This window comes from Benincasa hispida, chromosome 3 (genome assembly GCF_027475165.1).
Source record: "Benincasa hispida cultivar pf3 chromosome 3, pf3_genome.v1.1, whole genome shotgun sequence".
Lineage (NCBI taxonomy): Eukaryota > Viridiplantae > Streptophyta > Magnoliopsida > Cucurbitales > Cucurbitaceae > Benincasa > Benincasa hispida.
Window position 1 is genome coordinate 16,518,552 of NC_143480.1, and position 72,089 is coordinate 16,590,640.

At 42.5% G+C, this 72,089-nt stretch overlaps 2 protein-coding genes across 5 annotated transcripts; both read left to right on the plus strand.

Moving 5' to 3' along the window:
• The first annotated feature begins 608 nt into the window (after positions 1 to 608).
• On the plus strand, positions 609 to 33,967 carry LOC120073219 (putative F-box protein At1g65770). Of its 2 annotated transcripts, none has more exons than XM_090312176.1 (2): positions 609 to 2,006; positions 33,793 to 33,967. In XM_090312176.1, exon 1 carries the CDS (start codon positions 835 to 837, stop codon positions 1,969 to 1,971), a length of 1,137 nt encoding a protein of 378 aa, XP_090168302.1. In that variant the 5' UTR covers positions 609 to 834; the 3' UTR covers positions 1,972 to 2,006; positions 33,793 to 33,967. The 2 variants fall into 2 exon arrangements, with proteins under 2 accessions (XP_090168302.1, XP_038881862.1); XM_039025934.2 differs by lacking the exon at positions 33,793 to 33,967 and adding an exon at positions 2,470 to 2,852.
• Positions 33,968 to 68,983: 35,016 nt separating this feature from the next.
• LOC120073218 (putative F-box protein At1g65770) lies at positions 68,984 to 71,505 on the plus strand. 3 transcript variants are annotated; one of them, XR_016528575.1, is made up of 3 exons: positions 69,120 to 70,501; positions 70,609 to 71,155; positions 71,238 to 71,505. XR_016528575.1 is itself a non-coding variant. In XM_039025933.2 (2 exons), the coding sequence occupies exon 1, from the start codon at positions 69,228 to 69,230 to the stop codon at positions 70,497 to 70,499; it is 1,272 nt and encodes a 423-aa protein (XP_038881861.2). In that variant the 5' UTR covers positions 69,120 to 69,227; the 3' UTR covers positions 70,500 to 70,501; positions 70,609 to 71,505. The 3 variants fall into 3 exon arrangements, 1 of the variants encoding a protein (XP_038881861.2); XR_016528574.1 differs by having other exon boundaries at positions 68,984 to 71,155; XM_039025933.2 differs by having other exon boundaries at positions 70,609 to 71,505.
• The last annotated feature ends 584 nt before the right edge of the window (positions 71,506 to 72,089 follow it).

Sequence of the window (72,089 nt, forward strand, 5' to 3'; positions counted from 1 at the left end):
AGTTAAAATATTGGGTAAATGATCTTCAACTCTAGATAAATCATGTTTTTTTCTTATGTTTGATCTCTTTAGTTTCTCCTCCTTTTATAGGTATAGGAAGAATTTTCTCTAATGGGATGACAAAAACCGAGTAATTTCTATTTGATGTTGGAGACCATTAATACGATCAACGTAATTCTAATTTATTTCCTCATTAAATTAGAATTAGTATGGTTATTAATATTTATAGTTCATATTCTTTTGAAATGTATAATTATTTAGCTCCTATTTATTAATTTAAATAACAGAAATCAAATCCATCCATTAACGAAGATGTGGGCTCATAAAAAAATTTCAACAAAAAAAAGAATAATTTTTTTTTTTGCATTTTTAAATATTTGATACTTTTTAGGTGTCACTAATTTATGACGACTATTTACTATCATTAATTATACAAAATCACTTTTTTGTATTTATTTTTTGCTATCATAAACATAGCTCAATAGACATAGTATTTGTACTATTGATCTCGAGATCAAAGTTCAATTTCCTCACTCCACATTTTAATTACAATAAAACCCAATCTCTCGAGATGATTGTGACTAGATAAGTAGTCTGTCAATATTTTGATAGAAGATGATATTTTATTATTCAAATTAGTCATTTGAAACAATTTTTTTAATAATTTCTTCATGAAAATTATTAGTATTATTTAACCAATAAATCAACTAAATTTAAAATGTATTGAAAGCAAGTATACCGTATACGGATACCAAAATTTAATAAGGTCCAAAGTATTCAGTTTGAACCGTAATCTTCATCCTTTAATTCCTTCGTCTCCAAGCAATTAAGTCGATGGAGAAATCTCGGGTACGGTGGTCCGATCTGCCTCCTCAACTCTGGCCGCTCATCGGAAAACGCCTTGATAATTACATCGACATCGTCCGATATCGCAGTGTATGCCGTTCATGGCGTGCTTCTCTTCCCCAATTGAACGCCATTTCTCTTCTTTCACCTCTCCGTCTCCCCCACCCCGCCGATCATCGATTCGAAGACGTTTTAGTTATCCGAAGAATAATCTATGCTATCAGTCCCCTCCATCATCATCAAATTTCAACTTCCCCTTCTGCTTCTCGTGCTTCCGAGGGCTGGTTGGCGAAGATCGAGACCACAAAGCTCGGTAAAATGCGATTTCTAAGCCCGCTTTGTACAGACTGGGTTAAATCCAAGAATCGAGTGTTTCAGAAGGAAGTCAACCTGCTGGATTTTCGTATTCATGAAGTAGCTAAATCATATATACTTAGATCCACTATTGGTGGTATTGTTCTCATAAATAAGGTTGTAATCTTCCCTGATTCTGCCTGGATCGATGTGAAGAAGAACTCCATTATTGTAGCAGTTCGTGTAGACGGAAAATTAGGGTTTACTAAATTTGGGGATAACAACTGGACGCTGATTGGGAACCCTAATTTTCAATTCGATGATCTGATTGTCTACAAAGGAGAAATTTATACCGTCAATAGACAGGGAACAGTTTTCTTGATTGATTCATCGATGAAATTGGTACAAATTTCTCCTGAATTGGGCATTTTCAGTAACCAGAAACATTTGGTTGAATGTGGGGGAGAAATTTATGTGGTGGATCGGTTTTTGGAGAGTAAGAAGAATCCAGAGTTAATATATTTCTTTGGTGAATCGCTTCCAAGTGTGGTTGATTTCAAAGTGGTGAAGCTGGAACAAGAAATCAGGGGAAGATCAAGATGGGTGGAGGTTAAGAATTTGGGAAATCAAGCGTTTGTTTTAGGGCACAATTGTTTTTCGGTTTCAGCAGCTGATTTTGAAGGATTTAAAGAGAATTGCATATATTTTTCTGATGAACTAAATTCTGATCTTGGCTATGGCTTTAGTACTCATGTATTTGACCTTCAGGAAAGGACGATTGTGCAAGCTCCTGCACAAATTTTCAGGGCACCTCCGATTTGGCTCCGTTGAGTTATGAATCCCATGGTATTCTGTTTCTTGCTGCTGTAAGTCGTCTTCTTCTTCTTCTCCATTATTGTGCCTTTGGATTTCATCAATTGTTTGTACTGTAAATAAACTCTCTGCCTGTATTCAATGGAAGCTGGAGATTGACTCAAGTAGTTGTTTATATTTATTTGCATGAGATTTCAAGAGAAATTTATTTTGTGGAACTTGAATTTTGTATTTATATTAATTTTGTGGAAAGTAATTACAATCTCTAATACATAATATTTTGATACTTTTAAAATAAACTATAGTCTTTAAGCTGGTTGATCTTCTTGGATGATCAGTCTTGTTGATCTTCTTGGATGATAATCGGCCTTTGAGTTTGTTGATCTTTTTGGAGGATTAATGTTCGAAACTCGTTTCGTGGAGTTGTGGAGTTGAACTTGAGGTGGTGTTGATGTTGATATTGATTTGATGCTGATGCGATGTGGTTCGATCTCTAATCATCTGATTCCCTCTCAGTTGTATGCGTACGCTTGATTTGAGGAAACGAAACACGTGGTGATCTTGGAGTTGAAGTCTTGGAATAATGCTTGTATCTTCGAAGAACTTCAGTCTTCAGTGTGGTTCAGGTGTGGTCAGCTTCAGGAGTCAGGAGTCTTCTGGAGCATATTATTCCTCACCAGTGGTTTTAGCTTGTGGTTCTTGTGATGACATGCTAGGTGCTTCAACTTTATAGCGAAGTCTTTAAAGGAATGGGTCCTCCACTGAAAATTCTCAATGAGTTCATCCAAAAGAATGGAGGTGAAAACCTCAGGGAGTACTCAATTAGTAATGTAATCCCATTAGAAATACTTGAGAAATGCTTAAATGAAAAAATAAATACCACATGTATTTTGGAGCAAGTAAAGGAGTCCTCGTTTATAGTTGAGGTTTTGGATAAATGGTGCACTAGGAACGACCTTTCGTAGGTATAAACTAAATAGGTTATGGCACTCGCCCCCAAAAAAGAAAAGCGACACAAACCTAAAAGAGGAACCTCACCGAAGCCTGTCGAGACCTCACGAGCAGAAGCTTCACGACATTTTCAAATCCTTTCGTCTCGTGCCTTACTCTGAAGTAATAGCTTAGATTAAAGTACGATTAAAGGGCGGGAATCAAAGTCAATTGCAATTTTTTATTGAATGAAAAGAGCCAATGAAAGATCTCGAAAAGTGGGATGATAGAGCTTAACAAAGGAAGGAGTTTGCAAAACGTTGCAAAGGATGCCATGTTGCAAGAAAGAAAAGGGTTAGGTCAACAAGTCAGAATGAGGAGAGCTTCTCTAGTTATAAACTTCACAGGTGAGCTTGGGCTTGGCCCTTGGGTTTGTGAGCTTCTCTACTTATAGAGTTCACGTTTGTGCTTGGCCCTTGGGTTTGAGGAGATTAAGTCTTCAACTTGTAGGTTGTGAAGATATGTTCAGTTTGTTGAAGCTTTGATCTTTAGTACTTGAGAGCGAGCTTAAGTCTTAGATGTTGGGAGCTTAAATCTTCAAAGCTTTAATATATCTTATGGTCTTCAGAGCTTTAGTGTCTTCTGATCTTAAGAGCTTTGATATGTCTTCTGATCTTCAGAGCTTTAGTGTCTTCTGATCTTCAAAACTTTGGAGGGATTATGTTCTTCAAATCCTTGAAGCTTCAGACTTCAGATCTTTAGAGAGTTTTTGCCTTCAATTCCTCTCTAAATGAAGAAGTAGGATCTCAATTCCTCCCCTAAATGAAGAGGTAGGACCTCTATTTATTGAGGTTTCTTATGGGTCTTACCTAGGTTGGGCCCAAATTGAGCTTGGCCTTTGGGCTCAATTAATTGGATTTGGATCTGATTTGACATTCGGGTCAAATTCAACTTATTTTTGGGTTTAGTTGAATTTTAACACAAATAATTAAATCAAATTGGGTCAAATTAATTTTATCTGATTCAACGGTCATGATGAAACCACATGGCGTTCTTGAAATTTGTCCTCAACTTCAATTTGGGACACATGACATCTCCTAGTCGGTCCCAAATTTGATGTTTTGAAATTTCGTCATTAATTTAGTGAATGACATGGCAGTTTGTGATTGGTCCAAAATTTCTCGTTCATGCTCCTTTCGAGATTTATGCACATATATGGGTGGATGAATCTCGAAAAATGTAATTTGAAATCAAAGTATGATTTTGACTTTTTTAATTTGATGTATCATCATGATCAAAATATGAGAACTTAGCTCAAATTTTTTATTTGCAATTTTGTTTGCTTGACACACTCTTCGTCAAATAAATAAAAAAAATGAATTTTAGTCATTGACTTTCTTGTTCCCAAGTAAACTCTAATTTGAACTAAAGTAGAATTTATTAATTTAAACTAAAGTAGAATTTATGCTCCACCTTAATATCAAATTGAATTTTGAGTAGTATTCCAAATTTTACCAATCTTTTTTTTTAAGAATATATTCAATTTGAAGTAAAATTCGACTTTGTCTTTCTCTTTACTTCTACTTTGATTTGATGAACCTTGGAGTGCACCCACATTTTGATTTGAGGAAACACTTAAATTATGCCTAAGTTTTGACATTGGGGTATAATTGAATCTCAAATGAACTTTGGATTGAGATAAAAATTTGGAATATGTCCAAATTTTATGATTTGAAGTGAAATTGAAGTCCAAAATTTGGTTTGGATAAGAATAGAAGAATGACTCCAAATTTTAGCTTAATTCCAATATTAATCTAAATTTTCATATGAAATTTGGATAGCTTTGGATTTTGCCTGAAATTTAGACTAAGTTTTGGATAAATTTGGATTTTACTTTGTACCTTTTTAGTTGAATATGGTGGAAATTTGTTTCAAGATAAAGTTCTTATACTACAAAGATCTTGAATTTGGATTCAATTGATTTTTTGACTGAACAACAATCCCCCTTTGATATGAATTTGGGCTAACAATCCATTGGATTTTCTTTTCATCTCAACCAATTTTAGCTAAAAATCAAAATTCCAAACTAACCATCCAACATTTTGAATTCAGTTTTGATAACATAATCTTATGAAATTTCAATAGATTATGAGAGAATCCCGTCAAAATTTAGCTATATATACTAGGCAACACACATCATTTTCATCATCTCGGTGTGGTGTTCAACTCTCTTTCATGTCACCTTTCTGCTTTTTTTTTTTTTTAAACATCTTCTTTGATTTCCATAGCTCCCCAGCCTTCCAATGGCTTCATTTGATAAGGAAGAATGAAGTTGATCTTGAATTGGAGTTTTTGGATCGATAGTCTAAAAATAATCTTCTTTGTATTACCACTCTTGCTATTTCTGCATGCAAAGAAGCAGTTTCCATGGTCGCTGGCATGTATATGGCCATCATGGACTGTATATTACGATATCTTTACTACTTCAATGAGCGGCATCCAGCGGAGATGACCAATCATTGTTTATAATTCCTCAATCCTTTTCATTTTTATATCGTTGAAACGAGTGGGGATGACTAAGTAATGTCGCTGTCTGCATCATCGCTGTCGTATGGTAGAGGCCGTCGAAAGGGGTGATGTTGTTGTCCTCTTTTTTGGTTGCGATGTTGCTGCGATCTTTGAACGCTTCCCACATTGCCGTCTTTGGAAGTGGGTCATCTGCCACCGCTCACCTCTATGTTTGATGGGTGGTTGTCGACAAAGAGAATGGGTAGAGATTGAAGGCTGAGAGAAACTTTAGGGGAGGGCGACTGCAAGTGAGAAAGAGGGAGAGAGAGGAAAATTAGGGCTTTCTTCTTCTTTTCCTTTTATTCCTCTGTTTTCTTTCACTAATTTTTTTCTTAATTTTTTTTCATTTTTTTTCTTTCCTTTACGATCTCCCTTTCTTTTCTTTTCTTTCTTTCTTTCTTCTTCTTCTTCTTTAACTATCTTCTTTTCCTTTTTTTTTTCTTGTTTTCTTTCCCTAATTTTTTTCTAATTTGTTTTTATTTTTTCTTTCCTTTACGATCTCTTTCTTCTTCTTTTTTTTAACTAACTTCTTTTCCTTTTTTTCTTGTTTTCTTTCTTTCCAGTTTTCTTTCCAGTTATTTTTTTAATTTTCTTTTATTTTTTTCTCATTTTCTTTTATTTTATTTCTTTATTTTTTTTTAATTTCATCTTATTCTTTTCATTTTTTTTTTTTAATTTTCTTCTTATCTTTTACTTTTTTTTTCCTTTTATTTTTTCTTTTCGGTTTTCTTTTCATTTTTTTTCCTCTTCTCTTTTAGAAACGAGTCAAACTTAGACAATGAATTGACTCTTAACATTTTTTTTTTTGCAATTCCGCCCTCTTTTTTTTTTTTTTTTTTTCCCTTAATCTTTTTGATTCACCATTTTTTAACAACTTGCCCCCACCATTTTTTTAGTACAGGAGTTACCCTATTAGAGTGGTGAAGTAAATGAGGTGGCAACATCGAACCAAGCTTGAAGATGAGCAATTTTCAAGAAATTGAAACCAAATACACTAGACTTTAAAGGTGGAGTGTACCAAACTTGAGTGAAGCCACACTTGAATTTTGAGGATAAAGTGAACACACTTGAATTTTGAGGATGAAGCAAAGCCACACTTCTTGTGAAGATTGAGCGAAGCCACATTTGACTTGTGAAGATGGAGCGAAGCCGCACTTGACTTGTGAAGATGGAGCAGAGCCGCATTTGACTTGTGAAGATGGAACGGAGTCGCACTTGACTTATGAAGATGGAGTGGAGCCACACTTGACCTGTGAAGATGGAACGGAGCCACACTTGACCTGTGAAGATGGAGCGGAGCTGCACTGGACCTGTGAAGATGGAGCGAAGCCGCACTGGACCTATGAAGATGGAGTGAAGCCGCACTGGACCTGTGAAGATGGAGCAAAACCGCACTGGACCTGTGAAGATGGAGTGATGCTGCACTGGACCTATGAAGATGGAGCGATGCCGCACTCAACCTGTGAAGATGGAGAGAAGCCGCACTCGACCTGTGAAGATGGAGAGAAGCCGCACTCGACCTGTGAAGATGGAGAGAAGCCGCATTCGACCTATGAAGATGGAGAGAAGCTGCACTCGACCTGTGAAGACGGAGAGAAGCCACACTCGACTTGTGAAGATGGAGGAGCATCGATGGAGCCTCTAAACTTGAAGATGGAGGAGCATCGATGGAGCCTCTAAACTTGAAGATGGAGGAAAATCGATGGAGCCTTTGAACTTGAAAACGGAGGGGCATGCAATCCAATCCTTGAACTTGGAGACGAAGAAGCAATAGTGCAACCATTGAAAGGCATCAATGCAACCATCGAAGTTAGAGTTGTAAAAGCAATAGTGCAACCCTTGAACTTGGAGATAGGGAAGCAGCAGTGCAATCAAAGCAGCAGTTTGATCTTCAAACTTGGAGATGGGGAAGCAGCAGTGCCAACATCTTTGTAGAAGAGGCAAAATTGCAACAACTTTTAGAGAAGGAGCGAAGCTGTAGGGAATAATATTTTTTAGGGAAACGGGGAAGTCGCACCAAACTTGAACTTTGAAGAGGAAGAAATGAAACATCCCAATTTATCTTCAAAGAGGAAGTGTTGAAGACTCCAAACTTGACTTTGAAGAGGAAGTGAAGCGCCATTCCAAGTGTGTGCTTTTTATTTACTGTGTTAGCTCCTTAAAGGGATAAACATCTTCAATTTATTGTGTTGCCCTCAACAGGGATGAACATCTTCAATCTGTTGTGTAGCACCATATGTAGGGTGATTGTGGTACTTTTTTTATGGATTGAACCTAAATTTCTTTAAGTTGCCTACGTACCCTTGAAGAAAGGGATCAAGTCATGATGTAGTTCGAATTTTTTTTTTTGTTCACCTTTTAAGCTCATGCGGGCCAGGAGCACCATGCAGTTTAGGCTCTTGTGATTAGGAGCTTCTACATTTAAATTTCAAAAGCTCTAATTTCATCATGGCTTTAATTATCCTCTTCATTTGTAGGATTCATCAATATGATGGGTTTTGGCTGCACCATCAAGGAACCTTCTGTATTTATATCAATAAACAACTTCATCTTCATGCGTGAAGGGACACGACTGTGAATCTTCTCGCCATTTTTTCTTCATGAAATGATGTTGCCTTCAAGATTTTCATCCTTTCTTTATGTTGATCGCTTGTTATCTTGAGATGATCAAAAGCAAATGTTGAAGGTTGATCTTTTTTTTTTATGTATTTATACTTAGTCTTCTGAAAGCTGAAGTTCGAGTAAAAGTAGTCATTGGACATTGGTTTCCTTCTTTTATCGTGGCCATACTCAATCTTTGAAAGACTAAAGTTCGAGTAGTTGAAGGCTTGATACGATTGAAGACAAAAACTCTTTTCTCCCTTTCTTTTGAGTCATCAATTTCTTCAGTAGTTATATGATTGTTGTCGACTTCCATTATGTTGACGGCGTGACATGCAATAACTTCTGATACTTCATCTAGATGATTATTGAGAAAATTTTTTGGGAGAAATTCTGCCAAAGCTACCGGCCATCGAAGTTGAGGAAAGTCTTCGTCTTCTTCCTTAGCAAGCTTAGGCTTCCATGCCTCATTTTCCCCTTTCTTTTTATGAACCTTGTTCCTTCTTCTATAGTTTCGATAGGAGCGCGACTCGTTTTGGGTGGAATTTGGCTGTCTTCTTTTTCGATGAGTCATTGGGTGGAATTTGGCTGTCTTCACCCTTCATTGTCATCTTCAACAGGATCATCTTTGCTTCGTAAATTTGTTGTTAGAATTTCTTGTTGGAGCCGAACGACTATAGGCTCAAAAGTCCCAAACTAGATGAAGCTTTCTCTTTGGTCATGAGACGCAGACGGTGTTGGGACACTTGAAATCATCGCTACTGCCACGTGATTTGTTTGAGCTATTTCATTAAGCTCTAGCTCAATCTTCTTTTCACGAGCCAACTTTAGAATCAACACCTTCAGCATGAAGCACTTTTCAACTGGGTGACTAACGACTCGATGATATTTACAGTAGTTAGGATCATCTACTTTTCTTGCTTGTTCCGGTCACTTGCATTCTTGTAGTTGAATAAGTTGTTTCTCTAATAATTTCTCCAACATGTCGGCAACATCAGAGTCCGAGAATGGATAAACCTTCTCATGTCTTTCTTTGAGAGCTGGGCGATGCATCTGGTCGTCATCATGCTTTCTTTTAGACTTTGTTTCTTTTCCTTTGGAGGAAAGTTTCAGCGGGGTCATCTGAATGACTATAGATTCTCTTATGACACTATCCACGATCTTTTCAGTGTTCTTGGCTTCATTCTTGTATTTTCTCCCTTTAGGGACTAGAAAAACTTTAGTTCCCCTATTGGCGATGCTCAGCTCCATATTCTGAGCGCGTGTTGCCCACTCTTCAAATATACGAGACTTTATCCCTTGCAGGATGTAGAGAACTTCCCAGTGCATGCCTTGGGTGCATATCTCCACTGTAGATAATTCAGTGAGTCTATCTTTGCATTCTAGACTCAGAGCTCTCCATCATTTGATGTAGTCGATGATTGACTCTTCTTTTCGTTGTTTTGTATTCATTAGCTCTATCATGCTAACGATGCGCCTTATGCTGCAGAAGCGATTGAGGAACTCTCTCTCCAACTGTTCCCAGCTGTCAATCACTTCTGGCTTTAGATCAGTATACCAATCGAAAACGTTTCCTTTCAAGGTACAGATGAATTGCTTGACTAGCTAGTCTCCTCTGGTTCCTGCATTTTCGTAAGTTTCAATGAAGTGAGCAACATGTTGTTTTGGATTACCCTTTCCATCAAACTATTGGAACTTTGGAGGTTGATACCCAGCTGGCATTCTTAGGTTGTCGATTCTCTTGGTGTATGACTTGGAGTACAAAAAATAAGTTTGCAACGGTCCTCCTTACTGAGCTCTTATGGAGTTTGTGATCATATCCTAGAGCTATTGAACTGACAAGGAGGCAACAGAGGTGGATTGTGGTGGCTGACTTTCCTGCAAGACAGTCTTTCCTTTATCATTGACTTTTGTAGCTGGAGATTGACTCGACTCAGTAGTTTCTCGACCTTGTATTTGACCTCTTAAAGTAGCGATTTCATGATCTCGCTCTTCTACAACTCTCATGAAGAGATTTATCTCTCTCCATCTCTGCCATGGCCGACTCAACCGCTACGCTAGTCACCATGACAGACACTACATCAAAGTGCGATTCTTTATCTAATGAATAAGTAGTAGAAGCATAGTTGTCGAACAAGGGATTTTCTTTGATGACGATACTGCCTTTAGGAGATTCCATCAGTTGTTCCCAGTTTTTCTTCGTGATGACAAAGCTTATGTAAGTGTCGCTTGCGATGGTAGCTTTGGATGCAACTTTCTTTAGTGCCATATATGGATTTGTTGATTTGAATGACAAAAGAGAGATGAGAGGTAGAGAGGTCCCACCGGGCGTGCCAATTTGTTTGCACGAGATTTCAAGAAAAATTTATTTCGTGGAACTTGAACTTTGTATTTGTATTAATTTTGTGGAAAGTGAGTACAATCTCTAATACATAATATTTTGATGCTTTCAAAATAAACTATAGTCTTTAAGTTGGTTGATCTTCTTAAATGATCGGCCTTCGGGCTTGTTGATCTTCTTGGATGATCAACTTTGGGCTTGTTGATCTTCTTGAATGATCGGCCTTTGGGCTTGTTGATCTTATTGGATGATCGTCTTTTGGACTTGATGATCTTTTTGGATGATCGGCCTTTGGGCTTGATGATCTTCTTGGAGGATTAGTATTCGCATGAGGCTTCCGGAGAAACTTGTTTTGTGGAGTTGAACTTGAGTTGGTGTTGATGTTGATGTTGATTTGATGCGATGTGGTTCATCTCTAGTACTTGATCCTCTGATTCTCTCTTAGTCGAATGCGTATGCTTGATTTGGGGAAGCGAAGCGCATGATGATCTTGGAGTTGAAGTCTTGGAAGAATGCTTATATCTCCGAAGGACTTCAGTCTTCAGGTATGATCAGCTTTAGGATTTAGAGAGTCTCCAGGTTGTTGGGAAAATTCTCTCTAAGCCCTCTAGAATATAGAATTTCTTACCCTTCCAAATAAGGAGAGCTTCTCTATTTATAGAGTTCACAGGTGGACTTGGACTTGGCCCTTGGATTTGAGGAGATTGAGTCTTCAGCTTGTAGGTTGTGAAGATACGGCCAGTTTGTTGAAATCTTCTAATCTTCAAAGCTTCAAATAGTTCAGATCTTCAGCTCTTCAGAATTTGAGAACTTTAGTCTTCAAAGCTTGAGAAGCTTCGATCTTCAGCACTTGAGAGCTTGAGTCTTAGATCTGATGGAAAAGTAGGCATGCGCAGCGGAATTGAGGATCACTTTTACTCTAATTGCATAAATTAAAGATAAAAACCCTAAATTAGTTAATTAGGGTTTTTTTAGAAACATTACCTTTGAAGCTCCCGAAACTCGTCTATCTTCGCTCAACACGAATCGGACATTCACTAGAGCTGACCTACTATCCTCTGGACTCAGAACCGCATGGTGGGACCCGATGGATGAAGAACTCGAGAGAGAGAAAGAGATGAAAATAGAAGAGTGAAATTTGGGTTGGGTTTGGATTTTTTCAACCCAATTTTTAAAAATTAATTTTTGCAAAATGTCCAAAAGTTTTTAATCCAAAATGACAAGCCCATATTTATAGAAAAGGGCCATGCAAAATTGCATGAAATAACTTCATAAAAACCCAACACCGAGAATCCACTATCTAAGTGGGCTTAATGTCTCCACTATTAGCCAACACCTAGCCCACTATTTTGTTAGTAGAATTATCCAACAAAAATTTGGATTTTCCCACCGCTTTAGACAAATGGCAAAATAGTCATTTGGTCAAAGTCAAACTTTAACCGAAAAGTCAACATTTTGACTTTTTATGATATTTTTCGTGTTGACTAATTTTGACCTCCCAAGCATGAATCCACATTCATTTTCTCGAAATTCAAATCACATTTGAATATAAGGTCGGTCAAAGTTTGACTTTTCATAGTCAAAAGTCAACTCTTTGACTTTTTACATTTTGACCATTTACATTATTTCCGAGCTTCCGAATATGAATGTATTCATATTATTGATATTTAAATCACATTTAAACATTTAAAGATGTTCCTCTAAACTGAAAAACTGACCACTATATCACATATACTTGTCGGTTTCTCTCTCTTCACCTAATTCGAACAATTCGAATTATTCTATCATACTGTTCTAAGTTTATTCCATATGAGCTAGTAGGGGAACCTAATGGACTTATAGATCATGGGCTCCAATGATCCGAGATTAGCTGGCTAAACTCTTTAGATGGAGTTAATCAACATTCGTTAACTCACGGGTCATTCCACTATAGTCTTGTAGTTGCACTCCCCTCACTATAGATATATTTGTGTCCATATGATATAACCATGATTAGTAAGATAATACTTCACAGGTTGTTCGTAATCTCGACTGGGTCATAAAAACCGTTTTACCCCCAAGACTACATCTTATTCCTTAAGTTCCACCGATCCTCTAATGAACAATTGGTTTAAGGTCCAACCTATAAATTGAACTCCTCTCGGACCAATGAGAGGTGGGACCCCTTGTTCAAGACCTGGATTCAGTACTAAAGGGAACAACCTATCTACTATCTCTATAACGGGTAGAAGTGAATTCCGTCTTGCACCCTATGTTCCCAGCTATCCACCTGATCTTACCCCTGAAATGGGAGGCTTATTGGGCCAGCGATAATGAGCTGCCCTCACCTATGCAGATCTAAGGATAATTCCGAGTGAATAGGAGTTAATAGTTAGCTCAGGATTAAGATTAAGTTACCTAGGTCATCAATTAACAAGTCAGTTTTATACATTAAACGGCATTTAGAACGTAAAAAGTGACTATTTCATGGTTCAGTCTTATGTAAACTCTTTACATAGGATGCCCCCATTTTCATGTCTCCACATGAACAGTTTAGGATCACATCGTTTGTACTAACTACAAAATGGGCCGCATCCATAGTGTCCCCAGAATAAGGCGCCCAACCTTATTCATATACTATAGACCATTTTGGCTATATATTTGAACTTGATGCACATTTATGTCACTACATAAAGTTCAAACTTAAACTTAATAGCCTCGGAACCTTAGTTTATTGGATTCATGAATATAGAATTTAAATTTACTAAAGATTTTCAATAACAACTTTATTGAACAAGAATATGATATTACAAACTACGAGTTTCAGGACATAAAATCCAACAAACTCCCACTTGGACTAAAACTCCTAGTAGGATCAAACGATGCTGAATTTAACTGTGAGAAATTAATATTACATATGAGTACAATAAACATATGAATACAATAAACTAGGGCATTCACGCCCAACATAATCTCCCACTTGTCTAGTTTAGAAACATCGTAGACCTAAACTCTGTAGGTGACCCTAAAAAACTTTAGCCGTGAGGGATTTTGTAAAAGGATCAGCAATGTTTTGCTCAAAAGGTATCTGGGTCATTACAACGTCACCATAGTGTACGATTTCCCGGATAAGGTGGTACTTGCGTTCGATGTGCTTTCCTCGTTTATGGCTTCGAGGTTCTTTTGAATTTGCAACTGCACCGCTGTTGTCACAATACAAGGTGATGGGTAGATGCATATTTGGAACAACTTCCAAATCTGTCAAGAATTTCCTCAGCCATACTGCTTCTTTTGCTGCTTCACAAGCAGCTCTGTATTCAACTTCCACTGTGGAGTCAGTTATACAGGTCTGTTTGACGCTTCTCCACACTAGTGTTCCTCCGTTAAGAGTGAACACTGATTCAGATGTAGACTTTCTAGCATCTTTATCAGTTTGGAAATCAGAGTCAGTATAACAGTAAGGATCATATCCTTAGCACTATACACGAGCATGTAGTCCCTAGTTCTCCTGAAATACTTTAAGATGTTCTTAACGGCAGTTCAATGATCACGTCCAGGATTAGATTGGTATCTACCGACGGTCCTTACTGAGTAGCATATGTCAAGTTTAATACATAACATTGCATACATCAGGCTTTCAACTGCGGAGGCATAGGGAATATTTCTCATATCCTCAACTTCTTGATGTGTCTTAGGATATTGTCCTTTTGACAGATGAATTCCATGTCTGGAAGGAAACAAACCCTTTTTGGAATTCTACATTTTATATCTAGACAACATTTTGTCTATATAAGATGCTTGAGATATGGCTAGTGTCCTATTTTTGCGATTTCGAACAATTTGGATCCTAAGAATATATTGCGTATTTCCTAAATCTTTCATTTGGAATTGTGTATCTAGCCATTGTTTGACGTCGGTAAGATATCCTAAGAATGCTATAGTAGAATTGACGATCTTCTTGTAAACACAAGACTCGTCAACATTTTGTTCAAAGCCATAAGATTTGATCACAATATCAAACCTTATATTCCAGGATCTAGAAGCTTGTTTCAACCCATAAATGGATTTTTGAAGCTTACAAACCTTTTGTTCTTGACCCTGTGCAATAAACCCCTCTGGTTGAGCCATATAGATACTCTCTTCAAGATTGCCGTTTAAAAAGGTTGTCTTGACATCCATCTACCAAATTTCGTAGTCATAAAAGGTGGCAATGGATAAGAGTATTCTAATCGACTTAAGCATGACAGCGGGAGAGAAAGTTTCTTCATAGTCCACTCCCTCTCTCTAGGTATAACCCTTTGCCACAAGTCGAGCCTTAAAAGTCTGTACTTTACCTGCTTGGTCTCGTTTTCTCTTGTAGATCCACTTAGAACCAATTGGTTTTACATCATTTGGTTGATCTATAAGTTTCCAGACAGAATTGAAGTACATAGACTCCATTTCGAGGTTCATGGCTTTGAGCCACTGATCATGGTCCACATCTTTCATCACCTGTTTATAGGTCGATGGATCCTCTATGCCGTCATCAGGTATGACGACTTGTGTTTCTGTTAAATCCAAGTAACGGTCAGGCTGATGAACAACCCTCCCACTACGTCGAGGCATTCTCAACTCTTGAGAATGATGTGACTGACCAGATGTACTAGTTTTATCTACTACTTTAGTAGATGAACTAGCTCTATCTGTAACGTCTTTTGAAATTTCTTTCAACACTATTTTACTACTTGGTTGATGATTTCTAATGTGTTCTTCCTCTAGGAATGTGGCATTTGTTGATACCAATACCTTGTTTTCTTGAGGATGATAAAACAGTCCCCCTTGTTTCCTTTGGATAACCTACAAATAAGCATAACTTTGAACGATGTTCTAATTTCTTGAGATTTATTACCAACACATGTGTTGGACAATCCCAAATTCTAAAGTGACGTAAACTACTTTTACGCCCTTTCCATAGCTTATAAGGTATTTCTGAAACACTTTTAGAGGGAACATTGTTCAAAATATGGACAGTAGATTCAAGTGCATATCCCCAAAAGGAATCAATTGAGCATAGCTCATCATAGAGCAAACGATATCTAATAAGGTTTGATTTCTTCTTTCTGATACACCATTCTGCTGAGGCGTACTAGGTGCAGAAAGTTCTGACTAGATCCCGTTTTCTATCAAATAGTCTTGGAATCGTATATCCATATACTTTCCACCTCGATCTGATCGAAGTGTCTTTATTTTTTTTACCTAATTCATTCTCAACTTCAGCCTTACATTTTTTAAACTTTTCAAGAGAATCAGACTTGAGATGAAGCAGGTAAACATGACCATACCTTGAACAATCATCAATAAAACGGATGAAATATTCATGCCCACCTCAAGCTTTGATATTCATTGGTCCACAAAGGTCCGAATGTACGAGCTCTAAGGGTACTTTGGCTCTGAGACATTTTCCAGTAAAAGATCTCTTAGCCATCTTTCCTTCAAGACAGGATTCACATGGAGGTAAAGAGTTATCTTCTAACTGACTTAAAAGTCCACTATTGACCAATCTCCCAATCCTATTGAGATTTATGTGACCAAGTCTTAGGTTCCATAGATAGGTGTTGGAAGAAACCTTTTGTTTTTTATTTTGAGTTTCTAATGTTCTAAACATTTCAGTATTTAAAACAAAATTTGCTCTAGTTAGTCTTAACTTATATAAATTGTCTTCAAATGTAGCAGAACAAATTTGAATACCTTTACAAAAAATGAACTCTTCATTTATATTAAAAGATATTGTATATGATTGTTCTATAATACAAGCGATAGATATCAAATTCCTCTTCATAAGAGGTGCATACAAAACATTTTTAAGTACTAGATATCTATCTTCAAAAAAAAAAAATTTCAGATCTCCCATTGCTTCAGTTGAGACAACCTCTCATGGTCCAAATCTGAGGGTTATCTCACATTCATCAAGCTTTTTCCAAGAACTAGTTTCCTAAAACCAGAAACAAATATGATTAGTGGCTCCTGAATCTAGTATCCAAGTTGAAGTATCATATTCCACTAACATGTTTCAACGACCAGTAAATCATATTTACCTTGTGCCATTTTCTCAGCTTTCTTCTCTGCAAGGTACTTCGGGCAATTTCTCTTCTAATGCCCGTTTTGGTTACAGTGGAAACATTTTTTTTTTTTTTTTTTTATTTATCTTGGGAGCCTACTCTTTCCCTTCTTTTTCATTTGAGCTTTAGAGGGTCCAACTTTATTTTTAGAGGACGATCCTCTTATAAATTGTTTCTTAGTGGTAGCAACATTTGCTTCCACGTCTTTCCCCTTACCTAAAGTAAGGTTTTGGAATCGCTGGAGCTCGTTAAGAAGGGTAGTGAGGATAAATTCTATCTTATTTAAAGACACATTTGTCTCAAAAGGTATAAAACTCTTCGGAAGAGATTGTAAGATAAAGCTAACCTGGTTAGCCTCATCAATGGGTCCGCCATTTACTTCAGTGATATTGAAGTACATCATCATGTCCAGGACATGTTCTCTAACAGAGGTCCCCTCCTTCATCCGCTTCGTGTAAATGTGCTTAATTGCTTCATGTCTAAGGGACCATGATGGTTTCCGAAACATTTCTCTTAACGAATCTATTATCGCTTTAGTTGTAGCTAAGGATTCATGTTACTTTGCCAAAACATTAGACATGCTGGCAAGAATGTAAATGTGGGCCTTTTCATTGGCTTTGACCCATCGATCGTATGCTTCCCGAACAGTTCTGTTAGCATTTGAGGCTGGGGCTTGAGGACATTCCTCAGTATTGTGTTTAGATTTGATTTCCATGCCGAATAATTATCTCCGTTTAGTTTCTCGGAAGCTAAGAGTTGAATTATCGAGCTATTCATGCTGAAAGGATAAACATATCCTTTTTAGTAAAAAAATATTAATCTTTTCAATCCATCAAGTTTAGCAAATAATAATAATAATAATAATAATAATAATGTACCCTTCATTATTATATTTTGCAACGATATTTCAAAAGTTTTGAGTAACCTCCACCGAAGGGCAGTCGATTATTCCTCTTTTGAACCAAGACAATCTTGACTAGATGCTAACCCCAGAATAACTCTTTATTCTTATAGCACTTTAGTTATCGCTACTTTGGTTGAGAATATACTAACATCTTAGTAATTCTTGTAAGGTGTAACCTTCCATTTTTGGATTTCAGAAACCAAAATCAACATGCTCTCGAAAGTGGAAAGTCAATATGAAAACTGATCTAAGAAAGCTTATCCAGATTTGGAGTTCGCGGTGTTCCAAATCCTATAATACAACCCTCTAAAGGGAAAGGTCGCTCCAGGGCAGACATGTAGGCGCATTATAAGATTCCCACGGTGCGAGCTAATGGAAGAGACCGTGGGATATGTTGTTACATACCCCTCATCCACTTACTATGAACTACTTCCCCTATTCACCTTGATATTGATCCATGCAAACAATCTCCAAAGGGAGTCCGCTCCTAAGCACGAGCCAAAGCCCTGCATGGACCTCACGATGTGAACTCTTAGGGACGCTAGAGCTAAAAGTATGCTACTTCTCTCTAGCTGAAGTGTTCTATAACGATTTAGGGTATAAAAAATACTTAGAGATATATTTCGGCTAAATTAAACATATCTTAAGTCTAGGTGATAGATCCATGTATAACTCTTATACTGGATTTTAACCTATGATGTCTAGGTGATAAACAAATTTTATTACCTCACATCTCTCACGCATACTCATTAAAACTAGGGTTACTTGACTTAGACGCTAGTAAGATCTCCAGGTAGAAGGTGTTCCGTAAACCGTCATCTTAAGAACCCCCAACCTTAGACAAGATCTCCCCGGGTAAGTAAATAACTCTTTGTTTAACAAATAATCGACCTATTCTAACTCTTTAGAAAAGTCGATATAAATTACACCAATTTAAACCTAGGTGAGCATGCAACTTTTACCTATGTTATAGATTTTAAAGTCTAGGTTATTTTATAATAATTATAAAATAAAATTATAACCATTATAACCCTAGAATCATACATCTATAACATACATTCATACTTGATGATCATGCTTTAATATAACACTTTATATTAAAAAGAACATAACATGCATACTATATACATTATAACATATATCAAATGCATGTACATGTTAACCTATGGTGAGATTTTAAATCTATATGGCATATTATATGTACAACAAGAGTCAAAGTTTAATTAAAACATACATAAACATGCATAATTAATTAAACACCCAAAAATAGATTGGTTTTGGCTCTTAAATTAAGCTACCAACTAAATTATTACAATAATAATATGGTGTAGTACAAAAAACCGCTCTCGATCTACCTTCAAACACATTTGAATCAACTCGAATAGGCCCAAAACTCCAAAAAACCAGGTTGAACCAGTCAAACTGGCTCAACCAGGTCAAACGGACCAGTCCAGACCGTCTGGACCGGCTGGTCAACGCTCGCTAGCACAGTCAACGGAAGCGTGGGGCGTGTCGACAAAAACACGGGCGCACGGGCGCGAGCAGGTGGGTGGCACCAAATGAGCTCCGTTCGCAAAACCGTCTCCGCACACGGCTTTTTCTCATCGTTCTTAACCCATGGGTCCGTTTTCGCGTTTTCGCCCGCCGGAAAGTTTGTGCAAAAAAATTGGGCCCCGAGGCAGCCCCGCCAGTCCTGATAACCATTTGGGGCACCAAATAAGCTCCGTTCACAAAATCGTCTGCGCCTACGGCTTATTCTCATCGTTCTTAACCCCGAGTTTCGTTTTCGTGTTTTCGCCCGTCAGAAACTTCGCGCAGAAAAATTAGGCCCCAGGGCAACCTCGCCGGGCCCGATAGCCATTTGGAGCACTAAATGAGCTCTGTTCGCAAAATCGTCTGTGCGCATGGCCTTTTCTCATCGTTCTTAACCCCTGGGTCCGTTTTCACATTTTCGCCTGCCGGAAAGTTTGCGCACAAAAATTGGGCCCCTTGGCAGCCCCGCCAAGCCCGATAGCCATTTAAGCCACCAAATGAGCTCCTTTTGCAAAACCGTCTGCGTGCACAAATTTTTCTCATTGTTCTTAACCCCCGAGTCCGTTTTCGCTTTTCGCCTGCTGAAAAGTTCACGCACAAAAATTGGGCCCCGGGACAGCCCCGCCGGGCCTGATAGCCATTTGGGGCAACAAATGAGCTCCGATCGCAAAACCATCTGCATGCATGAATTTTTCTAATCGTTCTTAACCCCTGGGTCTGTTTTCGCGTTTTCACCCGTAGGAAAGTTCGTGCACAAAAATTGGACCCCAGGGCAGCCCGATCGGGCTCGATAGCCATTTGGGACACCAAATGAGCTCTGTTCGCAAAATCGTTACGCGCACGACATTTTCTGATCGTTCTTAACCCCTGGGTCCGTTTTCGCGCTTTCGTTCGCCGGAAAGTTCACACACAAAAATTGGGCATCGGGCAGCCCCGCCGAGCCTGATAGCCATTTGGGGCACCAACTGAGCCCTGTTCTCAAAACGGTCTGTGCACACAGCTTTGTCTCATCGTTCTTAACCCTTGGGCCTGTTTTCACTTTTTCGCTTGCCGGAAAGTTCGCGCACAAAAATTGGGCCTTGCGGTAGCCCCACCGGGACCGACAACCATTTGGGGCACCAAATGAGCTCCGATCGCAAAACTGTCTGCGCGCAGGAATTTTTCTCATCGTTCTTAACCTCTCGGTCCATTTTCAAGTTTTCGAACGTCGAAGAGTTCATGCACAAAAATTTAACCCCGATGCAGCCTCGCCGGGCCCAATAGCCATTTGGGGCACCAGACGAGCTCCGTTCGTAAAACCGTCTGTACACACGACGCTTTTTCTCATTGTTCTTAACCCTAGGTTCCGTTTTCGCATTTTCTCCTGCCGGAAAGTTCAGCCCTAAAATTGGGCCTCGAGGTAGCCCCGCTAGGACCAATAGCCATTTGGCACACCAAATGAGCTCCGTTTGGTAAACTGTTTGCGCGCACGACTTTTCATCAACGTTCTTATACCCTGCGTCTGTTTTCGCGTTTTTTCTCGCTGCACAAAAATTGGGCCCCTAGGCAGCCCCGTCGGGCCCGATAGCCATTTGGGGCACCAAATGAGCTCCGTTTGAAAAACCGTATGCACTCACAGCTTTTTCTCATCGTTTTTAAAACATGGGTCCGTTTTTGCCTTTTCGCCCGCCTGAAAGTTTGCGCACAAATATTGGACCACGAGGTAATCCCGCGGGGCCCAATAGACATTTGGGGCAACAATTGAGCTTCGTTAGCAAAACCGTATGTGCGCACGACTTTTTCTCATCGTTCTTAATCCCTGGGTCTGTTTTTGCGTTTTCGCCGGCTGAAAGTTCGCGCAAAAATTGGGCCCTGGGCAGCCCCGCTGGGCCCGATAGCCATTTGGGGCACAAAATGAGCTTCGTTCGGTAAATCGTCTGTGCGCACGGCTTTTCCTCAACGTTCTTAAACCCCGGGTCCGATTTTTTCTCGTCGGAAAGTCCGCGCACAGAAATTGGGCCCTGGGGTAGCCCCGCCGGGCCCGATAGCCATTTGGGGCACCAAATGAGCTTCGTTCGCAAAATCGTCTACACACACGACTTTTTCACATCGTTCTTAACCCCTAGGTCCGTTGTCGCATTTTCACCCGCTGGAAAGTTCGCGCACAAAAATTGGGCCCCGGGGCACCCCCGTCGGGCCCAATAGCCTTTGGGGCACCAAATGAGCTTCATTCGCAAAACCATCAATGCACGACTTTTTCTCATCGTTCTTAACCCCCTGGTCCGTTTTCGCGTTTTCGCCCATCGGAAAGTTCGGGGACAAAAATTGGGCTCCGAGGCAACCCTGCCATGCCTGATAGCCATTTCCGGCACAAAAGGATCTCTGTTCGCAAAACCGTCTACGCGCACGGCTTTTTCTCACCGTTCTTAACCCCATGGACCGTTTTCGCGTTTTCGCCTGACGGAAAGTTTATGCATAAAAATTGGGCCCTGAGGCAGTCCCAGCGGGCCCGATAGCAATTTGGGACACCAAATGAGTTCCATTCGCAAAACCGTCTACATGGAGGAATTTTCCTCATCGTACTTAACCCCTGGGTCCGTATTCACGTTTTCGCCCTCCGAAAAATTCGTGCACAAAAATTGGGCCCCAAGGCAGCCCCGCTGGGCCCGATAGCCATTTGGGGCACCAAATGAGCTCCGTTCGCAAAATCGACTGCACGCACGGCTTTTCTCATTGTTCTTAATCCCTGGGTCCATTTTTGCGTTTTCGCACATCGAAAAGTTCACGCACAAAAATTGGGCCCCGGGGCAGCCCAACCGGGCCCGATTGCCATTTGAGCACCAAATGGGCTCCGTTTGCAAAACCGTCTACGCGCACGACTCTTTCTCATTGTTCTAAATCCCTGGGTTGGTTTTCGGGTTTTTACCCGCCGGAAAGTTCATGCACAAAAATTGGGCCGCGGGGCATCCCCACTAGGCCCAATAGCAGTTTGGGCACCAAATGGGCTCCGTTCCCAAAACCATCTGTGCGCAGGGCTTTTTCTCATCGTTCTTAACCCCTGGGTCCGTTTTCGCGTTGTTGCCCACCGAAAAGTTCACACACAAAAATTGGGCTCCGAGGCAGCCCCACTGAGCTCGATAGCCATTTGGGGCACCAAATGAACTCCGATCGTAAAACCGTCTACGCGCACGAATTTTTCTAATCGATCTTAACCCCTGGGTCTGTTTTCGTGTTTTCGCCCGTCGGAAAGTTCATGAACAAAAATTGGACCCCGGGGCAGCCTCGCCGAGCCCGATAACCATTTGGGGCACCAAATGAGCTCTGTTCCCAAAACCGCCTGCGCGCACGATTTTTTCTAATCGTTCCTAATTCCTGGGTTCGTTTTTGAGTTTTTGTCCATCGAAAAGTTCGTGCACAAAAATGGGCCCCGTGGTAGCCCCATCGGGCCCGATAGCCATTCGGGGCACCGAATGAGATCCGTTCGCAAAACCGTCTCTCGCACGACTTTTTCACATCGTTCATAACCCCTGGGTCCGTTTTTGCGTTTTCGCCTACCGGAAAGTTTGCACACAAAAATTGGGCCCTGGGCAGCTCCGCTAGGCCCAATAGCCATTTGGGGCACCAAATGAACTCCGTTCGGCAAACCATCCGCGCGCACGGCTTTTGCTCAACGTTATTAACCCCTGGGTCCGTTTTCGCTTTTTACCTCGCTGGAAAGTTCGCGCACAAAAATTAGGCCCCGGGGCAGCCCCGCCGGACCTGATAGCTATTTGGGGCACCAAATGAGCACCATTCGCAGAACCGTCTACGCGCACGCCTTTTTCATATCTTTCTTAACCCCTGGGTCCATTTTCGCGTTTTCGCCTGCTGGAAAGTTCGCGCACAAAAATTGGGCCTCGGGGCAGTCCCGCCGGGCTTGATAACCATTTGGGACACCAAATGAGCTCCCTTCGCAAAACCGTTTGCGCGCACAACTTTTTCTCATCGTTCTTAACCTCTAGGTTCGTTTTCGCGTTTTCGCCCACCGGAAAGTTCGTGAACAAAAATTGGGCCCCTAGACAGCCCTGCCGGGCCCGATAGCCATTTCGGGCACCAAATGATCTCTGTTCACAAAACCGTCTGCGTGCACGGCTTTTTCTCATCGTTCTTAACCCCATGGTCCATTTTCGCATTTTCGCCCACGGGAAAGTTTAAGCACAAAAATTGGGCCCCGCCGGGCCTAATAGCCAGTTAGGGCACCAAATGAGCTCCGTTCGCAAAACTGTCTTCACGCACGACTTTTTCTCATCGTTCTTAACCCCCGGGTCCAAGAGAACGAAAATAGGTCGCGGATGGTGATTGTTGTCAGTTCGAGGATCTTACGCGGCGGAGCGAACTCCTATATCATCTTGCATTTCCTCTGGCAAACCCCCTCTTTCCATCGTACTGGAGCGATCTGAGAAGAACGATTAGGGTCATATTATATTCTTTCCACAATGCCCATAGATGAAGTGCTTCGGTTCAGATCAATTCTTCGCTGCAATCGCTTCGATCCACGCTTTCTATTAGACAAATAATCTTGGTCGACATAGAGACGTGACATAATCTTCTTTTTGTACCATGGGAAATTGGATCATTCATTGGCAATTTGGTTGGGCTATATCGTGATGAGAAATGGGCATACAATCAATGTGACTCATAGCAAGCAAGAGATGATAAGTTATTGATGTGATGACAAGGCATACCCAACAGGCTGTTGGATGAGGTTCACCATGATGGGGGTACTTTTTTTTTTTCCATTTCGGAAAGAAACAAATGCATAGGGGACCATCCTTTTGTTGCAGCATGCTCCTGAGATTTACGGATTCGCAGGGGGCCTTCCTTTAGCCTTTTCCTGATAGCTTAAGTTGATTATAGAACGTTAGCTTCTTTCTAGGCCTGGACTAATACGCGTTTTCGCTCGCCGAAAAGTTCGCGCACAAAAATTGGGCCCCGGGACAGCCCTGTTGGGCCCGATAGCAATTTAGGGCACCAAATGAGCTCCATTCACAAAACTGTCTACGCGCACAACTTTTGCTCATCGTTCTAAACCCCTGGGTCCACTTTTGCATTTTAGCCTGCCGGAAAGTTCGTGCACAAAAAATGATGCGCAGGGTATCCCCGCCAGGCTCGATAGCCATTTGGGGCTCTAAATGAGCTCCGTTCGCAAAACTGTCTACGCATACGGTTTTTTCTCATCATTCATAACCCCAGGGTCCCTTTTCGCGTTTTTGCCCGCTGGAAAGTTTGCGCAAAAAAATTGTGTCCCGGGGCAGCCCGTCGAGCCCGATAGCAGTTTAGGGCACCAAATGAGCTCCGTTTGCAAAACCGTCTGCGCGCATGGCTTTTGCTCATCATTCTTAACCCCTGAGTTCATTTTAACATTTTTGCCTGCCAGAAAGTTTGCGCACAAAAATTTGGCCCCTGAGCAGCCCTGCCGGCTCGATAGCCATTTGGGGAACCAAATGAGCTCCGATCGCAAAACCATCTGCGCGCACGAATTTTTCTAATCGTTCTTATCTCCTGGGTCCGTTTTCGTGTTTTCGCCCGTCAGAAAGTTCGCGCACAACAATTGGAACCTAGGGCAGCCCTGTAGGGCCCGATAGGCATTTTGGGGCACCAAATGAACTCCGTTCGCAAAACCGTCTACGCGCACGACTTTTTCTCTTCATTCTATACCCCTGGGTCCATTTTTGCGTTTTCGCCTACCGGAAAGTTGATGCACAAAAATTGGGCCCCGGAGCAGCCCTATTGGGCCTGATAGCAATTTAGGGCACCAAATGAGCTTCGTTCGCAAAACTGTCTGCGCGCACGACTTTTTATCATCGTTCTTAACCTCTGGGTTCGTTTTCGTGTTTTCGCCCGCAGGGAAATTCGCGCACAAAAATTGGGCCCCAGGGCAGCCCACCGGGCCCGATAGCCATTTGGGACACAAAATGAGCTCCGTTCACAAAATTGTCTGCGCACATGGCCTTTTCTAGTCCGTTCTTGAACCCGCTGTGTCTGTTTTGGTTTTCAGATTTTCGCCGTCGAAAAGTTCGCCACAAAAATTGGTGCCCCGTGGCAGGCCCTTAGTGGGTTTCTTTTTGCCCCCCCCAAAAAAAAAAAATTGGGACACCGAATGAGCTCCGTTCGCAAAACTGTCATCGTGCAAGGCTTCTTCTTGTCATTTTTAACCCCTAGGTCCGTTTTTACATTTTAGCCCTCCGGAAAGTTTGTGCACAAAAAATAGGGCATGGGGCATCCCCGTCGGGCTCGATAGCCATTTGAGGCACCAAATGAGCTCCGTTCGCAAAACCGTCCGCGCGCACGTCTTTTGCTCATTATTCTTAACCCCTAGGTTCGTTTTCACATTTTCGCCTATCGGAAAGTTCAAGCACAAAAATTGGCCCCCGAGCAGCCCCGCCGGGCTCAATAGCCATTTGGGGAACAAAATGAGCTCCGTTCGCAAAACCGTCTGTGCGCAAGGATTTTTCTCATCATTCTTAACACGTGTGTTCATTTTCGCGTTGTCGCCCACCAAAAATTTCGCGCACAAAAATTGGGCCTAGAGGTAGCTCCGCGGGGCCTGATAGCCATTTGGGGCACCAAATGAGCTTCGTTCGCAAAATCATCTACGCGCACGACTTTTTCTCATCGTTCTTAACCCATGGGTTCGTTTTCGCGTTTTCGCCCGCTAGAATGTTCGCACACAAAAATTGCGCCCAGAGGAAGCCCCGCGGGGCCCGATAGCCATTTGGGGAACCAAATGAGCTCCGTTCGCAAAACCGTCTGCGCGCACGACTTTTTCTCATCATTTTTAACTACTGGGTCTGTTTTCGCATTTTTCGCATTTTCGCGTTTTCGCCCGCCAGAAAGTTCGCCACAAAAATTGGGCCCTGGGGAAGCCTCACTGGGCCATGTTGCCATTTGGGGTACCAAATGAGCTTCGTTCAAAAAACCGTCTGCGCGCACGACTTTTGCTCATCGTTTTAAACCTTGAGACCGTTTTCACGTTTTCACCCGCCGAAAAATTCGCACACAAAAATTGGGCCCCGGGATAGCCCGCCGGGCACGATAGCCATTTGGGACACCAAATAAGCTCCGTTTGCAAAATTGTCTGCACGCACGGCTTTTTCTCGTCATTCTTAACCCCGAGGTCCGTTTCTGCATTTTCACCCGCCACAAAAATTGGACCCTACGGCATCCCCGTCGAGCCCGGTTGCCATTTGGGGCCCCAAATCAACTCCGTTTGCAAAAGCGTCTATGTGCACGACTTTTGCTCATCTTTCTAAACCTTGGGTCCATTTCGCGTTTTCACCCGCCAGAAAGTTCGCGCACAATTATTAGACCCCGAGGCAGCCCCGTTGGGCACGATAGCTATTTGGGGTACCAAATTAGCTCCGTTCGGAAAACCGTCTGTGCGCACGGCTTTTTCTCATCGATCATAACCCCTGGGTCTGTTTTTGCATTTTCGCCCGTAGGAAAGTTCACACACAAAAATTGGGCCCTATTGCAGCACCGCCGAGGCCGATAGCAATTTTGGGCACCAATTGAGCTCCGTTCACTAAATCGTATATGCGCACGACTTTTTCTCATCGTTCTTAACCCCTGTGTCCGTTTTCGCATTTTCGTCCATTGGAAACTTGGGCAGCCCCACCGAGCCCAACCATTTGGGGTACCAAATGAGCTCCATTTGCAAAACCATCTGCGCGCACGGCTTTTTCTCATCGTTCTTGACCCCTAGGTCCGTTTTCGCGTTTTCGTCCGTTGGAAAGTTGGACAGCCCCACCGAACCCGACCATTTGGGGTACCAAATGAGCTCCGTTCGTAAAACCGTCTGTGCGCACGGATTTTTCTCTTCGTTCTTCACCCCTGGGTCCGTTTTCGCGTTTTCGCTCGCCGAAAAGTTCGCGCACAAAAATTGGGCCGCGAGGCAGCCCCGCCGAGCATGATAGCAATTTGGGGCACCAAATGAGCTCCGTTCGTAAAACCGTCTACTTGCACGGCTTTTGCTCAATATTCTTAACCCATTGGTCCGTCTTTGCATTTTCCCCTACTGTAAAGTTCGCGCACAAAAATTGTGCTCCGGGGCAGCCCCGCCGGGCCCGATAGACATTTGGGGAACAAAATGTGCTCCGTACGCTAAACTATCTATGCACACGACTTTTTCTCATCATTCTTAACCCCTAGGTCCATTTTCCCGTTTTCACTCGCTGGAATGTACGCGCACAAAAATTGGGCCCCTGTGTAGCCTCGTCAGGCCCGATAGCCATTTGGGGCACCAAATGAACTCCATTCGCAATACTGTCTACGCGCACGACTTTTTCTCATCGTTCTTAACCCCTGGGTTTGTTTTCACGTTTTCACCCGCCTTAAAATTCGCCACAAAAATTGGGCCCCAGGGCAGCCTCGCCGAACCCGATTGCAATTTAGGGCACAAAATGAGCTCCGTTCGCAAAACCGTCTATGTGCACGACCTTTGCTCATCGTTCCAAATCCTAGGTCTGTTTTCACGTTTTCGCCCGCAAGAAAGTTCGTGCACAAAAATTGGGCCCTAGGGAAGCCCCGTCGGGCTCGATAGCCATTTACGGCACCAAATGAGTTCCGTTCCCAAAACCTACTGCGCGCATGACTTTTTCTCATTGTTCTTAACCCCTGGGTCCGTTTTCGCATTTTCGCCCGCCGGAAAGTTCGCGCGAGAAAATTGGATCCCAGGGTAGCCTTGCCGGGCCCGATAGCCATTTGGGGCACCAAGTGAGCTTCTTTCGCAAAACCGTCTATTCGCACGGCTTTTTCTCATTGTTCTTAACCATTGGGCCCGTTTTCGCGTTTTCGCCCACCGGAAAGTTCACGCACAAAAATTGGGCCCCGGGGCAGCCCCGCTGAGCCCGATAGATATTTGGGGAACCAAATGAGCTCCGTTCGCAAAATCATATGCAAGCATGACTTTTTGTCATCGTTCTAAACTCCTGCATCTGTTTTCACGTTTTCACTCGTCGCAAAATTCGCGCACAAAAATTGGGCCCCTCGCAGCTCCGCCGGGCCCGATAACCATTTGGGGCACCAAATGAGCTCCATTTGCAAAACCGTCTGTGCGAACGGCTTTTTCTCATCGTTCGTAACCCTTGGGTCCGTTTTTGCTTTTTCGCCCGCCGGAAAGTTCCAGCACAAAAATTAGGCCCCGAGGTAGCCCCACTGGGCCCGATAGCCATTTGAGGCACCAAATGAGCTCCGTTCGCAAAACCTTTGAGCGCACGACTTTTTCTCATCGTTCTTAACCCCTTGGTCCGTTTTCGCGTTTTCTCCCGCTGGAAAATTCGCACACAAAAATTGGGCCCCGTAGCAGCCTACCAGGCCCGATAGCCATTTGGAACACCAAATGAGCTCCGTTCGCAAAATCGTCTGCGCGCATGGATTTTTCTCATCGTTCTTAACCACTAGGTCCGTTTTTGCGTTTTAGCCCACCAAAAAGTTCGCCACAAAATTGGGCCCCTCGGTAGCCTCGCCGGGTCCGGTTGCCATTTGGGGCCCCAAATGAGCTCCGTTCGCAAAAGTGTCTGCGCGCACGAATTTTTCTCATCGTTCTAAACCCTGGGTCCATTTTTGTATTTTCGCCTGTTGGAAAGTTTGTGCACAAATATTAGGCCCCGGGGCAGCCCCGCCGGGCCCAATAGCCATTTGGGATACCAAATGAGCTCCGTTTGGAAAACCGTCTCGCCCACGGCTTTTTCTCATCGTTCATAACCCCTGGGTCTGTTTTCGCGTTCTCGCCCATCGGAAAGTTCGTGCACAAAAATTTGGTCACGTGGTATCCCCGCCGGGCCCGATAGCAATTTGGTGCACCAAATGAACTCCGTTCGCAAAACCGTATACGCGCACGACTTTTTCTCATCGTTCTTAAACCATGTGTCCGTTTTCGCATTTTCGTCCGTTGGAAAGTTGGACACCCCCACCGAGCCCGACCATTTGGGATATCAAATGAGCTTCGTTCGCAAAACTGTCTCTACGCACGGCTCATCGTTCTACACCCGTGGGTCCGTTTCCGCGTTTTCGCCCGTCGAGTTCGACGCACAAAAATTGGGATCCGAGGCAGCCCTGTCGGGCCCGATAACCATTTGGGGCACCAAAGGAGCTCCGTTCGCAAAACAGTCTTTGTGCACAGCTTTTGCTCAACGTTCTTAATCCCTTGGTCTGTCTTCGTGTTTTCCCCCGCCAGAAAGTTCGAGCACAAAAATTGGGCTCCGGGGCAGCCATGTCAGGCTCGATAGAAATTTGGGGTACCAAATGAGCTCCGTTCGCAAAATCGTCTGTGCACACAACTTTTTCTCATCGTTCTTAACCTCTCGGTCCATTTTTCCGTTTTCGCTCGCCGAAAAGTTCGGGCACAAAAATTGGGCCCCTGTGCAGCCCCGTCAGGCCCGATAGCCATTTGAGGCACCAAACGAACTCCGTTCACAAAATCGTCTACGCGCACGACTTTTTCCCATCATTCTTAACCCCTGGGTTTGTTTTCGCGTTTTCGCCTACCGAAAAGTTCGCGCACAAAAATTGGGCTCTGGGCAGCCCTGCCAGTCCCAATAGTCATTTGGGACACCAAGTGAGCTCCGTTAGAAAAACCGTCTGTGCGCATGACTTTTTCTAATCGTTTTAACCCCTGGGTCCTTTTTCGCGTTTTCGCCCGCCTTAAAATTCGCCAAAAAAATTGGGCCTCGGGGCAGCCCCGCCGGACCCAGTTGCAATTCTGGGTACAAAATGAGCTCCGTTCACAAAACTATCTGTGTGCACGACTTTTGCTCATCGTTCTAAACCCTGGGTCTATTTTCACATTTTCGCCCGCAGGAAAGTTCACGCACAAAAATTGGATCCCGGGGCAGCCCAGTCGGGCCCATAGCCATTTGGGGCACCAAATGACCTCCGTTCCCAAGACCGTTTGCACGCACAAATTTTTTCTCATCATTCTTAACCCCTGGGTCCATTTTCGCGTTTTCGCCCGCTAGAAAATTTGCGCACAAAAATTAGGCCTTAAGGCAGCCCACCGGGCCCGATAACCATTTGGGGCACCAAATGAGCTCCGTTCGCAAAATCGTCTACACGCACGGCTTTTTCTCATCGTTCTTAACCCTTGGGTCTGTTTCCGTGCTTTCACCCGTTGGAAAGTTTGCGCACAAAAATTGGGCCCCAGAGTACCCTGGTAGGGCCCGGTTGCCATTTGGGGAACCAAATGAGCTACGTTCACAAAACCGTCTGCGCGCACGACTTTTGATCATCGTTCTAAACCCTAGGTTGTTTTCGCGTTTTCGCCCGCCGGAAAGTTCGCGCACAAAAATTGGGCCCCGGGGCAGCCCCATCGGGCCCAAAAAACATTTGGGGAACCAAATGAGCTCCGTTCGCAAAACCGTCTACAAGCACGGCTTTTTGTCATTGTTCTTAAGCCCTGCGTCCGCTTTCATGTTTTCGCTCGTCCGAAAGTTCGCGCACAAAAATTGGGCCCCTGAAAGCCCCGCCGGACCCGATAGCCATTTGGGGTGCCAAATGAGCTCCGTTCGCAAAATCGTTTGCGCGCACGGATTTTTCTCATCGTTCGTAACCCCTGGGTCCGTTTTTGCTTTTTCGCCCCACGAAAAGTTCGCACACAAGAATTGGGATCCGAGGTAGTCCCGCTGGGCCCGATAGCCATTTGGGGCACCAAATGAGCTCCGTTCTCAAAATCGTCTATGTGTAGGACTTGTTCTCATCATTCTAAACCCCTGGGTTCGTTTTCGTGTTTTCGCCTGCTAGAAAGTTCGCGCAAAAAAATTGGGCCTCAAGTCAGCCCCACCGGGCCCGATAGCCATTTAGGGCACCAAATGAGCTCCGTTCGGAAAACAGTCTGCCCATACGACTTTTTCTCATCATTCTTAACCCTTGGGTTCTTTTTCGCGTTTTCTCCTGCCGGAAAGTTCGCCCCTTAGCCATTTAGGGCCCAGATAGCCATTTGGAGCACCAAATGAGCGTCATTCGCAAAACCGTCTACAAGCACGGCTTTTTCTCATCATTCATAACCCCTTGGTCCGTTTTTGCGTTTTCGCCCTCCGGGAAATTCGCGCACAAAAATTGGGCTCCGCGGCAGCCCCGCCGGGTCTAATAGCCATTTGGGGCACCAAATGAGCTCCATTCGTAAAACCTCTACGCACACGACTTTTTCTAATCGTTCTTAACCCCTAGGTCCGTTTTTGTGTTTTCGCCCGTCGGAAAGTTCGCGCACAAAAATTGGGCCCAGTGTAGCCCCACCAAATCAGCTCCGTTCACAAAACCGTCTGCGTGCACGACTCTTTCTCATCGTTCTTAACCCCTGGGTCCGTTTTCGCGTTTTCAGCCGCCGGAAAGTTCGCGCCCAAAAATTGGGTCCCGAGGCAGCCCTACCGGGCCCGATAGATATTTGGGGCACCAAATGATTTCTGTTCGCAAAAATCGTCTGCGCGCACTGTGAAACCCGAATTTCCATTTTTCCTACTTAAGTAGGTGGTTAAGGAAATTAACTAAGTAAAAGTTAAATCCTATGTTGAAGTGAAGGAAATTTCTAGGTGTTGAATAGAGTTTCCTTCAGTGTTGGACTAGGCATTGCCATGCGTTGGCCGTAAGATCTTGGAGAAAAACTTGGAAAATTGGCTAAATATAAACCTATATGTTGGATACGTTGGATGCCTTGGAAGATGGATACGTTGGATGATGGATGCGTTGGATGCGTTGGAAGTGTTGGATGATGGATGCGTTGGATACATTGGATGCATTGGTGAAGGAAGGAAAATGGAAGTGATGCGTTGGAAGGTTCGATGGCACGACGGTAGGCAAGGAAACGGGCAAGGCATGCGGCATGCGTTAAGCGCTCATACACAGCGCACAACCAATGCATCGAGTAGGCCAAGCGCTGCCAAATGCCCAGCCATGCATCGAGCAGCCTCGGCTAAATTGCCCAGCCGTGCGTTAATGGAAGCGCCCATGCGTCGAGCGCTACCGAGCCTACCGAGCGGCCTTGCCTATGCGTCGATGCCATGCGCCGAGTGCCCCTGCCCATGCGTTGAGCAGCCAGCCTATGCAGTAAGCGCCCTGTCGAACGGCCATGCTTATGTATCGCAGCGCCCTGCCGAGCATCAATGCATCAAGCATGCCCATGTGGCCGAGTACGCCCATGCGGCCAAGCAAGTCTGCTAGCGATGGCCAGCCTATGCAGCATGCCCATGCATCGAGTGGCCAGCGCCTATGCAGCACACCCATGCGTCGGTCACTAGCGCCTATGCCAAGCACCATGCGCCATGCCGAGAAAGCCTTGCAATGATACCGAGTGAGCTATGCATCGAGGATGAGTGGCCATCCTATGCGTTGGTGATTGCTAAGTTGGATTGCTAGGTGTTGAGTAGTGGACTATGCATTGAACATCCAAGAGTTGGACGCATTTAAAGGATGAGATCACCTAGAAAATGTCACCAAACCATGTGTCTTCTTTGGAGGAAGCCTTAAGCCTTAAGAATTTGAGGTGGTTGCATCAAATTGGAAGCTCATGCGTTAGCTACATAGGAGAAGGACACTTAGATTGCGCTTACGAAAGATTACGTTGATGGTGTAAGGAAGAGACACTTGGTCATGTGGTCAAGTAGGAGGTGTCAGCCATCGAGCAATCTTGGACGCCTATAAATAGAGCCAAGGACTTTAGATGAAAACTCAAATTCTCTTCAAAGGACATAAAGATGAGTATGTGAGGACTAAGTGGGAGAAGACCATGCGTTGGTCAAGAAGTTCCAAGAGGGGAGATGTTGTCGGGCAGAAAAGACAAGAAGTAGCATCAACTTGGAACGAGGAGTTCTCCCAGAGTACTCGTGCTTTTGATGTGATTCCAAAGCCATCTGAAAGTTAAAAGAGTCTAGGTTTCATGATGGGGCTTCTGGAGAAGAATCTCCAAGGAATCAGGCTGGAAGCTGAGAAAAAGATAGAAGGGTCAGGATTTCGGGTAAGCTGGACCAGTATTGATGTTTTGAAGATTACGGCTAAACCACGAGGATTTCTAAGCTAAGATTTTATGGTAAGCTTCCTAAGACATTTTAGAACATGTTTGAAGAAGGAAGTATCTTAAAATAAGTTCTGGAACTATGAGTAATCTAAGCTGATAATTGAATATGGAATTTAGGATTCAAAAGGGAATCAAGGAAACCTAAGGAACTTCGGAAAGGAAAGTTCCTAACCAACCAAGGTGAGTGATTATTGTGTGTTGTATTGTTGATGTAATTTCTATAAATAGGTAAATATATATGGGGGATAATGTTAAATTGGCATGATCAAGGATATATGTTTATTTGATTACTATGCTTATTGAGATATTGCTTATATGTTTGTTTTGAAAACTGAAATTGTACCGGGATACATAGTTAGCATGCTTGAAAAGGGTACTTGGCGGAAAAATATAGTTGGCTTCGATCGGCCGAAAATGATAGTCGGTGATGATCGGCGGGAAATATAGTCAAGTTACCTATGCATAGCTAGTGGGAAAATAGTCAATGTGCACATTGGAGGGATAATAGGGTACAGGGAAAGTTTTCATAGGAATTATTGTTGTTTTAGTGTACGTGTGTAAGTACTGGGAAAAATGTAGGATCATGCCACGGATAACCAATGGTAAAGATGGGGATGTTTTTATTATGTGATAACCAGTGGTCAAGCTGTGGATTAATTGTTTTAACAAGCGGTCGAGCTGAGGATTGTCCAGCGGCATGGCTGGAAAATAATATTGAACTTGTGGTAATGTTCTTGTTGACTATGCATTACTTTCCCAAAAGTATATTTCTGTTGACAAAGTTATTTGTTTATCTAAAAACACCACTCACTGGGCTTTATAGCTCATATTTTCCATGTTTTATGTTTACCCCTGCCCTCAGGTAGCGAAAGGTGAAGAGTTCCAGGGTGTTGCTAAGGTCATAGTCTGCCACGTGCCACAGTTACACTTCTGGAGGGTTTTACAGTTGTTCTTGTAAACTTTATAGTTAAGTTTTAGAGTTGTATAAACGTTACATTGTTGTAAAATAGAATGGGCCTACTTAATCAGTTGATTGTTCAATTTGTACATTGGTATCAGAGTTATTTCCACAAGAGTTATTAGGCAATAAGTGTGTACCAAAGGATTGATAACTACTGCGGTCACGCACTTTCCCAGGCTCGGAGGGTAGTCTGGGGCACCAAATGAGCTCCTTTCGTAAAACCGTCTATGCACACGGCTTTTACTCATCGCTCTTAACCCCTGGGCCCGTTTTCGTGTTTTCACCCGCCGAAAAGTTCGCACACAAAAATTGGGTCCCGGGTAGCCCTGTCAGGCCCCATAGCCATTTGGAGCACCAAATGAGCTTCATTCGCTAAACTGTCTGCGTGCACGATTTTTTCTCATCGTTCTTAACCCCTAGGTCCGTTTTCGCGTTTTCGCCCGCCGGAAAGTTCACGAACAAAAATTGGGCCCCGGGGAAGCCCCGCTGGGCCCGATAGCCATTTGGGGCACCAAATAGCTTCGTTCACAAAACCGTCTACGCGAACAGTTTTTTGTCATCGTTCTTAACACCAGGGTCTGTCTTCTCATTTTCTCCTGCCAAAAAGATCGCACACAAAATTTGGGCCCAAGTGCAGCCCCGGCGGGCCCGATAGACATTTGAGGCCTCAAATGAGCTCCGTTCGCAAAACCGTCTACGCAGACGACTTTTTCTCATCATTCTTATCCCCTGGGTTCGTTTTCGTATTTTCGCCGTCTGAAAGTTCGGGCACAAAAATTGGGCCCTAGGGTAGCCCCATCGCGCCCGATAGCCATTTGAGGATCCAAATGAGCTCCATTCGCAAAACCGTCTGTGCGCATGGCTTTTTCTCATCGTTCTTAACCCCTGTATTCGTTTTTGCATTTTCGCCCGCCGGAAAGTTCGCGCCCGAAAATTTGGCCTCGGGGTAGTCCCGCCTGGCCCTATAGCCATTTGGGGCAACAAATGATCTCCGTTTGCAAAACCGTCTACGTGCACGACTTTTTCTCATTGTTCTTAACCCCTTGGTCTGTTTTTACGTTCTCGCCCGTCGGAAAGTTTAAGGAAAAAATTGAGACCCGGGCAGCCACACCGGACTCGATAGCCAATTGGCGCACCAAATGAGCTCCATTCGCAAAACCGTTACACGCATGGCTTATTCTCATCGTTCTTAACCCCTGGGTTCGTTTTCGAGTTTTCGCCTGCTGGAAAGTTCGTGTACAAAAATTGGGTCCCGGGGCAGCAACGGCGGGCCCGATAGCCATTTGGGGCACCAAATTAGCTCCGTTCGCAAAACTGTCTGTGTGCACGACTTTTTCTCATTCTTCTTAACCCCTGGGTCCGTTTTTGCGTTTTTGCCTGCCGGAAAGTTCGCGCACAAAATTTGGGCCCTGGGTAGCACCACCGGGCCCGATAGCCATTTGGGGCACCAAATGACCTCCAACCGCAAAACCGTTTGTGTGCACGACTTTTCCTCATTGTTCTTAATCTCTGGGTCCATTTTTGCGTTTTCGCTCGTCGGAAAGTTCGGGTAAAAAAATTGGGCCCCGAGCAGCCTCGTCGGGCCCGATAGCCATTTGGGGCAGCAAATGAGCTCCGTTCGTAAAACCGTCTGCGCACACGACTTTTTCTCATCGTTCTTAACCCCTGGGTCTGTTTTCGTGTTTTCACCCACCAGAAAGTTCACGCACAAAAATTGGGCCCCAGGGCAGACCTGCCGGACCCGATAACCATTTGAGATACCAAATGAGCTCCATTCGCAAAAATTTCTGCACGCACGGCTTTTTCTCATAATTCTTAACCCCTGGGTCCGTTTTCGTGTTTTCGCCCGTCGGAAAGTTCGCGCATAAATATGGGCCACGGGGTAGCCCCGCCGGGCACAATAGGCATTTAAGGCACCAAATGACCTTCGTCCGCAAAACCGTTTGCGCGTACGATTTTTTCTCATTGTTCTTAATCTCTGGGTCTATTTTCCCTGGGTAGCCCCACCGGGCCCAATCGCCATTTGGTGTAGTAAATGAGCTCCGTTCGTAAAATCGTCTGCGCGCATGGCTTTTTCTCATCGTTCTTAACCCCAGGGTTTGTTTTCGTGTTTTCGTCCATCGAAGAGTTCTCGCACAAAAATTGGGCCCCGGGGCAGCCCTGCCGGGCCCGATGCCATTTGGGGCACTAAATGAGCTCCGTTCACAAAACTGTCTGTGCGCATGGCTTTTTCTCATCATTCTTAACCCGTAGGTCCATTTTCACGTTTTCGCCCGCCGGAAAGTTCGCGCAAAAAAATTAGACCCCAGGCCAGCCCCACCGGGCCCTATAGCCATTTGGGGCACCAAACGAGCTACTTCGCGAAACCGTCTGCGCGTACGGCTTTTTCTTATCGTTGTTAAACCCTGGGTCCGTTTTCGCATTTCGTTCGCCGGAAAGTTCGCGCACAAAAATTAGGCCCAGGGGCAGCCCCATCGGGCCCGATAGCCATTTGGGGCACGAAAAGAGTTTCGTTCACAAAACCATCTTCGCGCAGGGCTTTTTCTCATCGTTCTTGACCCCTGGGTCTGTTTTCGAGTTTTCGCCAGCCGGAAAGTTTGCGCACAAAATTTGTGCCCCGCCGGGCCCGATAGCCATTTAGGGCACCAAATGAGCTCCGTTCGCAAAACCGTCTGCGCGCACGACTTTTTCTCATCGTTTTTAACCTTGGGTCCGTTTTCGCTTTTCAATCGCCGGAAAGTTTGCACACAAAAATTGGGCAACGGGGCAGCCCCGTTGGGCCTCATAGCCATTTGGGGCACCAAATGAGCTTTGTTCGAAAAACCGTCTGTACGCACGGCTTTTTCTCATCGTTCTTAAGCCCTGGGTTCGTTTTCGCGTTTTCGCACGATGGAAAGTTTGCGCCCAAAAATTGGGACCTGGGGCAGCCCCTCGGGGCCTGATAGCCATTTGGGGCACCAAACGAGCTCCGTTTGCAAAACTGTCTCCGCGCATGGCTTTTTCTCATCGTTCTTAACCCCTGGGTTCGTTTTCGCGTTTTAGCTTGTCGAAAAGTTCGCGCCCAAAAATTGTGCCCCAGGCTAGCCTCGCCAGGCCCAATAGCTATTTGGGGCACCAAATGAGCTCTGTTCGCAAACTCGTCTGCGTGGACGACTTTCTCTCATCGTTCTTAACCCCTGTATTCGTTTTTGCATTTTTGCCTGCCGAAAAGTTCGCGCCTAAAAATAAGGCCCCGGGTCAGTCCCGTCGTGCTCCATAGCCATTTGTGGCACCAAATGAGCTCCGTTCGCAAAATAGTCTGCACGCATGGCTTTTTCTCATCGTTCCTAACCGTTGGATCCATTTTCGCATTTTTGCACGTCAGAAAGTTCGCACATAAGAATTGGGCCCCGGGACAGTACCGTCGGTCCGATAGCCATTTGGGGTACCAAATGAGCTCCGTTCGATAAAACCGTCTGCGCGCACGACTTTTTCTCCTCGTTCTTAACCCCTGCGTCCGTTTTCGCGTTTTTGCCGGCCGAAAAGTTCGCGCACAAAAGTTAGGCCCAGAGCAGCCCCGCCAGGCTCGATAGCCATTCGGCGCACCAAATGAGCTCCATTCGCAAAACTGTCTATGCGCACAGAATTTTCTCATCATTTTTAACCCCTTGGTCCGTTTTCGCGTTTTCCATTGCTAGAAAGTTCGCGCACAAAAATTGGGTCCCAGGAAGACCTGCGGGGCCCAATAGCCATATGGTGCACCGAACGAGCTCCGTTCGCAAAACCGTCTACGCACACGACTTTTACTCATCGTTCTTAACCCCTGGGTTCGTTTTCGTGTTTTCACCCGTCCGAAAGTTTCGTGTTTTCATGGGCAGCCCCGCCGGGCCCGATAGCCACCAAATGAGGTCCGTTCGCGAAATCATTTGCGCACACAGCTTTTTCTCATCGTTCTTAACCCCTGTATCTGTTTTCGCATTTTCGCCCGTCGGAAAGTTCGCGCCCAAAAATTAGGCCCCGGTGAAGCCCCGCCGGGCACGATAGCCATTTGGGCACCAAATGAGCTCCATTCGCAAAACCGTCTGCGCGCACGAGTTTTTCTCATCGTTCTTAACCCTTGGGTCTGTTTTCGCATTTTCACCTGCCGTAAAGTTCGCGAACAAAAATTGGGACCCGGCGCAGCCCCCCACCAGGCCTGATAGCCATTTGGGGCACCAAATGAGTTTCGTTCGCAAAACTGTCTGCTCGCACGACTTTTTCTCATGTGTCCGTTTTCGCGATTTTGCCCGCCTGAAAGTTCGCGCACAAAAACGTGGCCACGGGACAGTCCCGCCGGGCCCGATAACCATTTGGGACACCAAATGACCTCCGTTCGCAAAATCGTCTACGTGCACGGCTTTTTCTCATCGTTCTTAACCTCTAGGTTCATTTTCGCGTTTCGCCCGCCAAAAAGTTTGTGCACAAAAATTTGGTCCCAACAGCCCCGCCGGGCCCGATAGTTATTTGGGGCAGCAAATGTGCTCCGTTCGCAAAATCGTCTGCGCGCACGACTTTTTCTCATCATTCTTAATCCTTGGGTCTGTTTTCGTGTTTTCGCCCACTGGAAAGTTAAAAATTGGCCCCCGAGGCAGCCCCGTCAGGGTCGATAGCCATTTCGCGCACCAAATGAGCTTCATTCACAAAATCGTCTGCGCGCATTTTTTTCATCGTTCTTAACCCTTGGGTCCGTTTTCGCATTTTCGCCACCCGGCAAGTTTGTGCCCAAAAATTGTGCCTCGGGGCAGCCCCGCCGGGCCCGATAGCCATTTGGGGCACCAATTGAGCTTCGTTCGATAAACCGTCTGTGCAGACGACTTTTTCTCATCGTTCTTAACCCCTTTATCTGTTTTCGCATTTTTGCCCGACGGAAAGTTCGCACCAAAAAATTTAGGCCCTGGGGCAGCCCCGTCGTGCCCGATAGCCATTTCTGGCACCAAATGAGCTCCGTTCGTAAAATCATCTATGTGCATGGATTTTTTTCAACGTTCTTAACCCTTTGATCCGTTTTCGCATTTTTGCCCGCTGGTAAGTTTGCGGATAAGAATTGGGCCCTGAGCAGCTCCGCCGGGCCCGATAGCCATGTGGGGCACCAAATTTGATCCGTTCGATAAAATCGTCTGCGCGCATGGCTTTTTCTCATCGTTCTTAACCCCTGGGTCTGTTTTTGTGTTTTTGCCCACCAGAAAGTTCGTGCACAAAAATTGAGCTCCGGGGCAGCCCCTCCAAGCCTGATAGCCATTTGATGCACCGAACGAGCTCCGTTTGCAAAACCGTCTGCGCGCACGACTTTTACTCATTGTTCTTAACCCCTAGGTTTGTTTTCGTGTTTTTGCCCGCCGGAAAGTTCGTGCACAAAAATTGGACCCCGGGGCAGCCCCGTCGGGCCCGATAGCCATTTGGGGCACTAAATGAGCTCCATTCGCAAAACCGTCTACGTGCACAGCTTTTTCTCATCTTTCTGAACCACTGTATCCGTTTTTGCATTTTCGCCCGCCGGAAAGTTCGCGCCCAAAAATACGGCCCCGGGGAAGCCCCGCCATGCTCAATAGCCATTTGGGCACCAAATGAGCTCTATTCGCAAAACCGTCTGTATGCACGAGTTTTTCTCATCGTTCTTAACCTCTGGGTCCATTTTGCGTTTTCGCCCGACGAAAAGTTCGCACCCAAAAATTGGGCTCCGAGGCAGCCCCACCGAGCCTGATAGCCATTCGAGGAACAAAATGAGCTCCGTTTGCAAAACCGTCTGCATGCACGGCTTTTGCTCATCGTTCTTAACCCCTGGGTCTGTTTTTGCATTTTCGCCCGTCGGAAAGTTTGCGCACAAAAACTGGGCTCGGGGCAGCCTCACCAGGCCCGATAGCCATTTTCAGCATCAATTGAGCTCCGTTTGCAAAACCATCTGTGCGCACAATTTTTTCTCATCCTTCTTAACTCCTGGGTCCGTTTTTGAGTTTTCGCCTGCCGGAAAGTTCGCACATAAAAATTAGGCTCCGGGGAAGGCCCACCTGTCCCCATAGCCATTTGGGGCACCAAAAGTGTTCCGTTCGCAAAATTGTCTGTTCGCACGAATTTTTCTCATCGTTCTTAACCCATGGGTCCGTTTTTGCGATTTCGCCGGCTTGAAAGTTCGCGCACAAAAACTTGGCCCCGGGGATGCCCCGCCGGTCCCGATAGCAATTTGGGACACCAAATGACCTCCGTTCGCAAAATCGTCTGCATGCACGGCTTTTTCTTATCGTTCTTAACCACTGGGCCCATTTTCGCGTTTTCGCCCACCGGAAAGTTCGGGCACAAAAATATGCCCTGGTAGCCCTGCCGGGCCCGATAGCCATTTTGGGTAGCAAATGAGCTCCATTCGCAAAACCGTCTACGCGCATGACTTTTTTTCATTGTTCTTAACCCTTGGGTTTGTTTTTCGTGTTTTCGCACGCCAGAAAGTTCGCGCACGAAAATTGGGCCCCGGGGTAGCCCCACTGGACTCGATAGCCATTTGGGACACCAAATAAGCTCCGTTTGTAAAACCGTCTACGCACACGACTTTTTCTCATCCTTCTTAACCCTTGGTCCGTTTTCACGTTTTTCACTCGCCGGAAAGTTTGCGTACAAAAATTAGGCCCCAGGGCAGCCCCCCCGAGCCCGATAGCCATTTGGGGCACCAAATGAGCTCCGGTTGCAAAACCGTCTGCACGCACAACTTCTTCTAATCCTTCTTAACCCCTGGGTTCGTTTTTGCGTTTTTCCCTTTCGAAAAGTTCGCGCAGAAAAACTGGGCTCCGGGGCTACCCCCGGGCCCGATAGCCATCTTGTCACCACATGACCTCCGTTCGCAAAACCGTCTTCGCGTGCAGCTTTTTCTTATCATTCTTAACCCCTACATCCGTTTTCGCATTTTCGCCCACCGGAAAGTTTGAGCATAAAAATTGGGCCTCGATGCAGTCCCGCCAGCCCGATACCCATATGGGGCAACGAACTATCTACGTTCGAAAAACCGTTTGCGCGCATAGCTTTTTCTCGTCGTTGTTAACCCCTGGGTCCATTTTCGCGTTTTTGCTCGCCGGAAAGTTCGCGCACAAAAATTGGGCCCCGGGCCAACCCCGTCGGGCATGATAGCCATGTCAGGACCTAAACAAGCTCCGTTCACAAAATCGTCTGCACGCACGGCTTTTTCTCATCATTCTTAACCCCAGGGTCTGTTTTCCTGTTTTCGCATGCCGGAAAGTTTGCGCACAAAAATTGGACCCCGGGCATCCCCGTCGAGCCCGAAGCCATTTGGGGCACCAAATGAGCTCCGTTCGCAAAACCGTCTACGCGCTCGACTTTTTCTCTTCGTTCTTAACCATTGTGCCCATTTTCCGTTTTCGCCCGCCAGAAAGTTTGCGCACAAAACTATGGCCCTGGGGCAGCCTCGAAGGACCTGATAGCCATTTGGGACACCAAATGATCTCCGTACGGAAAACCGCTTGCGTGCACGGCTTTTTCTCATCGTTCTTAACCTCTGGGTCTGTTTTTGCGATTTCGCCTGCTGGAATGTTCACGCCCAAAAACTGGGCCCAGTGGGACCCGCCGTGGCCCGATAGCCAATTGGGGCACCAAATGAGCTTCGTTCCATAAAATGTCTACGCGCACGGCTTTTTCTCATCGTTCTTAACCCCTGGGTTCTTTTTCGCGTTTTCGCCCGCCGGAAAGTTCGTGCACAAAAATTGGGCCCTGGCAGCCCCGCTAGGCCCGATAGCCATTTGGGGCACTAAATGAGCTCCGTTCGCAAAACCGTCCGTGCGCACGACTTTTTCTCATCGTTCTTAACCCCCTGGATCCATTTTCGGGTTTTTTCCGGCCGAAAAGTTCATGCACAAAAGTTTGGCCCCAGGGCAGCACCGCCGAGCCCAATAGCCATTTGGGTCACCAACCGAGCTCCGTTCGCAAAATCGTCTGCGTGCACAGCTTTTTCTCATCGTTCTTAACCCCTGGGTCCATTTTTACGTTTTCGCCCGCCGGAAAGTTCTTACACAAAAGTTGGGCCCCGGGAAAGCCTCGCTTCGATAGCCATTTGGGGCACCAAATGAGCTCTGTTCGCAAAATCGTCTACACGCATGGCTTTTTCTCATCGTTTTTAATCCGTGGGTCCTTTTTCGTGTTTTCGCCCGTTAAAAAGTTCGCGCACAAAAATTGAGCCCCGGGTAGCCCCGCAGGGCCCAATAGCCATTTGGGTCACCAAATTAGCTCTGTTCGCAAAACTATCTACGCGCACGACTTTTTCTCATCGTTCTTATCCCCTTGGTCCATTTTCGTGTTTTCGCCCGCCGGAAAGTTCGCACACAAAAATTGGGCCCCAGGACAGCCCCACCGGACCCGATAGCCATTTGGGGCACCAAATGAGCTCCGTTCGCAAAACCTTCTATGCACACGTCTTTTTCTTATCCTTCTTAACCCTTGGGTCCGTTTTCGCGTTTTCGCCCGCCGGAAAGTTCGCGCACAAAAATTGGGTCCCGAGGCAGCCCTGTCGGGCCCAATAGCCTTTTAGAGCACCAAATGAGTCCCGTTAGCAAAACCGTCTGCTCGCACAACTTTTTGTCATCGTTGTTATCCCCTGGGTCCGTTTTCGCATTTTCACCCGTCGAAAAGTTTGCGCACAAAAACTGGGCCCCCGGGCAGCCTCGCCGAGCCCAATAGCCATTTAGGGCACCAAATGACCTCCGTTCAGAAAACTGTCTGTGTGCACGGATTTTTCTCATTGTTCTTTACCTCTGAGTTCGTTTTCGCGTTTTCGCCCGCTGGAAAGTTCACGCACAAAAATTGGGCCCCGGGTAGCCCCGCCCCAAACCACATTTTCAGCATAGGAAAGGGCGTGACTGACAGCAGTTATCAACCCTTTGGTTGACACTTACTGCCTAATAACTCTTGTGGAATAACTCTGATACCAAAATATAAACTATATGCAGTGGAATCTCTTTAGGCCAAAATTTATTAATTCATAAACATAACATATTTAGAGTCATTACAACACTAGATTCACAAGTCCCAAAACCCAAAAACCCTAGTCCCTATATGAACAACAGTAACATGTGTACAATATTAACAGTAACCACCTAAACCGATGGGTTACAATCTCTTATTCCTTTAGTGGCAGAGCAGATGCAGAGCTTTCTTCAGAGGATTTGACCACTACCTGTGGGGGGAGGGGAAAGAAAACATTTGAAAACAGGGTGAGCTTACGTCCAGTGAGTGACTTAAGAAAGATAATTGATTCTCATGCGAATCTCAATAAAGAGTTTAACTGAAATATAAGCTTCTACAGTACTTGTACTGCAGTATAAACATTTTCCAAGCATAAAACATATAAAGTTGTTTTAATCATAAAACAGTAAAACTATTTCTCAGTTGAGAATAACCCTTATTGTGGATAAAACAATCCCAACACCAACTGCTAGTTAAGAGAGAACCCTTTGCTCAATCTCTGACTCTAACTACCTACGTGCACATGGCCATACTAAGTACCGTCATACCTTATGTACTTCTGTTCAGATACCTTCTCAAACGTCCTTCAGTATCTGGTTGGTTTGGTACCTTCTAAAACTTCCTTCAGTACTAATAGATACCTTCTCAAATGTCCTTCAGTATCTAGTTGGGCGGATACCTTCTCAATTGTCCTTCGGTATCGCGTTTTAAGTAAAACTAGTCATAAATGACTTTCTCTTTAAAGAATGTAAAGTATAACACATATAAAAACATGGGTTTAAAGGTACTAATGCATGCTAAGTATATCTAACACATATAAATTGCTTCTCAATAATTTCACACACATGCATGCGTTTAAAATATAATTCATAGTTTGCTTGGAAATCACTTTGTAAAACTAGCTGGCATGAGAATAATCTTCTTTAAAACATGCTTTCGATAACACGTTATAATCAAACATTTTAAGCAAATATTTTAGTCAAAACGTTTTAGCCACTCACCTTGATTGCTTAGGATCTTTTCACTCTAGTAGCTCCCTTTTCTACCTCGGGCTCCCTTTTCACCCCTAGAATCCAGATTCAATTTACAGCTCAAATTACACATTGTTCTAAATCTTATTTTGAGATACGTACTTATAAAAATATATTCTAAAATGTCTCAGGAAGCTTACCCTAAAATTTGAGCTCAAAACTCCTCTTGGTTTGGCCGGAATCATAGAATCTTCAAGACTGGCTCAAACTGATCCGACAGCCTAACCCTTCTGTCTTCTTCTCAGTTTCCAGCCCGATCCCCTTGAGCTTTTCTTCCTGCAGCCCTACCCTAAAAACTAGACTTTCAGAGCTTTCAGGTGGCTTTGGAATCACTCCAAACGCACGAGTAAATTGGGAGAACTCTTTGTCTCAAATTGATTTGTCCTCTTCAGACCTCATTGTCCAATGCGTCCTCTATGACCAACGCATGGATTTGGCTCCAACGCAAGGTTTGCTCAACTTTCCCACTGTCTTTACGGTATTTCTGAATTGTGAACTAAAAATGAAGTCTCTTGGATCTATTTATAGGTGTCCAAACCTTCTCTAGAGTTGACACCACCTACTTGGCTGCATGGCCAAGTGTCTCCTTCTCACCCCATCAACGCAATCCTGTGATCATCGCAAGCTAAGTGTCTTCCTCCTGTGTAGCCAACGCATGAGCTTCCAATCAGATGCCACCACCTCAAATTCTTAAGGCTTAAGGCTTTCCTTCCAATAAGACACATGGTTTTGATGATATTTTCCTACTGATCTCATCCCTTGTATGCGTCCAACTCTTGGATGTTCAACACATAATCCATACTCAACGCATAGCAAGCCAAATCACTACCATCACAATTCAACTTAGCCATCGCAAGAGCTAACCATCACCAACGCATAGGGTGACCGTCCATCCTCGACGCATGGCTCACTAGGTAGCATTGCACGGTTTGCTTGGCATAGGCGCATGGTGCTGACCACCAGCGCATAGGCGCGCTGCATAGGTTGGTCGCTCCACGCATGGGCGCGCTGGCTGCTCAACGCATTGGGCGTGGTTGGCCGCATGGGCTGCGTGCGGCACCTTGATGCTTGGCCGGGTGCTTCGGGCCATAGGAGTGCTGCTTCGACGCATGGGCGTGCGGCGTATTCTGGCCATCACTCGCTCACTCGGCCGCATGGGCGTGCCCGTTCGATGCATTGACATGGCGTCTGATCGAGGCTACTCGATGCATGGGCAGGCGTCTGGCCGAGGTTGCTCGATGCATGGCATGGGCGCTGGCAGAGGCTGCTCGACACATGGCATGGGTGCTGGCCGAGGTTGCTCGACACATGGGCTGCCTTCCAACGCGTCACTTCCATCTTCCTTCCTTCAGCCGCATGCCATCCCCAACCACTCTTCCAACGCATCAACACACAAAATTTATACTTAGCCAAATTTCCAAATTTTTCCCCAAAAGTTAAGCTTCCAAATTTCCTCTTTTCTTCAAATCTCCACTATTTTCTCTAACATTACACTAGTTTCCACATCAACCTACTCATCACACTGATCTCAATAGTGAATATACTCAAGTAGAGAACTTAGGATTCAGGGTTCACATTTACCTCCCCCTTATAAAAATTTCGTCCTCGAAATTTCGCTACAAGTCTGTCAATTAAACAACTACGGATACTTGTTTCTGATTTGCTCTTCGGCTTCCCATGTTGCTTCTTCCGTGCTATGGTTTCGCCATAGTACCTTTACCAATGGGATTGTCTTATTCCTTAAAACCTGTTCTTTTCTGTCAAGAATCTCCACTGCTTCCTCTTCATAAGACAAATTCTCTTTCAACTGTACCGGTTGCTCAGGCAACATATGGGTAGGATCTGGCACATATTTCTAAGCATTGCCACATGACACACATCATGAATACGAGATAATTCTGAAGGTAAATTCAATCGATATGCCATTGAGCCAACTCTTTCTATTATCTCGTAAGGTCCAATATATCTGAGGCTTAATTTCCCTTTCCTACCAAATCTGAGTATTCCTTTCCATGGAGATAACTTAAGAAATACTTTATCACCAACTTCAAACTCTAATTCTCTTCTCCGCTTATCAACGTAACTCTTTTGCCTATCTCGAGCCATCTTAAGATTATCTTTTATAATCTTAATGTTGTCTGATGTCTGTTGCACAAGTTCTGGGCCTAGTAATTTCCTTTCATCAACTTCATTCCAACATATCGGAGTCCTACATGGCTTTCCGTATAGTGCCTCATACGGTGCCATCCTGATACTTAAATGGTAATTGTTGTTATACACAAATTCAATTAACGACAGATGCGTATCCCAACTGCCCTTAAATTGCAATATACATGCTCTCAGCATGTCCTCTAATGTCTGGATGGTCCGTTCAGACTGACCATCTGTCTATGGATGAAAAGTAGTACTAAAATATAACTTGGTTCCCATAGCTTTCTGCAAACTAGGCCAAAACTTTGATGTAAATCTGGAGTCTCGATCTGATACAATTGAAACTGGAGCTCCAAACTGACTTACGACTCGATCAACATACAACATGGCTAATTAGTCTAAGGTAATCCATCAACATACAAAATGGCTAATTAGACTCGATCAACTTAGTTGTTTTTGTCAATCTATCATCAATTACCCATATACCATCATAGCTCGTTGGTGTCTTAGGTAATCCAAACAAGAAATCCATCGTAATATGCTCCCATTTCCACTCTGGTACTAGGAGTGGATTAAGTAATCCTGCTGGCCTCTGTCTTTCTGGTTTAACTTGTTGACATATTAGGCACCTGTCAACAGACTCCGCTATTTCTCTTTTCATACCAGGCCACCAGTACGATCTCTTTAATGTTCTGTACATCTTCGTACTACCCGGATTCATAGCATAGGCTAAACTATGTGCTTCTTCTAGAATAGCTTGTTTAAGTGATAAGTCCTTAGGTACGCATATCCTACCTTCTTTCAATAGCACTTTGTCAGCTCTTAATTGGTAGTCCGTCCTCAATCCTTTATCTACTTCTTCAGCTAACTTCTGAAGATTAGAATCCTTTAATTGTTCACATAGAATATCTTCTACGAGCATAGGACGCACTTGAAATGAAGCTAATAACCCTCCTTTTTGACCGATTGATAATGTTGCCCTAGCATTATACAACTTATGAATTAGTGTACCCTCTACTGAATTAATACTAGCTTTAGCTGATCTATTTTTTCGACTTAAAGCATCAACTACTACATTTGCTTGACGTGGGTGATAGTCAATGGTACAGTCATAGTCTTTGATCAATTCGAGCCATCTTCTCTGTCTCAAGTTTAGTTCCTTCTGATCAAAGATATGCTTTAGACTTTTATGATCTGTAAATATATGACACCGCTCATCAAACAGGTAATGTCTCCACAACTTTAGAGCTAACATAACTGTCGTTAACTCCAAATCATGTGTAGGGTAGTTACATTCATGTTTCTTTAACTGTCGAGAAGCATAAGCTACTACCTTTCCCTCCTGCATCAGCACATATCCTAACACTTGTCGAGGTGCATCACAATAAACCTCAAATTCCTTACCTGGTGTAGGTAGAGTTAATATCGGTGCTGACACTAACCTCTGTTTCAGTACTTGAAAACTATGCTTGCATTCTGGCGACCACTCAAACTTCGCATCTTTTCTGGTCAGGTTTGTCAATGGCAGAGCTATCTTAGAAAAGCCCTCCACGAATCTCCTATAATAACCTGTTAAACCCAGAAAATTATGTACTTCGGTTACATTCAAGGGTCGTTCCTAGTTAACTATTGCTTCTATCTTTTGGGAATCAATGCTAACTCCGTCAACTAAAACTATATGCCCAAGGAATACGACTTGATTTAACCAAAAATCACACTTACTAAATTTGGCATATAACTTCTTTTCTCTTAGAATTTGTAACACCATCCTCAGATGTTCTTTAAGCTTCTCTATACTACTAGAATACACTAGTATATCATCTATAAAAACTATCACAAACTGATCAAAATAATGATGAAATATCTTATTCATCAAGTCCATAAATACCGCAAGAGCATTTTTCAATCCAAACGGCATTACTAAGAACTCATAATGTCCATACCTAGTTCTGAATGCAGTCTTTGGAACATTAATGTCTTTCACCTTCAACTGGTGATAACCCAATCTCAAATCTATCTTAGACAACACTGTGGCTCCCTTTAACTGATCGAAGAGATCATCTATATGAGGCAATGGGTACTTATTCTTAATGGTCACCTTATCCAACTGTCTATAGTCTATGCATAAACTAAGAGTACCGTCGTTCTTCTTAACAAACAAGACTGGCGCTCCCCAAGGCGACACACTGGGTCTAATGTACCCCTTATCTACAAGTTCCTGTAACTGAACTTTTAGTTCCTTCAGTTCCATTGGTGTCATCCTTTATGGTGTCTGGGATATAGGTGCTGTACCCGGAACTAACTCAATTGTAAACTCTATTTCCCTATCAGGTGGTAAGCCAGATAATTCTTCAGGGAACACATCTAAGAATTCTTGTACCACAGGTACATCCTCAGGTCTCAGTTTCTTATCCTGTGAAACTGCTACATAGGCTAAATAAGCTTCGCATCTTTTACTCAACAGTTTCCTAGCCTTGGAAGTATTCTTTTATTTCAAACCAGGGTTATCTCTTTTTCACCTGGTTTCCTAAACACTATCTCTCTCTTAAAACAATCCATAATGGCATAGTGTTTACTTAGAAAATCCATACCTAGGATAACATCAAACTCTAGTAATTCTAATGGAATCAAGTTAACCCAAAAACTCTGATTTCCAAGAATTACTTCATAATTCCTGTAATACTCATGTACAACTAGAGTATCTCCTATAGGCGTAGAGATAAACAAATGAGCTTCGTTCGCATAACCGTCTGCGCACACGGTTTTTTCTAATCAATCTTAACCTCTGGGTCTGTTTTCGCATTTTCGCCCGTCAGAAAGTTCGCGCAAAAAAATTGGTCCCCGAGACAACCTGTCGGGCCCGTTAGCCATTTGGGGCACCAAATGAGCTCCGCTCGCAAAACTGTCTGTGCGCACGACTTTTTCTCATCGTTCTTAACCCCTGAGTCCGTTTTCGCGTTTTTGCCCGCCGAAAAGACCGTGGATGAAAATTGGGCCCCGAGGCAGCCCCGCCGGGCCCGAAAGCCATTTGGGGCACCAAATGAGCTCCGTTCGTAAAACCGTCTGTGTGAATGACTTTTGCTCATCGTTCTAAACCCCTGGGTCCGTTTTTGCATTTTCGCCCGCCAGAAAGTTCACGTACAAAAATTGGGCCCCAGGGTAACGTCGTTGTGCCCGATAGCCATTTGGGGCACCAAAAGAGATTCATTCGCAATATGGTCTGCTCACATGGCTTTTTCTCATCGTTCTTAACCCCTGTATCCGTTTTTGCATTTTTGCCTGCCAGAAAGTTCGCGCACAAAAATTGTGCCTCGGGGTAGCCCCGCCGAGCCCGATAGCCATTTGGGTCACCAAATGAGCTCCGCTCGAAAAACTGTCTACACGCACAACTTTTTCTCATCGTTCTTAACCCCTGAGTTCGTTTTCGCGTTTTTGCCCGTCGGAAAGACCGTGGATGAAAATTGGGCCTCGGGGGAACCCCGTGGGGCCCGATAGCCATTTAGGGCACCAAATGAGCTCCGTTCACAAAACTGTCTATGCGAACAACTTTTGCTCATCGTTCTAAACCCCTGGGTCCATTTTTTCATTTTCGCCCGCCGGAAAGTTCACGTACAAAAATTGGCCCCAAGGCAACGCCGTTGTGCCCGATAGCTATTTGAGGCACCAAAAGAGATCCATTCGCAATATCGTCTACGCACATGACTTTTTCTCATCGTTCTCAACCCCTGGATCCGTTTTTGCATTTTTGCCCGCTGGAAAGTTTGCGCACAAAAATTGGGACCCACGGAAACCCCGTCGGGCCCGATAGCCATTTGGGACACCAAATGACCTCCGTTCGCAAAACCGTCTGCGTGCACGACTTTTTCTCATCGTTCTTAACTCTGGGTCCGTTTTCGCATTTTTGCGCGCTGAAAATTTCACGCACAAAAATTGTGCCCTGCCAGGCTCGATAGCCATTTCGGCCACCAAATGAGCACCGTTCGCAAAACCCTATGTGCACACGAATTTTTCTCATCGTTCTTAACCCCTGGGTCCGTTTTCGCGTTTTCGATCGACGAAAGTTCGCACACAAACATTGGGCCCCATGCAGCCCCATTGGGCTTGATGGCCATTCGGCGGACCAAACGAGCTCCATTCGTAAAACCACTTGCGCGCACGGCTTTTTCACATCGTTCTTAATCCCTGGGTTCGTTTTTGTGTTTTCACCCATCGGAAAGTTCGTGCACAAAAATTAGGCCCCAGGGCAGCCCCGCTGGGCCCGATAGCCATTCGGAGCACCAAATGAGCTCCGTTTGCAAAACTGTCTGCGCGAACGGCTTTTTCTCATAGTTCTTAACCCCTGGGTCCGTTTTCACGTTTTCGCTCGCCAAAAAGTTCGCGCCCAAAAATTGGGCCCCGGGGCAACCCCGCCGGGCCCGATAGCTATTTGGGGCAACAAATGAGCTCCGTTCGCAAAACCATCTGTGCAGACGGCTTTTTCTCATCGTTCCTAACCCCTGTATCCCTCATCGTATTTTTGCCCGCCGGAAAGTTGATGCCCAAAATTTGGCCCCGTGGAAGCATTGTCGGGCCCGATAGCCATTTGGGGTACTAAATGAGCTCCGTTCGCAAAACCGTCAGCACGCACGGCTTTTTCTCATCGTTCTTAACCCTGGGTCCATTTTCGCGTTTTTGCTCTCCGGAAAGTTCGCGCCAAAAAATTGGGACCTGAGGCCGCCCCACCGGGCCAGATAGCCATTTGGGGCACCAAATGCGCTCTGTTCACAAAACCGTCTACATGCACAACTTTTTCTCATCCTTCTTAAACCTTGGGTTCGTTTTCGGTTTTTGCCCGCAGGAAAGTTTGGGCACAATAATTGGGCCCTGAGACAGCCCCGCAAGGCCCGATAGCCATTTGGGGTACCAACTGAGTTCCGCTCGCAAAACCGCCTGCGTTGACAACTTTTTCTCATCGTTCTTAACCCCTAGGTCCATTGTTGCGTTTTCGCCCGCCGGAAAGTTCGCACACAAAAACTGGGCCCAGGGCAACCCCATCGGGCCCGATAGCCATTTGGGGCAACAAATGAGCTCCGTTCGTAAAACCGTCTGCGCGCACGGCTTTTTCTCATCATTCTTAACCATGCTTCCATTTTCGCGTTTTCGCCCGCCGGAAAGTTCGCGCACAAAAAGTGTCCCGAGTTAGCCCCGTCGGGCCCAATAGCCATTTGGGGCACCAATCAAGCTACTTTTGCAAATGTCTACGCACACGACTTTTTTTCATCGTTCTTAACCTGTGGGTCTATTTTCGCGTTTCGCCCGCCGGAAAGTTTGCGCACAAAAATTGGGCCCTGGGGTAGCCCCCCTAGGCTCGATAGCCATTTGGGGCACCAAATGAGCTTCGTTCGCAAAACCGTTTACGCAGATGGTTTTTTTCATCGTTCTTAACCCCTGGTTTCATTCTCGCGTTTTCGCCCGCCGAAAAGTTCCCGCAGAAAAATTGGGCCCAAGAGTAGCCCCGCCAGTCCCGTAGCCATTTGGTGCACCAAATGAACTCTGTTCACAAAATCGGTTGCTCGCACGAATTTTGTATATTGTTCTTAAACCATTGGTTCGTTTTCATGTTTTCACTCGTCGGAAAATTTACGCACAAAAATTGGTCCCCGGGGTAGCCCCGCCGTGCTCGATAGCCATTTGGGGCACCAAATAAGCGCCGTTCCCAAAACCGTATACGCACACGAATTTTTTTCATCATTCTTAACCCCTGCGTCCGTTTTTGCGTTTTCGCCCACTGGAAAGTTCGGGCACAAAAATTGGGCCTCAGGGCAGACCCGCCAAGCCCAATAGCAATTTTGGGCACCAAATGAGCTCCGTTCGCAAAACCGTCTGCATGCTGGACTTTTTCTCATCGTTCTTAAACCCTGGGTCCGTTTTCGCATTTTCGCTCGCCGAAAATTTCGCGTACAAAAATTGGGCCCCAAGGCAGCCTCGCCAGGCCCGATAGCCATTTGGGGCACCAAATGAGCTCCATTCGCAAAACCATATGCGCGCACGACTTTTTCTCATCTTTCTTAATCCTGGCGTCTGTTTTTGCGTTTTTCGCCTATCGAAACATTCGGGCAAAAAAATTAGGACCCAGAGTAGACCCGTTGGGGTCGATAGCCATTTTGGGCAACAAATGAGCTCCATTTGCAAAACCGTCTGTGCGCACGACTTTCTCTTATCGTTCTTAACCCGTGGGTCCATTTTCCCGTTTTCGCCCGCCAGAAAGTTCACACACAAAAATTGGGCCCTGGCACAACCCCGCTGGGCCCGAAAGCCATTTGGGGCAACAAATGAGCTCCGTTTAGAAAATCGTCTGTACGCCTGGATTTTTCTCATCGTTCTTAACCCCTGGGTTCGTTTTCGCGTTTTCGCCCACAGGAAAGTTCACGTACAAAAATTTGGCCCCAAGGCAGCCCCGACGGGCCCGATAGCCATTTAGAGCACCAAATGAGCTCTGTTCGCAAAACTGTCTACGCGCGCGGCTTTTTCTCATCGTTCTTTACCCCTGGGTCCGTTTTCGCGTTTTCGCTCGCCGAAAAGTTCGCGCACAAAACTTGGGCTCCGGGGCAGCCCCTCCGGGCCCGATAGCCATTTGGGGCACTAAATGAGCTCCGTTCGCAAAATTGTCTGCGCGCATGACTTTTTCTCACCTTTCTTAACGTCTGTGTCCATTTTCGCATTTTCGACCACCGGAAAGTTTGCGTACAAAAATTGGGCCCCTAGCAGCCCCGTCGGGCCCGACAGCCATTTGAGGCACCAAATGAGCTCCATTCGTAAAACCGTCTGCGCGCATGACTTTTTCTCATCGTTCTTAACCCCTATGTCTGTTTTTGTGTTTGCGCCCGCCGGAAAGCTCGTGCACAAAAATTGGGCCCCAGAGCTGCCCCACCGGGCCCGATAGACATTTGGCCACCAAATAAGCAATGTTCACAAAACTGTCTACGCACACAGCTTTTTTTCATCACTCTTAACCCATGGGTTTATTTTCGCGTTTCGCCTGCCGGAAAGTTCGCGCACAAAAATTGGTCTCCGGGGAACCCCACCGGGCCCGATAGCCATTTGCGGTACGACATGAGCTCCATTCAAAAAATTGTCTACACGCACCACATGAGCCCATCGGAATGTTCAAGCACAAAAATTGGGCCCCGAGGTAGCCCCGCTGGGCCCGATAGCCATTTGGGGCACCAAATGAGCTCTGTTCGTAAAACTGTCTATGCAGATGGCTTTTATTCATCGTTTTTAACCCTTGGGTCTGTTTTCGCGTTTTCGCCCGCCAAAAAAGTTCGCGCACAAAAATTGAGCCCTGGGGCAGCCCCGCCTGGCCCATAGCCATGTAGGGCACCAAATGAGCTCCGTTCACAAAATCGTCTGCAGGAAACTCTTCTTCTCATCGTTCTTAACCCCTAGTCCGTTTTCACGTTTTCGCCCGCCAAACAGTTCTCGCACAAAAATTGGACCCTAGGTAGCCCCGCCGGGCCTATTAGCCATTTGGGGCACCAAATGAGCTCCGTTCGCAAAATCGTTTGTGCACCCGACTTTTTCACATCGTTCTTAACCCCTGGGTCCGTTTTCGCGTTTTCGCCCGCCGAAAAGTTTGGGCACAAAAATTGGGCCCCGGGGCAGCCCCGCCGGGCCCTATAGCCATTTAGGGCACCAAATAAGCTCCGTTCGCAAAACCGTCTACGCACATGGCTTTTTCTCATCGTTCTTAATCCCTGAGTCCATTTTCGCATTTTCGCCCGCCGGAAAGTTCGCGCACAAAAATTGGGCTCCGAGGCAGCCCCGCCAGGCCCGATAGCCATTTGCGGCACCAAATACCTCCATTCGCAAAACCGTCCGCGCGCATGGCTTTTTCTCATCATTCTTAACCCCTAGGTCCATTTCGCGTTTTTGCCCGCCAGAAAGTTCGCGCACAAAAATTGGGCCCCGGGGCAGTCCCACTGGGCACAATAGCCATTTGGGGCACCAAATGAGCTCCGTTCGCAAAATCGTCTTCGCGCACAGTTTTTTCTCATCGTTGTTAACCCCTGGGTTCATTTTTCGCGTTTTCCCCCGCGGAAAAGTTTGCGCACAAAAATTGGGCCCAAGGCAGCCCTACTGGGGCCGATAGCGATTTGGGTCACCAAATGACCTCCGTTCGCAAAACTGTCAACGCGCATTGCTTTTTCTCTTCTTTCTTAACCCCTGGGTTTATTTTCGCGTTTTTGTCCATCGGAAAGTTCGCGCACAAAAATTAGGCACCCAGTAGCCCTGCCGAGCCCAGTAGCCATTTGTGGGCACCAAAAAAGCTCCGTTCGCAAAACCATTGATCCGTTTTTGCGTTTTTGCCCACCAGAAAATTTGCGCACAAAAATTGGGCCCCAAGGCAACTTCGCGGGTCTCAATAGCCATTTGTGGCACCAAATGAGCTCCATTCTCAAAACCGTCTACACGCATCACTATTTTTCATCGTTCTTAACCTTTGGGTCTATTTTCGCATTTTCACCCGCTGAAAAGTTCGCGCATAAAAATTGGGCCCCGAGGCAACTCCATTGGGCCCGATAGCCATTTGGGGCACCAAAAAAGCTCCGTTTGCAAAACTGTCTGCACGCACAACTTTTTTTTATCATTCTTAACCCTTGGGTCCATTTTCACGTTTTCGCCCGTCGGAAAAGTTCGCGCACAAAAATTAGGCCTTGAGGCAGCCCCGCCGAGCTCGATAGCCTTTTGGGGTAACAAATGAACTCTGTTCAAAAAACCGCTTATATGCGCGGCTTTTTTTAATCATTCTTAACCCGTGGGTCCGTTTTTGCATTTTCGCCCGCTAGAAAGTTCGATCACAAAAATTGGGCCCCAGGGCAGCCTCACGGGGCCCGATAGCCATTTGGGGCACCAAATTAGCTCTGTTTGCAAAACCATCTGGCACATGGCTTTTTCTCATCGTTCTTAACCCCTGTGTCCGTTTCGCTTTTTCGCTCGCCGGAAAGATCGTGCAAAAAATTTGGGCCCCAAGGCAGCCCTGCGGGGCCCGATAGCCATTTGGGCACCAAATGAGCTCTGCTCGCAAAATCGTTTGGTGCATAATTTTTTCTTAACTCTTGGGTCCGTTTTCGCGTTTTCACCCGTCGGAAAGTTCGCGCACAAAAATTGGGCCTTGGGGTAGCCCCATCAGGCCTGATAGCAATTTGGGACACCAAATGAGCTTCGTTCGCAAAATCGTCTAGCGCACAGCTTTTTTCATCATTCTTAACCCCTGGGTTTGTTTTCTCGTTTTTGCCTACCGAAAAGTTTGTGCACAAAAATTGGGCCCAAAGGCAGCCTTGCCAAACCCTATAGCCATTTGGGGCACCAAATGAGCTCCGTTCGCAAAACCATCTTGCACATAACTTTCTTTTATTATTCTTAACCTCTGGGTCTGTTTTCATGTTTTCGTCCATTGAAAGTTCGCGCACAAAAATTGGGCCCTGAGGCAGCCCCGTTGGGCTCGATAGCCATTTGAGGCACCAAATGAGCTCCGTTCACAAAACCATCTGCCACATAATTTTTTTTCATCGTTCTTAACCCCTCGGTCCGTTTTCGCATTTTTGCCTGCCGGAAAGTTCAAGTACAAAAATTGGGCCCGAGGCAGCCCCTCGGGCCCGATAGCCATTTGGGGCACCAAATGAGCGACGTTTGCAAAACCGTCTGGCGTTCAGCTTTTTTCCTATTCATACCTCTCCACGGCCCTAGGTTAAGATATGCTAAATTTTGGAGGCATATGCTGAATTTTGAAGGCCAAATCGATGGAGGTCAAAGTTAATCTTCATTATTCTCTAGGTTAGTTTTTATTTTATTTCCGGATTATGAACGTGTATTGGAACGTATCTCGTCGGTTTGTCTATGAATCGATGAGGTAATCTTTCGTTTAGTTCTTGGATCAAACGTTCTTTGTATTTTAATGAGTTTTTTTTTTGTTAATTCTTTGTGCTTTAATTCAGAATTATGTTTTTCTTAAATCTTGTTTAATTTAGACTTGCTTTCATGTGTAGGATTGACACCCCTATCATGATCGCACGTCTTCGCTAGTTAAATTCAAGCTCGCACGTATCCTTGTGTATGTCCATGCTTTGAATTTACCCTTGTAACACAAACTAGATGGGCATGCTTAGTTTTTTTAGGCTGTCCATGAATCTTTACATCGCACGTTTAATCCAGATTTAAAGAATAAATTAATTATTTAGACAGGACTTTTTTAACACTTAATCAACGTAGTTGAATCTTGAATCTTAATGCATGTGTTTCTAGTTCTTTATGGCCACTGAGGACCCAATTGCATCTAGGAGCATGTAGGTTAGTTAGAGCATGGCTTTCCAGCCTTAATTACGAATTAGGACGCTCGATCGGTTCGAATTAATTGATTTTCAAGCTTATAGAGATTAGTTAATTCACATTGATTGGGTAGTTATGCATGCATAATTCGAATATATGATATGTTGGCTGAAAATAATGATTTAATTTACATTGAATGACTATTTGATCCAAGAACTAAATGAGTCCATTACCGTTTCATATATCCATTGCATTTTATTTCCTTTTCATGCATGTTATCTCTTCCACATAAAAACCCACCATTTATCACTCTAGTTAGAAAATTAACTTAATGAAACCAATCACGCTTCTCTGTGGATTGACTCGGACTTATCACTGCTGCTACATTTTAGTAGTGATAGAAGTAGTTCGAAATTATAAATTTTCTTTTGTTTCGGTTTGGATTCAAATTAACGACATCGATACCCGATCCGAAACACCCCTCTCAGGCCAAGAGAGAGTGTGACATCACATTGTTCAAGACCCGGAATCAACCCTTAAGGGAGTAATTTATCTACTTACCCCTGCTTTAGGGAAGGAGTGAGTTCCATCTTGTGTAGCTGTGTTCCCAGCTCTCCAATTAGACAAATCCCCAAAATGGTAGGCTTGTTGAGTCGAGGATCTGGCCACTCTCATCCATACAAATCATAGGACTGCCCTCATAGGCAGGAGTTCACAACACACTCAGGATTCAGGTCATGTTACCTATAGTCATCCTAGTGAAATGTCAGTCTCTATTATGAATGGTGTTATATAATAAGACTAAACATTTCGTGGTCCGGTCTTATACAAACTCCTTTGTATAGAATGTCCTTGCTCGAATGTCTAATATATGAATGATCAGGATCAGATCATTTGTAGCACTTTACAAAAATTGTAACACCTACAAAGCGGGCCATACTCATAGTGTCACTAGAATAAGGTACCCAGCCTTATCCATCTACTATAGACCATTTAGGTTATTACTTAAACATGATCCACCTGTACGTCTCCACATACATGTTTAAGTTACAAAGATAACCTTGGATGTTAGTTTATTGGTTTGTGGTTAATGCAACTAAAATATCACATATTTTATAGACAAAGTGAATAAAATATCATATATCATTAATCACATAAGAGTTCGTTCATACAATGTTTACAAACTATAGAACCCTATGAGATTTAAGGCATCAACCCCAACAATCTTCCACTTCACCTAAAGCTACTGGGGTGTACAAGATAATGAAAATACAAGTACACAAACAATAAACTAGGGCATAAGAAGCCCAGTACAATATCTCCCACTTGCCCCAGTCCAGCTATGGTCTGTCCCATAGACCCATACTTTGCAGGTGACCCTCAAACACTGTAGCTGTGAAGGCCTTCATAAATGGATTAGCAATGTTGTGCTCCGAAGCTATCTTCGTGACAATCACGTCCACTCGATGCACAATCTCTCGAATGAGATGATATTTTCGCTCTATGTACTTGTCGCGCTTATGACTCCTAGGCTCTCAGGAATTAACCAAAGGAACCACTATTATCATAATAAAATGTGATAGGCATTGACATATCTGGAACAACTTCCAGATCAGTCAAGAATTTCCTGAGTCAAATGGCCTTCTTAGTAGTTTCACAAGCTGCTACATACTCAACCTCCATGGTGGAGTCCGCGATGCACCCCTGCTTGGTGCTTCGCCTTATTACTGCCCCTCCGTTAAGAGTGAACACTGATCCTAATGTGGATTTCCTAGAATCCCTATTAGTTTCATAATTAGAATTTGTATACCCTGTAAGGATCAAATCCTTAGAACCATACACAAGCATGTAGTCCCTCGTTCTCTGTAGATACTTGAGGATGTTCTTAATGGTTGTCCAGTGATCTAATCCTGGATTAGATTGATATCTACTAACTATCCCCCCTATATAGCAGATGTCAGATCTAGTACATAACATTACATACATCAAACTACCCATGACATATGCATAAGGGATCCGTCTCGTATCCTCAACCCCTTGAGGTTTCTTAGGGCATTGTTCCTTAGACAAAGTAACTCTGTGCCTGAAAGGTAATAAGCCCCTCTTGGAGTTCTGCATCGAATATTTGACAAACATCTTGTCAATATACGATGCCTGAGACAGTGCTAGCATTTTGTTCTTTCGATCTCGAAAGATCTGAATACGCAGAAAAAACTGAGCCTCTCCCAAATATTTCATTTAGAATTGGGTCGCTAGCCAGTTCTTAACTGAAGTCAATAGTCCTACATCATTCCCAATGAATAGGATATCGTCTACATACAACAATAGGAAAACTAGTGAATTGTGGATGATTTTCTTGTAGACACAAAGCTCATCAACGTTTTGGTCAAAGTCATACGATTTGATCGCAGTATCAAATCGAATATTCCAATATCGAGACACCTGTTTCAACCCATAAATGGACCGATTAAGTTTGTAAACTTTTTGCTCTTGACCTTGGGCAATGAATCCCTCAGACTGCACCATATAAATGGTCTCCTCAAGATTTCCATACAGAAAAGCAGTCTTGACATCCATTTTCCATATCTCATAGTCATAATATGAGGAAATGGATAAGAGGATCCAGATAGAATTAAGCATGGCAACAGGAGAGAAAGTCTCCTCATAGTCGACTCCCTCTACCTAGGTATAACCCTTTGCCACCAGTCTGGCCTTGAAAGTTTGCACCTTCCCTTCAGCACCCCGTTTTCTCTTGTAGATCCATTTACAATCTATAGGTTTAACCCCATCAGTTTATCTACAAGATCTCATACGGAATTAAAGTACATAGACTCCATTTCGAGATCCATGGCCTTGATCCATTCATCTCTGTCAACATCCTTCATTGCCTTCTTGTAAGAAAATGGCTCCTTAACTTCGTCATCAGTTACCATAGCTAGGATTTCAGTTAAACCCATATAGTGAATAGGTGGGTTCACAACCCTCCCACTACATCGAGGTTCCCTCAACACTTGAGATGAATTTGATCTATTAGATGAACCTACTTCAACAACTCTTGTTGAGATACTAGACTCTTCAACAACTTTTGTTAAAGATTCAATAGTTTCTTTGGAAATCTCATTCAACACAATTTTGTTTCTGGGTCTGTGCTCCCTTATATGGTCTTCCTCAAGAAAAGTAGCATTTTTCAATACAAATACTTTGTTTTATTTAGGATCAAAGAAATAACCACCTCCCTTTCCCTTGAGTGATCCTACAAATAGGCACAACCTTAAACGTGGTTCCAATTTTTTAGGATTAGCCTCAAACACATGTGATGGGCAACCCCAGATTCTGAAATGACATAAACTAGCTTTACGACCATAACATAACTCCAAAGGTGTTCTAGCAACACTCTTAGAGGGATCACAGTTCAGGATACGTTGCAGTCTCTACTGCATAACTCCAAAATGAGTAAGGTAAGGAAGCTAACTCATCACATATCGAACCATGTCCAACAGGGTTCGATTTCTCCTTTTTGATACACCATTTTGCTAAGGTGTACCAGGTGTTGAGAGTTGGGATACTATTCCATGTTCTATCAAATAGTTCTGAAAATTTAAATCCATAAACGCTCCACCTTGATCAGATTGAAATGTTTTAATCGTTTTATTTAATGCATTTTCAACTTCAGCCTTGAATTCTTTAAATTTTTCAAAAGATTCAGACTTATGTTGCATTAAATAAATGTACCCTTATCTTGAATAATCATCAGTAAAAGTTATGAAATATTCATAACCTCCCTTAGCTCTTACATTCATCAAACCACAAAGGTCTGAATGCACTAGCCCTAGAGGTTCTTTGGCTCTATGACCTTTTCCATTAAAAGGCCTTTTAGTCATCTTGCCTTTAAGGCATGACTCACACACATGTAAAGAATTTTCTTCTAACTCGTTTAGAAGTTCATTCTTCACCAACCTCTCAATGCTATTGAGATTAATGTGTCCTACTCTTAGGTGCCAAAGTTGGACATTTTCCTTAGGAGAAATTCTAGGTCTTTTATGTTGGGTTACAGTAGTTTTAAACATTTCTATGTTATAGAGGCCATTTGTTGCTAACAACCTTAACACATACAAATTGTTTTCCAGTTTAGTAGAGCATATATCAACACCTATAATAAAAACTTTATTAAAAGAAAAGTTCAATTGATAATTGTGTTCTAACATACACTTTACAGAAACTAAGTTCCTTTTTAAATCAGGAACAACATATACATCATTCATAATGAGAAATTTGTTCTGTAAAGTTAACCGGTGACCTCCCATTGCCACAGCTGAGACGACGTGTCCGGTTCCAACTCGCATAGTCATCTCTCCAGCATTAAGTTGCCGCTAGGAACTAATTCCTTGAAATGGAGAACAAACATGGTTAGTGGCCCCAAAGTAAATAATTCAAACAGAATCATTATTCTCCACTAAACAAGTTTCCAAGACAAGCAAATCACATTTACCTTGTTTGGCCTTCTTCTTTTCCACCAAATACTTGGGGAAGTTCCTCTTCCAATGCCCATCCTGGTTGCAATAGAAAAATTTCCCCTTGTCAACCCTGACAGGTAGCCTATCCCTTGGTGTAGCAACTTCTAGGTTAGCAGCAACCTTCCCCTTTCCACCCTGTTTCTTCTTCCACTTTTTGGTGTCGGAGGAAAAAGGTAGACTTTGTTCCTGAGGTCGAACCTTTATGGAACTTTTTGGAAAATGAAGCAACATTTGCTTCATTCTTCTTTTCCTTGCTTTTCAACAAGGATTGGAAAGTCTGCATCTCATTGAGTAGGGTAGTCAGGTTGTAGTCAATCTTGTTCTAAACAACATTGCTACAGAAGTGCAGGAAACTTTCTGGTAAAGATTCCATAATGATGCTAACCTAGCTGGCCTCATCGATGCTTGACCCGTTCGTCTCCGACACGTTGAAGTGGATCATCATGTTGAGAACATGTTCTTGAATAGATGCCCCCTCTTGCATACGGGCATTGAAGATGTATTTGAAAGCATCGTGCCTGAGCTGTGCGGATGATTGTTCAAATATTCCCCTCAGGGACTCCATGATCTCATGAGCCAGCAGGGCTCATGCTTCTTGGCCAAGACTTTGTTAAGGCTTGCCAAGATATACGCTCGAGCCTTTTATTTTCCCTTGTCCAATGCTCATATGCTTCCCGAACATTTCGAGTAGCGGTAAGAAGTGGAATAGGAGGACACTCCTCCATCAGGACGAAACGTAGGTCACCAATGATTAAAATCGTGTTCATCGTATTTTTCCAACTAGCGTAGTTCTCACCAGTTAAATTATTGGTGGCAAGTAAACTAAGAGTAGAGGTAGCCATTTTAAATTGTTGAAAAAGAACAAACTTAATTTAGTCTACCTGCATTAAACCACTTTTAGAAAACCAATCAAATTTTAGCAAAATAGTCTAATGTACCCTAAGTGACATCTATTTTGCAACGATGCTTCTGTGAGGTAGGAAAAAAGTCACCGTAGGGTGATTAAGTGCCCCTTCACTAAAATGAAACATTCTCAACCATTAGACAGAAATAACTCCTTGTAACTATAACTGATAGTCACCCATTGTTCAGTCTAGAATTTGTTAACATCCTTAATAATTCTGTGTAAGTGTAACCCCTCATTTTAGATTCTAGAGTCCCACCCAAATAAGCTAACTTTAGGGAAAATCCGATTGGAATAAGAGACTAAAGAAACCCTATCCATTTCTAGAGATCAAATAAAGTGTCATGCAATACTGCCATCCTTTAGGGTACACCCACAATGCCTCGAGGCGATGTTTGAAACTTTATCTAACCTAATGAGAGAGACCGAGGAATATGTTGTCACACGTCCCTTTCCACTTACTATAAACACTTTCTCCATTCACCCTGGTATTAACTTACCCAAATGCCAACCGTAGGGGGACACCCTTGGTGCCTCGAGGCCGAGAGTAGATCTCACGGTATGAACTTTTAGGGAGAAATGTGTAGAGGTATAAATGAAGTATCATATACCTTATTTTCCTCCCACTGAGTGTTCTACTTTGGGTTAATTAACTTAGGAAAATCCGACTACTGATTTTATCTAAGTATTTGTTTAATTTGCTAAAAAACAACTCTTGTCTTTAATAATTAAACAACTTTGATTCAAGTCTCATTAAACTCTTTAATAGACTTACATCAAATTTGCATGCATGTAATAAATCTATCCGATTCACCTTTTCAGGTAGGTTCTCAGGTAGGGGTGCGGCGTTTCCATCGACTTAAGTACCCCAGCCTAGCTAGAACTAGCCTTAGACAAAGGTATCTTATAGATACATTTGTTACATATTTAATCTTTTATTAGTAATCAATTTAATCCTATTAAGCCGATTTAAAAGACAAAACTTAGATTTCTAATCTCATTAGAAACGTGATCTTAGGTCTATCTTAATCATATTTTAAAACGATTTTAAAAAATGATTATAGCCTAAGGTTTGCATGCAACTCTTTATTATTAATTTTAATTCTAATTTCATTTATTATAACGATTTAAGTAAGTGAAACAACTAAAACCAATCATTACATGATAGACATACATAAATTAATTATAACATTTAGAATTTAACCTAAAATAGTGTCATGCTTCATGCAATGTTCATTCATACTAATATATAACATTTATGTAACTCAGTAATGAACTATGCAATAGCATACATTCCATACAATCATTCAACCTTATATTATAACACTTATAATATAAATTATGCATGGATATACTATAATGCATGCATACATATACTATAACTCTTATATTATATGATGCATGAGCATGCTTTTATGTAATTTAAATCATGCATACTAATATATTATAACACTTATAATATAAAATGATACATAAAAATAAATGCATAACCTATGGTGAGTTTTAAAACTATATGACATACATTATGACATATAATAAAAACATACATCACATGTATATTTAAACTAAATGTTGATGGACCAGGATAGAAACTCTCTAATACGAAAATTAAAAGGCTAATCTATTACAAAAAAAGAGTCCACCAGTTCGGAATAAGTGAATCGAGTCTTGAACAACTCGCCTCGAACCACTCCATAAAGAGCCCTTGTAGCTAACCATGTAGCAAATGCCCCATCATCGAGCATCAAGGCATCAAGCATATACGATCGCGTAGCTTATGACTATGCGATGAGCATGAAAGTCTACGCAATCGTGTAGCGTGCATCGAGTATCAAATACTACGCGATTGTGTAGTTAACGCAACATAATCACGTAGCATTAGCTATGCGACCGCTTAGCAAATGCTATGCGATCATTTAACAAATGTGACATGATCGTGTAGCAAACTCTACACGATCACATAATAACAATTAAATGATCGTTTAGCTTTAGCTACACGATGCGACAACCTTCATTTCGTCTTCTCCATCGAAATGCACTGCAACCCTTCTTCTGAAGCTTCACGAGCGACTCAAAACTAAACAAATTTACAGGCTCGATTGCAATATATTGCCCAAAAACCCAGGGGCCCTTACAATACAACTTTTTAAATTAAACAGAAAGCCATAAAAAGAAATTTTGATCCCGAAACATCCATAAAAAACACATCTATAAACATTTATCTCATAAACACAATGCAAATTATAAAATCCACCAATACTTAAATAATTCAATAAAGAATGGAATTTGAAATCAGAAACCAACGAATCTGGCTTTGATACCAATTGAAGAAACTCGACTGAGAAGATCCTTGAGCGGAAGCGGATCGTCCAAATTTCATTAATTATTGAAAACATAATTTACAATAAACATACAAGAGATATGCATTCAAAATAAACTACAGCATGCTTTTTACAAGAAAAAGGGTTTCAAGATACATTACCTTTGAAGACCTTTTCCTTCACGTAACCTCCCTCGAACATTCACGAACCAGTAACTTCTTACAGACATACTTCAAGATTTTCTCGTACCAAACAAACCAGACACAAACACAAAGAGACCTTGGTATTCTCGAGGTGAGAACCTAGGAGTGGTGGGCTCTGACTATTTTGGTTAAGAGGAATAGTTTGGGTGGAGAAAGAAGAAGATTGAGAAAGCTCTCAAGAAATCAAGAACATAGAACACTTCTCAATCATTCAACAAATTACAACTCGTCCAAGGAAGAAGAAAAACAATTTTTTTTTATTTCTTTTGCCATAAAATTAAAACCACCCATTAAGGTAGTTGGAGAGAAAAGGTGAGAAAGTTATTATTCAAATAATAATAAAATAATATAAATAAATATGATAACTAACTTATCATATTATATTTATATTAAATTATACGTTATATCAAGTATAACACATAATCTATAGTTTTAACATTGTATCACATACAATATAAACTATAGTTTCTTTTCTCTATTTTATGGTATTTAATATAAATCATATTTATATTAAATTTAACAATTATGAATCACATTTATAGAAAATATATTTGAATCTCATTCAAATATTTATTTTCTCCCATTAAACTAAAATGTATCAAATACATTATGACAATCATATCATATATAATTGAACAATTTAATTATATCATGTATAATTAAATCCCTCTATTAATTTGTACAATTCAAATTAACCCAAAAACTGATTCTCAACTAAATCCTTTTGAGCTATCAATGGGACCTTATGGACTTGTAGTTTGAAGCTCAAACAGTACATGAATAATTAATTAAATTCTTTAATTACATTATCCACCATCCGTTAACTGTCGGGCACTCCACTAAACACCGACAGTTGCACTCTTCGCACTACAGATATATTTGTGTGTCCATTGGATATAACCAATCAACAGTATGATGATCTTTTACAAATTGCTCGTAAGTACAGCTAGGTCAAATTACCATTTTGCCCCTATAGTTACATCTAACTCCTTAAGTACCACTGATTCCTCTAATGAACAACAGATCATAGTCCTACTATGACTAAACCCCTCTCGAGCCAAGAAAGTGTGTGACACCACATTGTTGAAGACCCAGAATCAGCCGTTAGGGGAGTAATTTATCTACTTAATTCTTCTTCGGGGAATGAGTGAATTCCATCTTGTGTAATTATGTTCCCAGCTCCCCAATCAGACGAATCTCCAAAATGGTAGGCTTGTTGAGTCGGCGATCTGGTCACTCTCACCCATACATCAAAGAACCATCCTCATGGGCAGGAGTTCACAACTCACTCAAGATTCAGGTCATGTTATCTATGGCATCCTGATGAAATGTAAGTCTCTATTATGAACGGTGTTATATAATGAGACTAAACATTTCGTGGTCCGGTCTTATACAAACTCCTTTTGTATAAAATGTCCTTGCTCGCATGTCTAATACATGAATGATCAAGATCAGATCATTTGTTGTTACAAAAATTGTAACACCTACAAAGCGGGTCATACTCGTAGTGTTACTAGGATAAGGTACCTAGCTTTATCCATCTACTACAGACCATTTAGGTTATCACTTAAATATGATCCACTTGCCTGTCCCCACATACATGTTTAAATTACAAAGATAATCTTGGATGTTAGTTTATTGGTTTGTGGTTAATGCAACTAAAATACCACATATTTTATAGACAAAGTGAATAAAATATCATATTGTTAATCACATAAGAGTTTGTTCATATAATGTTTACAAACTATAGGATCATACGAGATTTAGGGCATCAACCCCAACACATATAATATTTAAATATGATTTAAATATTAATTTCATGAATAGGGATTCATGGTTATGGTATTGATGTTTGATTAATTTAATCTTTTATATTAAAATAAAATAATTAATTAAATAGTTTAATTTAATTATTTATTAAAGAATTAATTAGAAAAATTAATTATTGAATTAATTTTTGTAAAATTAGTGAAATTTTAGTTTAATTAAACAATTATGGTGAAGTTTTCGTTTTAGTTTTGAAAAGAATTTCAAAATTAATCATAGAAAACTTGGTTTTGGAAAAACTCACTAAAAGTGGGATTTTCCCACTTAGATTAACACCATGAAATCCACTCAATTGACATAGTAGATGTTGTCTTCAAAACATGCAATGTGATTGCATGAAGAAGCTAAATAAAACTCAGAAAATTTGAGCTGAGAAGTGATCCATACAGCTACGTTTTCTGGTTTTGAGAGAATAAGTGTTCTTCATTCTCTAGGTGAAGAACTAAGAACAATCTCCATAATTCCCTCCAATCTCAACTCATTTTGAGTCCCACAACTCAATCTAAGGTCCTAGAGAATAGTAGAGAAGATCTTTTGGTGGTCTACACCTTGTAGCTGAGGAGATTGTTGCTGATTTCGTGGATTAAAGGAATTCTTCAAAGGTATTTCAGAAACCCTCTTGTTATTCTATGAACATGCTTAATTTGATGCTAAGATTGATGAATTAGAGTGCTTAATAATCCTGAATTCTTTTGTTGATTGCTTGTTAGCTCCAACAATACAAAGATAACACAACTTGCATAACTCAATCCGAAAGAGGATATATTAAAGGAGATATAACAAAGCATATTTCATCGAAGCTTTTCTACACTCGTGATCTTGAAGAAAATGGTGACATCACTGTTTAACAAATTTGTTCGAGGGATAACCTGACAGACTTATTTATAAAGGTATTACTAACTGCAATTTTTGAAAAAATGGTGCACAATATTGGAATGCGTCGACTCAGAGATCTTAAGTGATGTTTTCGTGAGGGGAGTAAATATATTGTATTCTTTTAAGAGTATGTATTATATGAAATGTGTACTTTTTTCCTTTCACTAGTGTCTTTCCATTGGTTTTTCCTAGTAAGGTTTTAACGAGATATATTTCATATGTATATATGGTCATCCAAAGGGGAGTATTATAAATATCATAAAAATAGATGCCTATGCCCAATGCTTAGTGCCCTAAAAGTCATGTGTCATTTTTCATGTTGTCCATGTAGCTTGTAATAATTCATGTTTAGTGTCCATGTAAGTCCATATCTTACATGTCACCTTGCCGATAAATAGTAGCATTTTGTGGATCTTAAAATGATGCACATTGATGAGAATAAAAAGAAATTTTCATACATTTCTTATTTCCATACAATCCTATTTTCTATTTCTATTATTCCTATTTCCATAAAATTATAATTTTAGTTATTTTTAATTTAGTTATTTATGAGTTTAGTTCTATTTTATTATTATTATATTATATTATATTTATTATTACATATTTTTTTCCTCCATATTGGTTGTACTCCATTGTGCTTCTCAATTTCACAACAAAAACATAATTAATAATTGTTTTTTTTTATCAAACTATGTAACACATTGATCTCAATACCAAATTATAACTAAATTAAAAAATCATAAAATACTCTTGAGTACCCCCATGGAATAAATATGGTAAGGAAATAAGTTTCTTTCTTCTTCTTTTTTTTGAAAGGAAACATGAAATTTAATGGCATGATTAATCTGAAAATATTTGGAAAGAAATTAAAGAATTACATCACGAGACATAAACAAAGAAAACCACTAAAATAAAGGGAAAATATTGTACAAGAAATTATCTCATCTAAAACTTTTTTTCCCATAAGGGTGTACATCAAAAAGTTGTGAGATCAATGAACGTGGAAAATGGAAATATCCTCCAAACGTATACCATCAATAAAAAAAAGAAATGAAAAAAAAAAACCTTCAATTATTTCAACACCATTCCCATATTAGCTAACCACACCATCAATAAAAATTTTAGAAAGAAAAATTTATATTTTTTTAATTTGAATACAATAACGAAGGATCAAAGCTCCAACTTTTAGAAAGAAAAGTCATGACAATTACCGTTGATTTAAACTTTGAGAATAATTTTTCATGGGTTAAAATATCATTTTGGTCCATATACTTTCAACTTTAGTCCGAATACTTTGAATTATTTGATTTTAATTCTTGTATTTTCAATCAATCTTAAATTTCGTCTCAAATGCTAGTTTATTGGATTTTTTTAAAAAAAACCTTTTATTATCAATTACTATAAATTTTAAAAACCTATTCAAATATTTTAATTTACTGCAAGAAAATTATTATTATTATTAAAAATTTATTTTAAATGACAAAACTACTGAAAATATTTACAGATAATAACTATCACAATTTATATGTGATAGACAATAGTAGATCGCAATAAACTACTATCCGTGTCTATCATGGTAGACACGAACAGTTTGTAGTCTTTTGCAAATAGACAGTGAAATTTTGTTATATTTGTAAATATTTTAGTTCATTTTTCTATATCTAAAATAACTCTTATTATCATTTAATCAATTTCGGTAAAAATTAATTTTGAGGGACTAAATTTAAGATTTATTAAAAGTATAAGGATTAAAATTGAACAAACTTCATAAAATGGTATTTTAACCCTTTCCATTTGCTATCTTATTAGTTTGAAATTTGATTTTGAAAGGAATCAATGCATATTTCAAGACAAGTCATTGCGTAGTTTTGATCGTTGTGAGATTGGTCAAGTCAACACTTTAACATGATATTTTTCATTCTAAACATTTTGCTAACTATTCGATTCAGGATATTTGTCTCAACTAGAAAGCTTTTATTGCTTCTTCATCTGTTTAAATCTTTATTTAATCTTGTGGTTCTGGTCTTTATTGACAAATTTGAATTTTCATTTTTGTATCATCTCTACTCTAAGCAATAGACTGATCCATTATTTCAATAAAAATATTGTTTCTGTTTTAAAATATATATATATATATATATATATATATTAATATTTGTTAATCCACTGATACTCTTCTCCTCGTCGTCTTTGTGTTGGAGCAATCGGATTCAAGTCAAGCCTCCGCCATGGAAGACAGTCGTGTACGGTGGTCCGATCTTCCTCCTGAACTTTGGCCAATCATCGGTAAACGCCTTGATACCCACATCGACATCCTCCGATTTCGCAGCGTCTGCCGATCTTGGCGTGCTTCTCTTCCTCCTTTCAACGCCATTTCTCCTCTTTTACCTCTCGATCTCCCTTCTCCAGTCTTCGCCGCTGATCATCTCACAGATGCCTTCCTTATCCGAAGAATAATCTATCGCCTCAGTCCCCTCCATCATCGTCAAACTTCCGATTCTGCTTCTTCTTCTTCTTCTTCTTCTTCTTCTTCTTCTTCTTCTTCTTGTGCTGCGGAGGGCTGGTTAGCGAAGGTCGAGAGTACAAAATTAGGTAAAATGCGTTTTCTGCATCCTCTTTCTACACGCTATGCTAAATACAACAACGAGCTATTTCGGAAGGAAGTGAACTTACTGGATTTTGGAATTTACGAAGTAGCTAAATCGTATACCCTTGGTTATACTAATGGTGCTCTTGTTCCACGAATTACTAAGGTTGTAATGTTCCCTGATTCCCCCTGGATCGATGTGAAGAACTGCACCATTTTAGCAGTTTACGCCGGTGGAAAATTAGGGTTTGCTAAACATGGAGACGACAAATGGACGCTGATTGACGACCGTAATTTTCACTACGACGATGTAATTGTGTACAAGGGGCAGTTCTATGCTGTTGATCGATGGGGAACAGTTTTCTGGATTGATTCATCGATGAAACTGGTACAGTTTTCTCCTCCCTTGTGTGGTTTTGGTAATCAGAAGCATTTGGTTGAATCTGGCGGTGAACTCTATGTTGTTGATCGATTTCTGGATAAGGAGCCATCGTTGTGGAATGCAGATATCTTTCATATTCATTGGTTGAATAATCTCATTGAAGATTCCCCTCCTAAAGTAATCGATTTCAAACTCCATAGGTTGGATCAAGAGTGGGGAAGATGGGTGGAGGTCAAAAGTTTGGGGAATCAATCCTTTGTTTTGGGAAATGATTGTTGTTTCTCAGTTTCATCCCCACATTTTGAAGGAGTTAAAGGGAGTTGCATATATTTTACCCATACACCAAAATGCACTCTTGGGTATAACACTTATGTATTTGAGCTCGAAGAGAAAAGGATTCTGAAAGCATCTATCAATGATATTGATAATGCACCAATTTTTGGGCCTCCCCCAATTTGGCTCAATTTGGAAGCCACTCATTTTCAAGAGGATGCAGCTGATGATCTATACATCTCTGCCTGTGCCTGCTGAAGGTACTGTATGATCCTTTTAGAATATTGGATGAGATTTACAAATGGGAAATTCTAAACTAAACAGTTTGGGATTCAATTTCTTGTAAGTTTTGTTCCTAACTATTCAGGTTTAGAGTTTCCATGGTGGGTGTCAAGGTCCAAGTAGTGATTTCTGAATCTTGGTGTTGCTGTAAATAAAAGCTCTAGCTGCATTTCATTAGAAGCAGGAGACTCCAAATTGACTCTGTTGTATGTAATAAGGTATTCTAATAATGTGTAAATATGTATGTTGGATTTCAATCTATGGGGATCATCAGAAACGGTATGTTTTGATGCATTAATAATAGGAGAGTTTGTTTGAATAGTCAAGATCTATTCGTACACTCGAGCATAGTTCAACTGGTTTACATATCGTATTCTATTCCTTGAAAACTGTGAATACGAAGGCAGTGGAACAGTCTTTTGAAAGGACTGCATCTGTTGGGCACAAACAAATGAAGGGCCGAATCATCCTGGAAATCAGTCCAACTCCAAGCCAAACCGAAAGGGAGTCACTTCTATTCTGGTCATGCCGGTTAGGCGTCAACCATGAAATCCGTTTAGTTTCCGTTCCCGTCATCATAGTGATGATGTTCAAATCTCCACACTCACATGTTTAATTAATAAGGAAGAAAGGTAGTTGGGATATTCAAATGTTTTGTAGTTGGGATATTCAAATGTTTTATTGATGATTGTATTTTTTGTCTCAAACAAACAGGAACGCTATGAATATTTGTGAACTGCATTGATGAGCAAATAAATTACTTGCAAGGAAGAATTAATTACACAGGGACAACTAGTGACTGGCATGTGGTCAGGCTTTGAAGAAGGAAGAAACTTCATATAACAGCTGGTTGGTTGTTCTTATCAATCTCAAATGAGAAACATTAATGGAAGTTTCTTTGTTTATATTGTTCTTTTTAATCTTTTCTATGCAACGAGACAGTTGGGTTGAGTTCAAATAAATAGAGATTTTTACCTCAAAAGTCATCTTTGGGTCATCTATTTTATAAATGTTCGAATTTTTTTCAAAGAAGGCTTTTAGTATTAATTTTAAACAATTTTACCATTTTTTCCATTTATTTATATCCATTTTTATATGTCTCCTTATTTACGAAGTTCACTTAATGTTGGGGAGGTAATAAATTTATTATAAAGAGAGAAAATATATTTAATATGATCTTTTTCTTATTTTCAATTGGAAAGAGAAAATATATTTAATATATATATATTTTTCATTTTTAATTGAAGAGAAAAAATAATGAGAAAATGCATTTAATATAATTTTATTTTCATTTCACATATTTTGTGTCTTCTTCATTTTTCATGTTATGTGATATATTCCATTGTTTGTGTCTTCTTCATTTTTCATGTTATGTTATATATTCCATTGTTTATTTTGAGTATTATTTATTTTCATGTAATATATTTCATTGTTTGTTTGGTATATATATCTAGGTATTCTAACATGTAAGCACTCCTAATATATTCTCCCTATGTCTGATATGTATGTTATTCTAATGCAATTTTTTGTATGATAGTCTAACTTATTTGAGTTTGTCCATTTTGA

Coding starts and splice junctions, on each gene's coding strand:
- LOC120073219 (XM_090312176.1), top strand. CDS start 835: ATGGAGAAATCTCGGGTACGGTGGTCCGATCTGCCTCCTCAACTCTGG.
- LOC120073218 (XM_039025933.2), top strand. CDS start 69,228: ATGGAAGACAGTCGTGTACGGTGGTCCGATCTTCCTCCTGAACTTTGG.